The sequence below is a fragment of the Nansenia antarctica genome (assembly GCF_963989245.1).
Source record: "Nansenia antarctica genome assembly, chromosome: 10".
NCBI lineage: Eukaryota > Metazoa > Chordata > Actinopteri > Argentiniformes > Microstomatidae > Nansenia > Nansenia antarctica.
This window is the reverse complement of record NC_137680.1, coordinates 29,359,333-29,431,421: the sequence shown is the minus strand read 5'-3', so window position 1 is coordinate 29,431,421 and position 72,089 is coordinate 29,359,333. Positions and strand designations below refer to the sequence as shown.

At 44.6% G+C, this 72,089-nt stretch overlaps 1 long non-coding RNA gene and 1 pseudogene across 2 annotated transcripts; both read left to right on the top strand.

The window, feature by feature from the left end:
• Positions 1-33,321: 33,321 nt before the first annotated feature.
• On the top strand, positions 33,322-46,466 carry LOC308166839 (G2/M phase-specific E3 ubiquitin-protein ligase-like; annotated as a pseudogene). The gene is made up of 6 exons: positions 33,322-33,677; positions 34,767-34,866; positions 35,174-36,849; positions 44,085-44,326; positions 45,902-45,997; positions 46,254-46,466. The product of its transcript is annotated as a G2/M phase-specific E3 ubiquitin-protein ligase-like (transcript).
• Positions 46,467-69,388: 22,922 nt separating this feature from the next.
• On the top strand, positions 69,389-70,225 carry LOC308165937. Its single transcript, XR_013937685.1, has 3 exons — positions 69,389-69,562; positions 69,791-70,001; positions 70,172-70,225. It is a non-coding gene; the product is annotated as an uncharacterized lncRNA (long non-coding RNA).
• Positions 70,226-72,089: the final 1,864 nt, after the last annotated feature.

Here is a 72,089-nt window from a genome sequence, read left to right as displayed (position 1 = left end):
TCCTGAAAGTTCTCCTGAGTCCTAAGCAAACTCCTGTGGTTCATCCTGAGCACTTGTCCATCTTCACATTTGAATATGAATGTGAATGATCTGGGACTCACTTCCTTCAGGACAGTCGCCTTTCTGTTCCAGGTATCATGATCCTCTCAATTCACTGCATCTTTTTCCAAAAGAGCTTCCACTCTCCTGGCTGGTTTTGTCATAGTTCTCTTTCTGTTCCAGTTTGAGCTGTTGCTGTTTCTTAATCACTCTTTTGTTGTCCTTTCCCGATGGAATGTGTGGCAGTGTGGTACGCAACTTGCGGCCCACGAGGAGCACAGCAGGAGAGGCCCCGCACACCAATTGTGCAGCACGGTAGCTCAGTAGAGCCAGTTCCATTGTCCCTTTAAAGCAGTGGTGTGCCGTCAGGGCCAGCAAGGCCTTCTCTGCTGGCCTAAACATCATCAGAATATACATTTTATTTTAATATATATTTTCCACAAATATGTATTAATGATTCCCCATAGTCTATTCTCTTCATTTCATAGCTTTCCTCTTGGTTGCGCTGCTTCCAGTCTCCGATTGAGATTTGGAGGGCTGGCCTTTATGTTAGAGCTTTTATCCAATCAAAATGTGTTGCTAGGGGGCTCAAAAATCTGCCCGCCTTCACATTAAACGGTGCTGCGGATTCGACCTGTAACTTAACATTGGAACGAGAAAACCTGTGGCGTACCTAGTAAACCTACGTAGATGCGAGCAAAAGCAACAACGGCGCCTGCTGTAAGGCTCAATGATGTCAGCACCCAGCACGTCTTTTGATTGGATACGCACTATTGCTACGCACTATTGATACGCACTATTGATATTCACTATTGAGATGCGGAACTATGCCGGTAGATGTGAAACTTTTGAAAGTGCGCAGGGAAACGGAGCCTTACAACGAAAGCTTTCGTTGACTGATCGATAATACTGATCGATTGTGTCCTGTTTTTGGGTAAACAATAACTTTCATTTAGGGGACACAATGAAAGCGCCAAGTCCACAAACAGAGGAAACTACGTTGAGCTTCTTTCTTTTCTGGCTGAAAACAACCCAGATTTACATTACCACCTGTCCACAAACAAAGTGTTTACTGGGACGTCAGGCAAAATACAAAACGACCTGATTTTTGCTATTGCTGAAGTGATGGAAGAAGAGATCAAAATGGAGATTAAAAAGGCACCCTTTGTCGCTATTATGGTGGACGAGACGACAGACGTGGGTAATGTAGCGATCTTAAAGATGTTAGTTTAACACTCTTCATTGTAAATGCGGATTTATTGATTAAAAATGCTTCGGAAATATTAATATAACTCTGTTGTACTTGTCTGACTATGTTAAGGTGATGCAACGCCCGGTTATACTGTGTTTCTGTCTAGTTTCTAGAGCCATGGCGTCATAACGATGGTATTAAGAGGTAGAATAATTCAGGTAGGAATGTGTCGGACATCACTGAAGGCCTAGGTGTGAAATGCACCGCCCGCCACTGCTTTAAAGATATCTGGAAAACTGTCATCTGTCAGTGGGGTTGTCAGCTAACTCTCAGGAAACAAACTTACAGGGCTGACATGTTTAAATTGCTAAATAATAATAATAATAATAATTCAAGATTTATGATTTGATTTCATTACCATGTGTGCCAAAGGTTTATTACATCCCATTATACAAGTACACGAGAGTGCAATTATTAGGCTTCAGTTTCAGTCGATATTGTAGCTGCAAGAGAAAACAAAATGGTAAAAGGAAACAATAATAATGTGTCTGTGTGTATGCATTTATCATTTAGTCCATAAAGCATCTAGTGGGACGTGTGTAGTTCCTTCCCATCCCATCTGGGCATAAAAGCTGTAATAGAAATAGAAGACAGTATTTAAAATGATTGCCCACTTGCACACCATTTTTACAAAATACTACTATGTTCATAAAATAGAATTACTAATACAATGACTGACAAATACCTGAAGTAGTGGTGACTCACATCAAGGTCTCATCTCTCAGAACCTCTCACCTCGTCATTCTGTAAGACACATTTCAGGTCAGAGGTGTGGACACTTCTATAGTGTAGGGTTGCATGCTTTCCATAGACTCTCATGAACATAGTGTACTGTACTTGTTGAAGTCATCCTAGATACTTTCACTGAAAGAAATAAGATATGATTTGCCTGATCAAAGATTGCGATTACATGTTACAATTTTAAACACAATAATACTTTACATTTAATATATCAGCAATTAGTTATGCTGTTATGTTGAGAATATACTGCTGAATAGATCGAGTTGTGTTACTTACTCACTGAAAATAGTCCGTGCCAGTATAAAGGCTCGTGTCTGCGTCATCTTCGGTCTTTTCATTCCAGCCTCGTGCCTGACGGGCTGATTACGGACAGGTGTCAGTGATCAGACTCGTTATCCTGTGATGCAAACTAGTCACCTTTCGGCGAAATTCGCTGTTTTTAACTCAAAATAGGTCATCCACGTGAATCATGGAGATTTGCAAAAAAAAAAAAAAAGTAGGGGGGGGGGGGGGGGGTCATGAACGTTGTGTCGTGATGTCATGGGCAAAGCAGTTCGTTTCAGTGAACTCATTCATTACAATCAGTTCACTAAAAAGATTTGTCCAAAAGAGTCGTTCATCCAATCATTCAGTGCTTCTCAGAGCTTCGACTGCGGGTAGTCCATTCACTGAACTGAAACACGTCAGTGTCCAGTGAGCTGAGAATGTAGGGGCGGGGCCGCCTTCGTAAATTCACTTTGCGAGTGACGGCCTCTCGTCCAATCAAATTACTTGGTCCATTATAACATTGAACCCAGTGTGGGCTGGGCTCTGGCGAATTTACGAACGCGGATAAAGGTACCGTTTTCAAACAACTGAAAGCTACTATAAATATCGTACCCTATTATGTAAAGACTTAGAATTTCACGACACTTAATTATTAAATAAAATATTTGGTACTACTTCGAGACTTCCAAGACATTCAAGACAAGAGGCTTCCCACCAGTTCAGTCAGTGACACCTGACACCTGCCTGTCAGTTCAGATTTCCTCGCCAGCGAGTTGCATCGTGGAGAACACACTCACGGTAAGTAACCTGTTTGAGTAATTATATTATGGGGGTGGAAAAAAATGAAGTATATATTAATAAAAAAATAAATGCGGGTGGTGAGGTAACTTGACATGTTAAGGTTTCTTCTAGCTTGCTAACGTAACGTAAATTAGCAATGGTTCTTCTCCATAGATTACGTTTACAAGCACACCAAATTCAGATTAAAGTCAATATGCAGGGTATTGTAACCGAATAGGTGTTTATAGGTGTTTATATGCGCTGTAGCAACTGGAATATTCTGTTTACATTTGAAAGGGCAAAATAATCTGGCCGCATGTAACTGCGTATTAAGGTACACTGGGCATGCGCGTACTGGTTGAATACAGGAATATGGTGTGCATGTAACGCAGTCATTGATATCTACTTTAGTATCATCAGTAGCCTAACTACTGGTAGCCTAACTGTACCACCCGCTTCAATTTGTTTTCAGAATGAGAATGAAAGAATTTGGAGAGGAAGATGCCATTATTGTGGCTCAGTGAGGTGCAAGTGGAGCTGGTCCTGGCTGAAGCTAGACTCAAAGAGTGACGTAAAGGTCAAAGAATATGTGTTCCCTATGTCTCAGTTTTTTTTAAAGATTGACAAACCAGGACATGCCCGGTGCAGCCTCTGCTGCAAAGAGATTAATTATTCAACCAAGGGCTGCCATGCCCTTGTGGCACATTGTAAAACTGACAAACATTGCCAAAAAGTGGTGACAATTATGACCACACACAGTGTCATACCACCGTCAGCAAGTCAGGGCCCATCACAGCAGAGCCCATCAACTCAGGGTCCATCACAGCAGATCCCATCTGCTCAGGGCCCATCAGTGCAAGGCCCAGAGAAGATGAGAGAAAGAGTTACGGTGCCAGTACCCCTGTTTGAAAGGGTAGCAAATGCAGAGGTGAGTGTGCATATAGTGCTATATAGATAACAACTAGCACAGATAATATAAAGTCGTAAGCCTAGACTTTGTTAATCAGAATAGGAAATCCCCCATATACAGTGAATCGCAGTATTGAATTATTTTTATAATGATGTCATGTTTACTTATTACAAGCTATGTGCAAGTGGTAACATATAAAATACTAATACTATTTTCGGGGGTTTTCCAGGCAATGGTTCTTGCAGTTCTTGCAGAACATTCCCTTCCCCTCTCTATAGCCCCTGTCATCTGTGAGCTTGCTGAGACACTGGCTCTGGCAGGCATGAAGCTATCCCGGACAGCTGCCACATACAAGATGGTCCAGGGCCTGGGGCACACCTTCTCAGAGAGGACGTTTGAGAACATTCGGTCATGCCCTTTCTCCATCAACCTGGATGAGAGCACATCAAGCTCCAATAAGAAGGTGCTGTCAATCCTTGTCAGCTACTTTAATCAGGAGCTGAAGCATGTGGTCGTCGAGCACCTTGGCTCCATTGAAGTCCTAAAGGGCACTGCTGAACATCTGGAAAAGGCCCTAGTGACCTTTTTCAAGGAACACTCAATTCCATTTACTAACATGGTTAGCATGATGATGGACTCCTGCAACGTCATGCGAGGGAGTAAGTCCGGGCTGGAGACCAGGATAAGGTCGAAGTACTGCCAGAACCTCCTGGATGTTGATGGAGATTCCTGCCACCACATCCACAATGACGCCAAAATGTTTGCTGTGCCCTTTGGCCACTACCTTGAGCAGCTTTTCACGGACCTCCACACAGACCACCAGTGGGCTTCAGACCAGGTAATTGTCATAGATATTGTGAAATATATGCCTGTACCAGAAATACTTGTTGCATAATGGCAAATAGGCTAAGTAAGCCCTTTTTTTGCCTGTTTTCAGTTGAAATACCTGATGGAGGTATGCGAGTTTATGGGCATTCCAGGCACCAATCCACAGCGGTTTGTGGCGCATCGTTGGCTTTCAGCCTATGATGTGGGCCTCAGCACTCGCCGAATGTTCCCTGCATATAAGGTGCTCTACTTCGGGTTCCTCAGTCAGGCAGACCAGACCCTTTACAAAGCAGTCCTAGAGGAGATGTACAAGGACCACAGTGCAGGTGAGCGGGCAAAGGCCAGGATCCAATTTTTCCACCAGGACCTAAAAAAAAAGGTAAAATTCTTTAAATGAATCTAATATTGTAAAGAGGGGGCTCAGCCGCCCACAATCTTATGTGATTAATCCTCTTGTATACTGTATGTATTCCAAAATACATTGTATTTCATCTCTCTCTTCCAGGAATGACGCAAGTTGGGAAGGACAGGAAAGAAAGGGTGTGGAAGAAGCTCATGGTTTGAGAGTCGCAAAACAGACCTCCAGCTGAGCATTTACCTCGGCGTCCTTCCCATCATGAAGGAGTATGTGATGGTGTTCCAGGTGTGTATTTTCACATTAATGAATTAGTGAATTATCAATCTCTGATAGATAAACTAAATAGGCCTATCCTTGTATTCTCTCATTAGTAAGATTGTGATATAAACAGACCCTCAACTGCAAGTCATGTCTATGTATGGTAATAGAATTGTTGTAGCATTTTATAATAATGCCACTATTCACAGGGCAGCCAAACCCTTGTCCACAAGCTGCATGACAAGCAGCTTGAGGTTGTGAAAACCTTCATGGGGTGCTTTATCAAGGCTGAGAATCTCCACACCACCCCAAAGAAGCTCATGGAGTTGGACTTCAAAGACAAAATGCTGCCTCTCTGTGAGCTGTATGTCGGACAGGTGGCGGAGAAACTGAAGGCAGAAAATCCACGCAATCAGGTTAGTAAATGTATTAAAAATGGCAAATCAAACATTTATACATTTCTCCAGGTAAAATGATTTAATTGCAATCGTTTTAATGTTTTCCAGACTGTGCTAGAGTTTCTCGAAACAGCGAAGACTGCATACATGTCGACAGCGGCATATATGCAGAAAAAGCTGCCACTGGACAGCAGGACCCTGCAGTCACTGTCTGCCTTGGACCCATTGGTGAGGGGACACTCAGAGACGGGCATCCTCCTGAAGTGGCTGGCAGGGATGATGAGCCACTTGGTGCCACACCCCAATTTGACGTGCCACTGGAAGTTGTCAAATTCAGCACAAATTCCACCCTTCCCCTGTACACTGATGGGGACAACATGGTTAACTGGTGGGCAAATGTCATTGACACTGGAAGGTACCCAGGCCTCAACCATGTGGTTCGAGCAGCGCTCTCCATTTTCCATGGACCAATGGTGGAGTCATCGTTCAGTGCCATGGGAGATATTATTGACTGCAAAAGCACCAAAATGAGCATGGACACCTTTAGGGACAACCAATCCAGACAACCAAGTATGCCCTCAGGTCCAGGGGTCAGACAGCAATACAGATGTTCAGGAGAGAGGATGTCAAGTTCTCAAAGGTAGACAAGGTCCTATGCAGGAACATCCACACTGCAGGCTCAAAAGACAAGGCTCGCAGACAACAGGCCCTGTTGAAGACAAAAGGGAGGCAGGAAGAGTTTGGTTGCCAGCCAACAACCAGTGCTGCACAAAGCAGGAAGACTGCAGTGGAGGAGGACAGGCAAGCCACAGTGAGGCACATGGCTGCTCAAAAAAGAAAAAAAAAGCACTGGAAGTGCTGGTACAGGCAAAGAAGGCAAAAAAGCACAAGTGATGTGCTTGGTGGGATGGACTTCATCAGAATTGGTTTTATTTGTTCAAAAATAAATGTTCAAAATATATTTACAGAGCATCTTCTCCTCTTTCATTTGGGAGAGTAAGTCACCAAGGATTAGCCAACAAGTTTTACAACTTCCATATAATGATGGTGGCTTAAACCTACCGTAACCTTAACATTTACTTTCTGGCTGCCCAACTTACCCAGATTAGGCAGTGGTTCTCTAGCTCATCTAGCGCATGGTCAAGACTGGAATCTTATGACATTCTTCCATATGAACTGAGATACCTGCCTTATATTGGTTTACAACAGGTAAAAAAAATCACAAATAATCCTATTATTATTAACAGTTTACTAATATGGAAGAACTCCCATAAACGTATGGGTCACAAGGAACACCTTTCGCCCTATACTCCTATCTGGAGAAACCCCAATTTTACATCTTGTTTTAATGATGACACCTTCAAGTCTTGGTACGACAAGGGGATAAGGGAAATAACACATCTTTACGACAGTGGTACATTTGTTTCTTTCCTTCAGTTAAAGTCAAAATATAATTTATCTTCCACACATTTATTTCGATTTTTTCAAATCCGCTATATGATACAGACAACTCAAGGCACTCTTGAAGAACCCAAGCCCTCCAAAATAGAAGGCCTTATCAATAAGGAGGTTCAAAGTTCTAAATGTATTTCTCAAGTTTATTTATCTCTGCTTGAATGCTTGTCTACAAGTACAGATGCTACGAAGGTGTAAATGGGAAAAGGATTTAGACATGGATATAAGTAAAGAGGACTGGTCTTTCTTTTGTCTTAAAGTTCATAAATGTTCTTACAATATGAGGCACAAACTCCTTCTTTTTAAAATGTTGAATAGAACTTATTATACACCTGCAAAACTTTATAAAATGAATAATGAAATGTCCTTTTTGTGCTGGCGCTGCAAAAAACAAAAAGGGGACTTTTACCATATGTTTTGGTCATGTAATTTGTTGTTAACATTTTGGAACTTTGTAATTGACACGATAGCATTATGTTTAAATATTCACATTGCAAAATCATCTCGCTTGTGTCTTTTAGGCACAATCAATATGGATCCTTGGAATGAATTTCAAAAAATATATATTGATCTTGCTTTGATTACAAGGGGGCGGGGAAACAAGAAAAAATGTGTTCAATTATATTGTAAAAATGTTTGAATCTTTGAAAAAGAAAAAAAAAAAAAAAAAAAGAAGAGGCGGCCCCAGGTCATCCAGGAGTTCCTGAGCCCCGCTCCTGGCGGCCCCCACGATCATGCTGCTGTCACTCAAAGCTGGCGGGGTGGGACTCAACCTGACAGCCGCCTCCCGTGTTTTCCTCATGGATCCAGCGTGGAACCCTGCAGCAGAGGACCAGTGTGTGGATCGCTGTCACCGCCTGGGCCAGAAGAGAGACGTCTTCATCACCAAGTTCATCGTGAAGGACTCTGTGGAGGAGAACATGGTGAAGATTCAGAGGCAGAAGCAGGATCTGGTGGACAAGGCTTTCGGCTCCAAGAACCCCACCGACAAGAAGGCGTCACGCATTAATGAAATAAAAGCCCTCATGGAGCTGTAGACGTCCCTACGTATGGGAACCTTGTTAAGAAATTCCCATTTTGAAGTTTAAATTTGATACTGTTTGTTGTGGAATGTTCTCTCAGCACATATGTCCATCGTTACATTCCCACTCACCACACTGCCCTTGGTTAACAAGTCTCATGATACATTTACATTTTTGGGCATTTAACAGATGCCTTTATCCAAAGCGACTTTTCTTTTTTGGGATTGATGTGTGGTTTCATGTATGTGGGAATAAATGTTTTAAGTGACAAAACAAAAAAACAAAAACAAACAAAATATATTTACAAAATAAATACATCTTTCTTCTAATTCTAATAGATGCGTTTTCATTATTGTTACCGCTGCTTCATAGGTCTGAATAACACTGACAGGCTTTATATGTGTCCCTTGAACAGAGCTTGTATAGAAAAATTATAGCATGCATCATAGGAAGGTGCCTGGGCGCCGCGCAATGGTCGTTTTCAGTGAAAATAATTTTGTCACCTTTTTGGGCCAGCACCCCTGCATTCCCAAAAAATGTGATAGAAATGAGCCATTTAATTGTTGCACTCTCTCCAGCAATTCCCAGTTCCCGGTGTACCATTCTGTAAGTATTTTCTTCTTGGGGTAATAAAAAACCTAATAATGTTCTTCCATGAAAATTCTCTCTATTGTCCAGAGCTAGAGGTGGTGGATTGTATTTGACATATGTTCAACCATTCTTCCTCAGTTAGGACTATGTTTGCTTCCTTCTCCCACTTATCCCTAACATATAAGGTGGAGTGATTCTTGGTGGACTGTATACTCTTCTGTATAATTCTTGACACCAGTTTCTTGTGGGTGTTGCCCTTATACGCATCAATAAACATGTTGACGAGACTCATTTCAGAAACCTCATTATTCTTTATATTCTTATAGAAGTAATGCCTCAGTTGTAAATACCTGTAGAAATCTTGTTTCTCTAGGTTGTGATTATCAATAAGATATTGAAAGGCCTGTATTGGATGAAATTAGGTAGGGATGTCCCGATCCCATTTTTTCACTACCGATACCTGGGCTTCAGGTATCTGCGATACCGATATCAATCCGATATTTGTATTTATTGTTTTACTGCTGAATAATAACAAATACTTCCCCAGTATAGTCCACAACATTTGGCTATTAAAGACTGCCAGCCTTTATTCAAGCAACAAAAACAGTTCTCACTGTTACTCACTACTCAGTGACCAACTGGTTTCAAGTTAAAACAATTTAAACAGCAGCATTCAGCATTGTAGAAAAAAAATGAGTTACTGTCTGATTTCTAGTTGTAGTGCATTCAGTTCTCTTTCATAGTATTCGTTTCGTATCTCACCATGGGAACGCCCCCTGCGTGACCTCATCAGAAACTGAATTACACTGCGCCAGCCCATTGGCTGGCCCAGGCGACGCTTGTGTCACGAGGGACGGGACCCTCCGCCTATATAAAACGTACACACGGCATCTGTCGTCATTCAAAATCCCGAGAGGGGAAGCCGGTACTGGAGCTGACAACAACTGTGCGGGTGGCTAAACAGAGAGCTAAACAGTCCACAGATACGAGCGACCACAACACACACACACTCACTGTATGGAAAGTTTGAGCGGCAGTGACGGCCGCGCGTGCACTTAGTATTTATTCTTGATTATTTTGAACGTCTCGCTCAGCCCGTCAGTGACGGTGCAGTGTGTGTGTGTGTTAGCCCGTCAGTGACGGTGCAGTGTGTGTGTGTTAGCCCGTCAGTGACGGTGCAGTGTGTGTGTGTTAGCCCTGCTGAGCCGTGCTGTACGTTAACAAACACGTTTGTACAGCTGTTCCTTTGTGTCGACCTCCCTCTGTGCCTAGAGACTCGTACACTAACGTTACCACCAGGTGCTAGCTAGCTACGGTAGCTAATGTTACCACCAGGTGCTAGCCAGCTACGGTAGCTAATGTTACCACCAGGTGCTAGCCAGCTACGGTAGCTAACGTTACCACCAGGTGCTAGCTAACTAAGGTAGCTAACGTTACCACCAGGTGCTAGCTAACTAAGGTAGCTAACGTTACCACCAGGTGCTAGCTAGCTACGGTAGCTAACGTTACCACCAGGTGCTAGCTAGCTACGGTAGCTAACGTTACCACCAGGTGCTAGCTAGCTAAGGTAGCTAACGTTACCACCACGTGCTAGCTAGCTACGGTAGCTAACGTTACCACCAGGTGCTAGCTAACTAAGGTAGCTAACGTTACCACCAGGTGCTAGCTAACTAAGGTAGCTAACGTTACCACCAGGTGCTAGCTAGCTACGGTAGCTAATGTTACCACCAGGTGCTAGCTAACTAAGGTAGCTAACGTTACCACCAGGTGCTAGCTAGCTAAGGTAGCTAACGTTACCACCAGGTGCTAGCTAGCTAAGGTAGCTAACCTTACCACCAGGTGCTAGCTAAGGTAGCTAACGTTACCACCAGGTGCTAGCTAAGGTAGCTAACGTTACCACCAGGTGCTAGCTAAGGTAGCTAACGTTACCAATGCATCATCAGACAGAAATGAGCAACTGCGACTCCGCTGGCAGAAGGGTGAAAGAGGAGAAACGCTTTGAAATGGATACCATTTCCACCGACATAAGAAATATTGCCTCTCACGTAGGCTATTATGAAGGAGTGCACACAAATACGTGCACACTGCACATATCGTATTCGTCCATGTCCTGTACGCATCACACTATATACATATATATTTACTGTTCATATCATATTGATATTCATGCAAATATATTTACTTTTTACAAGGGTAACATTCCCGATAAGTCCAATGATTGCAATATCCATACAGTGAAGAACATGAACAGGCCCACTGTAGACAATTGACTATCATCCCCAAGTAGGCCTGCATGTTATTTAATTATCTTGTATCCACCTAAGAGTAGCCTGAGAACATTGGAATGCTTAGAAGTTAGTGACATTACATTAAATCCATGATAGGAGCCGATCAAAATCCTAAACTGCTTTCCAAAATGTGCATTTCATGGACAAATTCATGTTTGCAAAAAAACCAAACATGGAAATAACATTTCCACATCATCTTCAGTGCAAAAACAATAATTCCCACATACAATGTCTAGGTGCATTGATAATGTATATTTTAAATCTTAATCTCAAAGACCAACGTTTAAAATATTAACCTTTTTTCCATGATGCATTGCTGTATTTTACCATGACAAGAAACTAATCCTGCTGAGTCTGTTGGGTCAAGCTGCCATAGGAGCTCTCCCCCTCCTACACCCCAGAGCCTCAACCTTGATATGAGCTCATCAAAACAAAAAACGCTGCAATACCTTGCCATCACAAGGACAGAACGTCCCCGCTCTACAGTCATGTGTGAGGAATAGGGTTGGGTATCGTTTGGGTTTTATCCGGTACCGGTACCTAACCGATACTTTAAAAACGGTACCGGTACCGAAACGGTACTTAATTCGTTTTTTTTTTTTTTTTTGAATACCTGTTTTAATGTTGCCAAAATAAAACCTCTTCACTAAACATGTGTATAAAGTGATTTTAAACAGTATACATTAATAAAGAAACATATTCAACAGAGTCCTCAACATATTCAACAGAGTCAATTCAATTCAATTCAACAGGCTTTATTGGCATGACGTTTTACAAGTGTTGCCAAAGCACAATCACAGATATGACGAACAACAACATAACATAATATCAATGACATGAAAAAATAATATAAATAAAATAAAGCAGGTGGTGCAGAGAATAACACATGGCACACTGTATGTATGTCCTACTGGTTGTCCCTTTTCTTGTGACAGGAATTGACATATTTTGCAGCCAAAACTGCACATTATTTCTGTTCCCCCAGAAGGGCTGGTAATCTTTCCCTTTCTATCATACTTCGGAATTCTGGGAAATTTGTTTCAAATTTTGGGAAGAACTCCTCTCTAATATTTGTGTAGTTTTTACATTGTGTTAAGAAGTGTAACTCTGTCTCTATAGCTCCGTCATCACAGTGACAGCACAGCCTCTCCTCTCTGGGCAGCCAGGTTTGTCTGTGTCTGCCCTTCTCTATTGCCAGACTATGATCGCTCAGTCTGTACATTGTCAAAGTCTTTCTCAGGTTTTTATCAGTTACTGTGGTTAGGTAGTCTGCCACAGTATACTGTCTGTTTAGAGCCAAATATGTTTCTAGTTTGTGTTGTGATTGTGTGAGTTCGTTCCAATATGTGATGTATTTATCTATTTCTTTAGTTATAATTTGGTTAGGTCTAATCTTCTGAGTGATAGTGTAGCTGCACTGAGGCTGTCTGGGGTTTGATGTCAGAAGGTGAGAGGTCAGCTAGTTTCAGAACCAGCTGACTGAGGGGGCTCCTTTAGATGTTCAACTCTTGGCAGGCAAGGGCTTTATAATGGTAACAGGCTACTTAGGCCTACCACAGTTAGGTTAACTCTTATACGATCTGTTATATATATTAACTCGATATAATACTTGCTTTAAAAGATAACAGTTGTCTAATTTGAGCAGAAAATGTCGTTGAGCAGATGAAATAAAGGTTATTACCATATTATTATTCTTGTTGTGTAACTCAGCTAGCTGTTGTTAAACAATGAAGTAATTCTCCCGCCTTTGACACTCTTTTTAATATGGCTCCAGAATTTAATAGATCTTTTCTGTATATTTAGCAGTAAAGGATATTGGCCTAATTCAGCCCTGCATGCAGAGTTTGGGCATTTTCTTTGTACCCTGATAATAGTTTTGCAGAACTCTGCATGCAGGATCTCAACTGGGTTTTTGTCCCATTTTGCCCAATCACTTTGTAATAAGGGCAATTTTGTTGACAGAGACATTGTGTTTATACAATGAAGAGACATTGTGTTTATACAATGAAGTAAAATTACCAGATTTCCCAGATGGAGAACAAACAAGATAGCCTGATAAGGCAATATCAGTGTCAGATATACTGATTCTTTTGAGCCATGCCCATGATTCACTCGAAACAAGAATATCTGGGTCGGTTTGTAATACAAATATTTAAACCTGATCTAACTTTTGATATAAATGTCACGAGATGAAACGGGACCTAATAATAGGATGGGAAGTTCGCAGGCATGTTGATTAGACACAGCTGAAGTGGGTTAGCTGATGAGCGAACTAGTCATGGGATTGGCTGTTGTACCCTTTAAAAAAAAACTGGGTTTAGGTGAGAGAGTGAGAGGAGAGGGGGAAAGGATTACGTGTGTTGATGTGAATGGACTGTTGGTGATGTTCTCTTGGCGTGAACTGTGAGTGAGTGAGTGTGAGTGGCTAGTATTAGTGCCACACTATTAACCAGTGTTACGACCCCATGTGTTCTAGGGGATACAGGGTGTAACAATTAAATAAAACCGGGGGGACAAGAATCAGAGGAGAAGGGAAATAAAATAAACAAGATTTATTGTACAAAGGTAACACAAACAGGTTTCCGTGAAACTCTTAACTGAAAACTACTCTATAAAAAAGGAGAGTGAATGAATCTACACTATTATTATAATTGTTTTTTAGTTTTATTTTGGCAACATTAAAACAGGTATTCAAATGCTTGTTTTTTTGTTCATTTGTTTGTTTCAAGAGTATTTTCTTGATCAAATTTTTAAACAATATGTTTATTGTTTTTCAGTTTGCAAAATCACATCAAATTGTACAACAATACAAAACACAGCAAACATTTTTCACCCTGTTCTCACACCCATAACCCCATCCCTAACAATTGAAAAGACACACACAAAAAAGGAAAAAACCTAAACAATAAATAAATGATATAACCTAAAGAATATTAATAATAAGTAGTAATAATAATAAAATAAAATAAATTAATATAAAAGGGTGCATTCCTGGTCAATGTACACGACCATAAAGCTACTCTACTCCCCCAGAGCTTGTTCTTGTTGAAGCAAATTACCAACATTAACGATATTATCGAGAAAAATAGATAGCATAGTAGCTATATAACGTATAGAAACTCTTTGGATTCTTACCGTTGTTGGTTGAATTCGGTGGTTGCCGAGTAAGGCGACGCAGTCTGCCTTGTTTCGTGACCCTGGGCGAAGGCTGATGTGGCTGAATGTAGCTGCTCATTTTCAATAAATATGATCTTTCAGTCCCTGCTCCGGTTTTACGGAGCCGTTTTGGACGGGTGATCCGGGCCCCGCAATGGTGACTGTTCTCAATTATGGTGAATTCTGGGGGGAGGTCTGTAGCGGACAATACTATGATGTATGATGTACATAATTCACCTGTGTGTTTGGTTATGGGGAATTGTGTGCGGGCACTTTAACGCCGGTCACTGGGGTGTGACCTATGGGGTTAGGTAACATATAAGGAAGTGTTGTGTGTTGCTATTGGCGCTATGTCCTGAGTTAAATAAACGCCGACACGGTCGGCTTTATACTTGCAGCAAGTCTCCGTTTCGTTTGTACGCTCCAACTCCTACAATATTATATATATTTGATTAATTTGAGACTTGTTTTGACACGGTCGTTTCAGAGAATGTCTCGCCCCGATCAATCAGATACATTACAATTGTAATATAAATACAATTGCACTGTTCGAAAAATAAAGGAAGTTATGATCAAACAAATAGCTAATTCAGTGACAGATAAGGTGTTTGTTGACATATCCTTAGTTTGTATAGGTATGTAGTGTGTGAGTATATATATATATATATAAAATACCGTATTATTCCAGATTCAGAACACGGAAGAAGTTCGTCCAACGTCTGTTTAACAGGAGCCGCGAGCTGCAAGTTCAATAGTTCTTCTGGGGTTGTTCCCTTTGATGGAAGGAAGTGCCTGGACCTCGTTGGTGATCAGCCAGCCTATCACTAGAACAAAGAGACTGATGCATTGTATTGCCATTATGTTTACATATATATATATTGTGTGTCTTGGCCCTTAACCCAGAGTGTTGTGCATATTATTCTGGCCACTGAGCTGGTGTACATCCTTCAACAGGTCTGCAATCTGTTCCTCCTGAAGGTAGCGCTAGCGAGCTGCTCCTCACGGACCATCAGCATGTTCCTCAGGTCGTTGACCTCGGCCTGCAGCTGTGCACTCTGGTCCTGGCTCTGGACGAAGTCCTCCAGGCGTTTGGCCATCTCCAGCTCCTGCTCCGTCACCTGCTCCACCCCCATACGCAGCTCTGACAACTCCTGGGCATGCTGGGAAAATGTGACCATCCTCCCCAGATCCTCCAGAGGTAATCCCTGTTCAGCATCCACAAGAGGACGGAGCCCTTCCACAGGGGCCTCCAGGTAGGCCTCTGGTAGCGACGGGGACTGCATTTTTTGCAAGAAAAGAAAGAAAGAAAAAAAACAGAGGAGGAAGAGGATGGCCTTCCTCACTCCATTGGTCAACAATGGTGATGGGCCAGGATGTAGGTGTTCCGAGGAGAGGCCTCCTCTTCCTCGCCTTCCTCTGGCTCCTCTTCCTCCACCTCCCCCTGCATTGTCAAGCACGACCCGTCTAGCTCTTGGGCTGCTTCTTTGCATTGCAACGCGAACACTCCTACGCAGGATCGTGCTGATAACGCGAAGGTCGCGGGTTCGATACCCGTACTGGCCACCATCTATAACAACTCCCCCTCCTACTTATGGGAAACTTATTAACTTATCTAACTTGTCTCTAACTTATCGTCGTTTTCTTATCCTCGTAACTCCACTAAATCAATCGTAACTCCACTGAGTCAATCCTTCCGCGTCACATGGGACACGAGAACCAATCACATTCGAGAATTCTCGCATCAACCAATAGGATCGCGTATTTTCAAAAAATGCAACCTATCTATTTTAGTGATTGGTTGCTGATACAAGGGGCGTTGTATATTTTTTAATATCGTGGATATTGGCACAGCTAGCGGGGTCACACTTTTAATTCATGTTTTTAATACATTCTCTACTTTCCTTGCTGTAACTAGCATTATAATAAAGGGCATTGTATAAGCTGTTGGACTTGAGTTTCCTGTGCTCATTCTAAATTTCACAAAATAACCCATCACAATATCTACATAAAAAACATTTAACAGCGTTAACTGCTGCGGTCTGTGCATCTTTATCACTTTGCACTGTAGTTGCCTCCTCACTTGTAGTTGCCTCCTCTGTAGCCGTCTTAAGAGGCAGGGGGGCGGCCGCCTGCGCTGGCGTGTGAGGCTGTTGAGAGGGAGGCTGGAGAAAAAATGATCAGAAGTTATGATCAGTTTGAATAATTCATCCTGCAATGTGTTTTTTTCTTCTTCTTCGTCTCAAAACACATCTGAAGTCGTGGGGGAGAGTTCGGTGGATAGAAAGGTACTCACTGAAGTTGTGAACATAGGCTGGTTGAGACGTGATGGACCGAGGGTGTGCCGCCTGGGACCAGACTCCCGAACCCAAGTCGGACCTGAAAGTCACACACACACCCATGGTTTTACAATGCGAAGCGAGCTCTATACGCTCTTCAATGTATCCTGGACATGAGATACTGACATATACAGTAAACAATGACTCAAGCCTCTCCTCGAGAAAAATAGATAGCATAGTAGCTATATAACGTATAGAAACTCTTTGGATTCTTACCGTTGTTGGTTGAATTCGGTGGTTTTCGAGTAAGGCGACGCAGTCTGCCTTGTTTCGTGACCCTGGGCGAAGGCTGATGTGGCTGAATGTAGCTGCTCATTTTCAATAAATATATATTATATATATTTGATTAATTTGAGACTTGTTTTGACACGGTCGTTTCAGAGAATGTCTCGCCCCGATCAATCAAAACATTCTGAAGAAGTTGCTATGGTGATTCATCAAATGTTGTTTTTTTGGTAATGTACAGTTTTAGAGTCTTCAGCAACCCAACGTTCTCAAGTGTAATGAAGCGTTATGGAACAGCTGGGACACCTTCTGGACCAGGACCCTCTTGGCATCCTCGCTGGTCTTCCACAGGTCCACAGCCTCTAAGAACTTAGTCTTGTACGAGACGTCAGGACTGCCTCCCAGGGACGGGTCCGTGGGGACTTGGGGTCCTCCGGGGGATCCTGCCCCCCCCCCCCACCCAGGGACAGCTGCTCCTTCAGCTTCTTCACCTCCGCCTGCAGCTGCCTCACGTTCCCCTGCATGTCCTCATTCACCATGGCCTTATTTTTGATTAACTTAGCTCTCTGGGCAAAGTGTAAGGTGGACAGAGTTTCCCCAAAACACTTGGAGCCAGGGTGCACGTTGGCTATGATGTATGTCTTGGCATTTCCTCCCAGAGAGTCCTGCAAGAGAACAGTTTTCTGTTACATCACTGAAACATCAACACAAGGCAGTTTCCGCATTTAAGCCCCTCCCACACTGTGGATATCCGGGCTTGGACAGTTTAACCCCTTACCCTAGTTCACCCTAGTGAACACAACAATATGCCTAGTCTAACGGTAGAGGTGTTTGTTCACATCACTAACCTGAAAGAATAATAGAAATGTAAAAGGGAGACTTGGCTGTCCTCAGTTTCGGGTAACTAACTGCCAACTGAAACAACCGCAGCTGAACAAACAGCCTGAGTCCACCACTGCAGAGAAGGGCCTCCATTTGCACCGAAGACATCCTGAAGTATTTTCGGTGCCTTTCCTCGTCCAAAGCTAGCTCTGCCACCAAATGATGGAAGGCTCCCTGTTGTTGCCTCCGTTTGTTTATTGGGTGCACCCACTGCCTCCGATGCTGTCTACGCCGGCGAAAACGAAGAAGTGCGGCAGCCTTCTTCTTACTCAAGTCACTATCTGTAAAGAGAAAAAACAGCAACATTAGTGGTATTTCAGTAAATTTGAACACAAGTTTCGTGTACCATCACAGAAGTTGGTGGATTCTAAAAATGTAATAATAAATAATATAAATAAATAATAATAAATAGGCTGTAGCCTATATATATATATATTTATTAATTTCTTTCTTCTACATAAAATGGGCACAGGGCTAAATTCTAACAGTACTAAATTCTAACAGACAAACAGGGACAATAACCTCCCCCACGGATACTAGTTGTGGTTGTTATGCCCTGTTGTGTAAATGTCTCTGTGAAATTCAATAACAAATAGTAACCACAAAAAAAAAACAATGTACCGGTAACTCTTTTCTCTACTTTGTCACCATTTGCGGTCGGCGAACGCGATTAAATTTAATATTGACGAGAAGTTCAAGACGATCTTGTCTGAAGTTTGGATTCTGGTAGTGACGTAGGATCCCGCCGGTTGGAGACCCCGCCGGTTGGGCGACCACTACCTTCCTGAACCCGTACAGGCTGTGGACGACAACACCACATCACATCTTAATATTATTACTACTACTTAAAAAAAATCTATATCAATTCAACACATTGGGGTTGAGTTCATTCAAAAAACACTTTTATTTATCATTGTTTTAAAATGTATGCATGCTGACAGAAATCTTATCTTAATATTATTACTACTACTTCATAAATCTAGATCAATTCAACACATTGGGGTTGAGTTCATTCAAAGTAGAGGAGGGATCGAGCTGTCAGTCAGAGGTGGAGAGTTACTAGTCTGTGACAGACAGGAAGCCCATATCCGCGATCAGATCCTCCTCCCTCCTCTCCTCGGTACCGAGCCACCGCTGGTCAGTCCAGCTCTCACGTCGTGTCCTCCGTGCTGGCCCCAACTCTTCCTCTACCTTCCTCTTCCTCTCCTGTGACGCCAGGGTCTCTTCTGTTCTCTGGTTCTCAAGGTCTCTCTGTGTGCCCTGCTGTGGACACACTCTGCCCTGCCGATCAGAAGATCCCTGTAGTGGCACGCCCCTTGCCACCCTCGCATCCTCTGATACGGATGTGTGCCGGTGCCTCCAAAAGGTTGATGTAGTTGCCTCCTCTGTAGCCGTCTTAAGAGGCAGGGGGGCGGCCGCCTGCGCTGGCGTGTGAGGCTGTTGAGAGGGAGGCTGGAGAAAAAATGATCAGAAGAAGTTATGATCAGTTTGAATAATTCATGCTGCAATGTGTTTTTTTCTTCTTCTTCGTCTCAAAACACATCTGAAGTCGTGGGGGAGAGTTCGGTGGATAGAAAGGTACTCACTGAAGTTGTGAACATAGGCTGGTTGAGACGTGATGGACCGAGGGTGTGCCGCCTGGGACCAGACTCCCGAACCCAAGTCGGACCTGAAAGTCACACACACACCCATGGTTTTACAATGCGAAGCGAGCTCTATACGCTCTTCAATGTATCCTGGACATGAGATACTGACATATACAGTAAACAATGACTCAAGCCTCTCCTCGAGAAAAATAGATAGCATAGTAGCTATATAACGTATAGAAACTCTTTGGATTCTTACCGTTGTTGGTTGAATTCGGTGGTTTATTCTCCTCTGCCAGAATGGTCTCATGACTACTACATCTTGTCTGATAATATATATCGGGCAGATGCGGAGGTTGCAGCGGCTCTTCCTGAGGGAGGCCTGAGGCTGGCAGCGAGCCAGACGGTCGGGGTTTCATCAGACCAGATCTTAACAACATGAAGTCTACAAGATAATTAATAATTACGGTTAGGGTTAGGTCCCTAACCGAGGTGTTGACGGACAACCTCTGATATGATGTGTTTTCAGAAACTGTGGACTGACCAGAACTACGGTCATTTGAGATGTGGCGCCAAGCCAGAAAAAATCATCAAAAAGTGAAAAAAAATGAAAAAATGAACGTCTGGTGGGGTGGGTACCTGAGGCGGTTCTTGAGGGTGTTGACCTCGCGGTTCAGCCTCTCTCTGGCCTCCGTGGCGTCGTCCAGCTCCCGCTGTTGCTTCCTGCGGGAGGCGTTGGCCCGGGTGGACTCCTCCTCCGCCTCCTCCAGCTCCCTCTTGAACTTCTTCATATTCTTCAACTGCTGCACTGTGCTTCGGACGATCTTATTGGCTGCCGCTTTGTCCCTGTGAAGTAGAGGACGAGGGGGGGGGGGGGGGGAATTAGAGCACTGGCTAGAGAGGCCAGGGGCTGTCCACCGCAGTAAATTAAGAGACTTGAAGTTTCTTGAGTTCTCTATATTAAGGAGCAAGTCAACATGTTTGGCAGGAGAATAATGATTTTGCAATGTACAGCTGATACCTGTGTCAGCAGGAAGCCACAATATAAGAAGCTGTGTACTGGAGTGGAACACTCACAATTGTCGCATGAGTAACTGTGAGTCGCTGATCAGCTGGAAATATACCGTCTCTTCAACTCTGTCTCTGAGCAGACCTTGGTGATTTCTATTGATTAATTCTGGGGTATTCAGTTTTTTGATAAAACAAAAGGGGAGAAAGCTTAGTCTCCAATAACTCCTTAAATAAGTAACAGTCAATAAACAACAAAACACAAGAGAAGGCTTAAATCTCCCCAAACTTCCATGCAGGCGAAGAACGATAAGGCCATGAAAGACGCACACAACCCACATAACATGCAGCAAACACCTGAAACAGAGGGAAGACACAGGAACATAAATAGACAAAAGACTAAGTATTCACACCTGTGAACAATCACAGTAATTAGGACAGACAAAAATACATACATCCACCAAAGGGGGCACCAAAGGGTCGCGCAACCAATAGAGCGAACCCCCAATACAACACCTACCCTTGAATTTGGATAAATGTGACTTTCAATAGCACACTGAGGTAATTACAACTGTATCAGCTTTCCACACTCACCCTCGAAGGTGGTGAGGAACTTCCCGAGTCGTCCTGGCCCGTCGTTATCTTCTTCTTCTTCCACGCGCAGCGAGGAGCTCCGTCCTCTGCTTTCACCCTACATCCAGCAGGGCCTCGTTCTGCACACGCTGCAGGCCGCCGCCCTGCTGCTTCTGGAGCCGTGCCAAGTGGGCCAGGATGTGGCCGAGCGGGGACGTCTCCGTGCCCGCGCCCCTCTACGCTCTCGCCGGGTCCTTGCCCCCCGTCAACCCACCGACTCTGTGCCCCTCGATTTGGCGCCACCGAACTGAAAGGTCTTGCACAGAGGGAGTCGTCGGCACAACGCGGAACGAGGGTTCGGGACACAGCCCTGTTTATTTCAAACACCTCTAACTTCTAAGCAAAACCTCAGTCGCACCACTTGGGTTGCGCTGGCGTTATCGTCCGAACAAATAATAATAATAATAATGGTCGTCGCTCGGCAGTGTCTCTGGCTTCCACAGCTGGTCACTAGGGATGTGTCGACGCTTCGTAGCGTGTGTCGCACATTTATTCTACTGGTCACCGTTCTCCTACTACCTGGCTTCTCCAGACATCGCCCCCGGCTCACTGCTCTCCAGAGGGAAACAAACACACCAGTGTCCATGTTGAACAACGTTGATGTGATATTGCTAAGTAAAATACATAAATAATGTATGTGTGTTACTACGGTACAAAAACCAAAGTCCCTCAGAAGTTTTCCTTGGCAACCCTCATCGTGGGCACGATGGTGTTCTGAGCCCACTCTGCCCCAAACTTCTCCACCAGCTTCATCAGGTTACAGTTTTAGAGTTAGAGTTTACACCAGGGCCAGAACTGTAGAGAAGGAAACACAGAAGGTTCACAATGACTCACATCAGCCCAGCATGTGTATTGTATTATATATATCGACTTGATGTTTACATTTAAGTTAATAATTGTATATCAGATCGATAGCCATTGTGTCTCTCTTCACAGCGACATCACCTATCTCATATTATGCGTTTGTGATCGATCCCAACTCGTTCTCGCGGACAGTGGAGAACATTTTCCATACGTCTTTTCTGATCAGGGTGAGTGGCTTATGTTTGATAGGTATAGTTATCAATCGATGGGGGGGGGGGGGGCAACCACCACTGCAGCACTGCTACTCATTTTATGAGATGCAGATAGTACTGTATATACATAGGGAGATACAACTTTAAGATTCCTACATTTACTATTACATAGCCAATGGAAGAATTATTGTATTCCTATATTTTCACGTTCACCCAAACTTCTCATGACCCAGTTAGTTACTGCTTAGACCCCTGCTGCCCCTACTACAGTAGGTTGTGTAGAAACCTCCTCAGATGACCCCTGTTGACCCCTCGTTGACCCCGTCTGTCTCAGTAACGATTCTCCTCGGGGAGGCTGTGATGTCACATGGTCAGCACCATCTTCCCAGAAGCCCCGGGGCTGTTGATGATGTCATGGTGGGCCTGGGCCGCCTGGTCCAATGGGTACTGCCGACCCACGACCGGCTTCAGCCAATCAGCTTCCATCCCTGCAGACAACGCTGCCACACACTCCGCCTGATGACAGAGAGGGGGGGGGGGGGGGGGGGGGAGATGACAGAGTTAGCTTGTGAACCCAGTTACGGGGACTGTTGTAGCTCCATTCAGTAACTCTTACTTACTCCAAGATTCCTCATGAACATTTCATGTGAGGTGTCTTATAAATTATGAGGGCTTTTCCAGCTGACATTATGAGGATAACATGGCAAAGCCCTCCATGTTCCTTCCTCTTTCTCTCTCGTACATGTACAACACCCATCCTACACATCAGTTTCTGAGCTGGGCTTGTATCTAGCCCTTGAGATGGAGTGTTGCGGTGATCCAACATTGCCAGGTATGGGTCCTCCCCTGCCACCTTGGCTTTCATCATGAGTCTCTTTGCCGTTTTGACCGCCGACTCGGCTTTCCCGTTGCTTTGAGGGTAGCCAGGGGATGACATCCGGTGTTGAAATCCCCACAGCTGACTGAACCTATCGAACTCATGGGAAGAGTACTGTGGCCCATTATCTGAAACCACGACATCCGGGATCCCTTGACGAGCAAAGTGAGCCTTCAGCTTTCTTATCACTGTACTCGATTTTGTGTCTTTGCTGCCATGTAGTTGTGTGGTCACTGGTCTTGTTCTTGGTCTTGAGGTCGTCGTACTCAAACAGCTCCAGAACAGCGCCCTCTGCTGCCGACTGGGCGTCACCACAGCCGTCCACTTCCACATGGCTCACCTCATGGGCCTGTTGCAGCCTGCAGCCCGCTGCTACGCCAAACACAGAAGCATACCGCTGCCGACACAGTTCAGTGAAACGCTGCAACACGGCTTCAACCAAGCACAAACATTTCCGACACGAGCCTGTGAACAGGTGTGCACCTGCCTATTCCTCTCGGTCGAAACTGCTTTCGGAATGTCTCATCTACTTCTTCTTATTATTTTCAATTTGATTGGCGGTTGGTGTCACACCTTTGGCTCTAAAGGTGGAGCACAATGAGGGAGACCGAGACCGGAGTGGGAAAAAAGATTTTACAAAAATATGTATTACTTAACTCAAGATTCAAAGTAACTTCTTAACATATATTAAATGGAGTGTGTCAATCAGTACATCAGTGGTGTATGTATGGATAAGTGGAATATGTAGTGAAAGCCGTGTTGTCAGTGTAAACCTAAAATGCCACATAAAGCCACAACAAAACAGAATAGCGAGCGTGGAGAGCAAGAAGGGACATCTTCAGTAATGTGCCTGGAATCATCATCACCTATCTCAGTTAAAGTTACATTTCTTTTATTAGGATCAAACCCCTTGAGATGTGCCATCTCGTTTTCGAGGGGGTCCTAACAACACTACATAATACATAATAATGTATATGAACAAGACATATGACATAATAACAGGAGAAACAATAAAGGACACAACCATGACAGAACACAGACAAACAGGAGACAAACAACAATACACATTGAGAACATCACAACCATAACAAGGCCAAAATGGATAACAGAACAAAGGAAGGCGGATCTACATACCACAATATACATTTTACAATAAACTTAATACAGCTGAAAATAATGTTAGGTGTAAATGTAAGTGGTGACCACTTCGAAGGAAACACGAACAATCAGTCAAAGGTAAGAAGACAGTGCATGCCAGCGCCCTCTATCGGCCAGCCGCCACTGGTGCATGCTTAAAACTAACAAGAGAAGGGATGCAGTATCAGCATGTATTAGTTGTGGGAGAAACGGCTGGTCCATCCTCTGGTAATGGCATCATTCATATAGTTGATGGTATCATTTGAGTCTTTCATGTTGGTTCAGACCACCATAACCCATTTCTCCTCTCCTCGGGCCCATGTGTTGCTCCATGCCACAGGCCAGGTGAATCCCTGCCAGGTCTGCTGTCACCACCAACACCAGATGGCTCTTCCATCTCTGCTTTATGGTCCATTCTAGGATGTCTTACTGGCCAATGTTGCTCACATGTTAGTTGACTACTCAAAAACCTATTGACAACTTCTGTGTTGCTGTATTTAACCCTCCCTATAATCAAGCCATGGCTACTACTACTACTCATGTTTAGATCGTAAAACTAGTTCAGTAGGGACAGAGTACAACACCGATGAAAAGTGCATTTGGAAAAGTGGATTCTTCAAACGAACAGTTGAGTTTATTCAATAAACATACAACAACAACTTTGTAAACAACTAAATGTGGAAAAGGTCCAGAGGTGGGAATACTTGCCAAAGGCACTGTATATTTATTTAGAGATGTAGATTGACAGTAAAAAACTGAGGAAAGTGGAGAACGTGTTCTGGTCTACCAAGGTTAATGACGCAGAAGTTCTTATAATGCTTTTCAGCGACATGCTCATTCTTCTATTTGTTTCTTTAAAAAAAAGAGCAGAAAATCACCTTAAGGTTCAGGTAATGTTCCTCACTGCTACAGTGGATGTTGCACGGGTGGTCCTGTATCAGGGATAAACTAAACAACATTCAACACAATGAAACGGCTGGTCCTGTATCAGGGATAAACTAAACAACATTCAACACAATGAAACGGGTGGTCCTGTATCAGGGATAAACTAAACAACATTCAACACAATGAAACGGGTGGTCCTGTATCAGGGATAAACTAAACAACATTCAACACAATGTATATTCCAATGAATTAATCAATGAACTTGGCCTACATAACGTAAAGAAAATTAACAGTTATTTTACTCTTTAAATTCTAATAATAAAATAAAAGAGGGTATTATGTTAATATTGTACGCTTGAATAGACTAGACTACTGATGTGTATTTTGGTAGACTGAAAAACTCCAGCCAGCACATAGTAGTTTCATGTGCACGCACAACACTCCACTTGCTCTCTGAGAGTTAGCTACACAATATGTACATTGTACAGTATTAAGACACATTAATAGGTGATACATGCAGTAGTAGAATGTGTCCTCTCGCTATATGAATTTGCCTCTACAGGGAGAGAGCCTTTGTACCGAAAGCTCGGTGCATTTCTCTCCCTGGTCCTCCTCAGAGCGAATCCAAGACGCCCCGTCTGTCCTAGTGGTCCTTCACCTGTTGTCAACGTGAGGTCTCGGCGGTATTAGCCCTCACGGGTATGACCTGAAAATGTCCAGAACCATAACACACGTTGGCACCAGAAACACCACTGGTGCATGCTTAAAACTAACAAGAGAAGTGATGCAGTATCAGCGCGCATGTCACGACCAGAGGGCGGAACATCTATAATATATTAGTATCTGGCCCAGATCGCTTAAGATCCCATCCAGAAAAGCGTATCCACAGGAGTGTTGTATAATGTATTCTACTGTACTCTATGTATTCACCAATCACCGCCGTGACAGGGTTAAAGAACAGCTTGTGTTAGTTGTGGGCTAAACCGCCTAAACTGGGGTAATGTGTTCAACTTAAATCATTTGGCTTTTATTCAAAACATTCCACTCAACGCAGAGCAGACACTTATCACACACCCCGATGACCACTCAAACCCTACAGAGGCCTCACACACAGAGAGATGAAACACACACACACACGCACACACACACACACACACACACACACATACATACACATTAAGTGGGAACAATTCTTCAACCAATGAGCAATCCATAATGAACGTTAACAAACTACAAACATACATACACATGTGATTGTTAATAATTAAATATCTTGAAATTGTACAGAAAGATGAATAGGCTACTGTTTGTTGCACTTTGTAAGAAAGGCGCTATACAAATTAAGGTATTATTATTTTTAATTAATTGTTTTAGCATTAATGTCTAAATCAGCGTCTGTTTACTGACAAGAAGGTGAAAGGTGACAGTAGAATGTCACAACTCTTTAACTCGGGGATCTTCATACTGGTCCGAGTTTCCCAGTTGGAACTCTGACTTGGAGGGTCGTTCTAGTGGTTATTTCCCACTAGGGAGCTATAATACATTTATAGCTATGAGACCTACCTCATATAACAACTATATATGATATAGCAACTGTAACTGCTGTTCACTGCTCGACAAGGCGGCTAGCTCGCCTGGCTAACTTCTTCTGGAGCAACCTAAGCTAGACTGGTTTCCATTACCAACATTAGCTATCTAGCATGTCCGCTAGTCTCATAGTAAGTAGCCCATCTGTCAGAAGCCCTTTTCTCACAGACATGACGGTAAAGTGCCTGAAAACAGTTCCCGGTATAATTTTGTTATTGTTTGCCTGACCCCCGGTATACGCAGGCCTTGATTTAACGTGGTTTACACGCTACACTCAGGGTACACAGCAGTGTCTCCCAGTACACATAAACATAGCCAGATTATTATATGTAGGTGGTCACACACACACACACACACACTCAGTACTCAGAGGGTCAGGATCAGGCCTAAGTGGAGTAACAACTCCCCCCTCTCCTTCACAACAACAGCTGATACACAGATTCATCAGCAGGGAGTTTTTCAGCTGGCAGGGAGTCAGGAATAGGGACTTTTTGTTTTGTTTTTATCTTCGTAGCGTCTCTGGATTGTTTGTGTCGGACAGGACACGAGGTCGAACAAGGTGTGAGGTTTTATCTGTAGGCTGACATGTACCAATAGTTGAATGGTTTCATAATCTGCACCTTTTTTAGTGGCCTTTTATTGTGACCATCTTAAGGCCTTTTATTGTGACCATCTTAAGGCACACAGTGCAATAACCACGCTGTCTAATCAGCATCTGGATACGCCACACCTGTCAGGTGGATGGATTATATAGATAAAGGAGAAGTGCTCACTAACACAGATTTAAACAAATTTGTGAACTAATTTTGAGAGAAATAGGCCTTTTGTCTTAGATCTTTGATTTCAACTCAAAAGAGACGTTCTGATTGTTTCGTATGAAGTGTCCTAAATGGGCTGTGCTAATACTTCCTTTGTTAAACCAATGACCTATCTGATCAATGCATTTCACACAAAGACTCAGTAAAAACAATCACATTATAAAGAATTTATTGCAGGCAAAAAATACTGGAAATAATATTTACAAACTATAAAACAGACATTCCTTTTGTGGGATCCATACATGACTGAGGGTAAAAACAAACGTTGAATTTATAGTTGAATTCTTCCATTGTGACATTCCTGGAGCAGTGGTGTGTTTCTCATTGACTGCCAGACTGCAAGAGATTTAAAGCTATGTTCAACAGACAAACTGCATTCAAAACTATACCGTTGCCTGAAACAGTATTGTACTCCTCAACAATTATGTAAAATAACTTAAATATCTCTAAAATGGTCTATTAGAACCTGTAAAGGAAGAACAAAAATACCCTTACATTTAAACAACTTAAAATGTTTGTTGCCATTTTCCAGATTCAGTAGTATTTCAAGCTTTTTTTGTTAGTTCGCAAACCCATCCAACCATTTAACTTCTTAATCATTTAATCATTTAATTAATTAATAATAATAATTTATTTAATTTTTAATGTTCTTAAATGTATAGCCTTTAACAGGTTACTTGACCAAAATTAACTAAAAATGGCCAAGCACAGACAGATGGCTCTGGGGCTGAACCCTGGGGACGTATTCAGTAGGACATGCAGAATAGAAAGCATTTCTATCTGCAACATTGTTTATCTTGTGTCCATTGAATGAGCACTTGATGTACAGGAACCCCCTCCTATGTTGTCTTTGATAATTCAGTTAGTACGCAATCAAACTATGCACACATTGAATAATATGCTGATCTATTTCTTGTGCCAATAGCCTGTAACCATATAGCTATAACAAATATGGTTGTTTTATTTTTAAGATAATAGATCAACACAGTCTTGTCCCCCTTTTTTGTTAGGGTTAGGGTTAAGTACTTTGAGTCATCGTATTTGCTCCAGAAATCAATACCCCTAAGCCAATTTCACTAGCCACGTCAGATTCAATCAGGGCTTTATTCCTGCGGAGCTTGTAGATGGTATTTCAGTATGTTGTTGTGTGTCACAGTAGTTTCTCTTAGCAGTTACTGCCCGATACCTCTCCGGTTTGTCCTTGGAGTAGTTATCCCTCCTCCCTCCCATCCCTTTGCAGTCCCCTGCATCCTCCACTTGAGTCTCTATGTCCCACATTCTCTTCATCCTCATCTCACTAAGAGCCGCACGCTCCACATCCTTTACCGCTGGCACAGTAGTCAGCAGAATTTTAAAAGTTAATAGCTCTCTCTATGATTGAGGGTAATTTTATCTGGATGATCTGGTTAAAGGATGATTTGCTTTTATCTCAACCACAGTGGCTGTCCCCTGGCTGGTGTTTTGGTTGGTTTTGTTGTTGCGCAAAAAAAGACCCGGAAGAATCTGGGCTGGCCCCAACGTGTTGTCCCTGGGTTCTGAGACGGTTCGGCTGCCGAACGGGAAATTGGGAATTGGACACTTTGGAGAAGAAGAGTGATTTGGCCAAGGGAAACGGGGGGGAGGGAATGCTGCGGTTTCACCTTGAAGCTCTAAACTCTCTAGTGTTAAACCAGGGTTGAGCTCTAATCAGACGATCTTCATGGACGTTAGCTGTCTCTCTCTTATAGCACAGTGTGAAGAATGATTAACTCATAACACCCTGCATTTCCTGTCTAGCTTTCTATTATATAGAAAGATGAGCTTATCTATAGAGAGATGAGCTTATGTGCATTATGTGGAAGCTATGGGTCTCATGAAAGGTACCGTCTAATCAGATGCAATGCTAATGCTATCTACCTCTAATCAGATGCAATGCTAATGCTATCTACCTCTAATCAGATGCTAATGCTATCTACCTCCACAACTGCTGGTCCCTTAAATGAATGATGTGTGTCCTGGTGTTGTCATTGGATATTGATGAGTGCCTGTCTTCTGTTCTAGGAGCAGGTAGTACAACAATAATAATGATTTATTGTAGGGTTGGGGTGTCAGGAGGAGCAGGCTGGAGGTAGATAGGTAGTCAGACAGGCAGGGGATCAGGCAGGTAGGCAGACAGGCAGGGGATCAGGCAGGTAGGCAGACAGGCAGGCGGAGTGGTCGGTAGACAGGCAAATTAAGATAAAACAAAAAGGCCTATCATGTCCCTGAGGACATCGTTGACTAAGGCCTGAAACACAGCAGGGGCATTAGTGAGGCCAAAAGGCATGACCAGGTATTCAAAATGGCCTAAAGGGGTGTTGAACCCTGTCTTCCACTCATCCCCCTCTCGTATACGAACCAGGTGGTAGGCGTTGCGGAGGTCGAGCTTCGTGAACACTGTGGCTCCCTGGAGAGAATCGAGGGGTAAAGGGTAAGAATTTTTGATGGTGATGTTATTAAGCCCCCTGTAATCTATGCAGGGCCGCAGAGTCTGGTCCTTTTTAACCACAAAAAAGAAACCAGCGGAGGAGGGGCGGATGAGGCCAGCAGCCAGGGAGTCATTGATGTAACACTCCATGGCCTCCCGTTCGGGTTTAGAGATGCTGTACAGGCGGCTGCTAGGAAGGGGTGCTCCGGGCAGCAAGTCAATGGCGCAATCATAGGGCATTAATTATCAGTCAACGGCTATAGGCTTTCATTTAAAAGTAAACAAAAATGGATGTACTAATCCCAATTGGTCCTTTAAATAAGATCTGACCAAGCCAGTGTGTGTGAACTGTCACTATCGATGGACCAGGGTCTGAGCCAGGGGTCAGATGAGGTCGGGGGTCGTGTGAGGTCACTTGTAGGCTCTTGTTGTTAAAACCTCTGGCCACTCGGAGGTCCACTAAGAACCTGCAAAACCAAGTTTTTAGGTAGTAGGAATTATTAATTATTAATTAGCATGTATTGTTTACTGACCAAATTGAGTTACAGCTATTGTTTATGTGTGTGTGTGTGTGTGTGTGTGTGTGTGTCTGTGCGTGCGTGCAGGTGTGTGTGTGTACCTGAGGATGTTGGGGGCGGGGTCCAGACGCCACACTCTGTGCTGTCTGCAGATGTCCTGAAAGAAGCTGGTCAGGCTGAACAGACACTGCAGGGTGGCGTTCATGTAGCAAGTTTGCGACAGGTTTGGTAACCTAGGAAACAATGTGTGAGGAGGGAGACAAAGCTCATGAGTTGAGAAAACACATATACTTTGGCTGACCACAGACTTTCACTCTGGTGTGTAATATTTAGTTATTATTTTGTATTACATAGTTGATTATAGTAATAATAATACATTAGACTTATATAGCGCTTTTCTAGACACTCAAAGACGCTTTACAAACTGAAAAGATCGAGTGGTAATAATAAAAGAAACCAAAAAGAAATAAAAGAAAGTATAGGGGCCTAATTAAGGTAGTGCTGGGGACACATGGGGAGGGGAGGGGAGGGGGAGAGGGTTAACTGGTGATGGCGAGCTTGAAGAGGTGGGTTTTGATGGCCTGTTTAAATGTTGGGAGGGTGTTGGCCTGTCTGATGTGGTTGGGGAGGGCGTTCCAGAGGGACGGGGCTGCGGCTGAAAAGGCCCTATCACCCCAGGTCCAGAGCTTGGCCCTCGTGGTCTTGAGGGTGATTTGGTCGTCAGACCTGAGGCAACAGGAGGGGGTGTGGAGGGGGACGAGGTCGGCAAGGTAAGAGGGGGCCAGATTGTTGATGGCTTTGTAAGGGGTGAGTAGGATTTTGAATTGGATCCTGTATTTGACCGGGAGCCAGTGTAGGTTTTGGAGGACAGGGGTGATGTGGTCATGACGGCGAGTGGAGGTGAGCAGGCGGGCAGCAGAGTTCTGGACGTATTGGAATTTGTTTAGGATGTTATTAGGCAAACCGTAGAGGATGCTGTGTCCTCCACAGTGTCCGACACACTACTTACCCTAAGCCGACGAGCTGATGGTAGGTGAGACTCCGGGAAGGGACAAGGGGTCTGTGTCCCTCCACTGTCTTGCCTCCTGGCACCTTGATGCTGGCCCAGTCCAGCTGAGGCACACTGGTCACCAGCTGGTGCCCAGGGCCCATTGTGGTCCTAAGTTAGGATGGGAGTTTAAAAAAGGATTCACTTAGTGGTGAATTAGGGGAAGAGGAGGACGTGTACTGACAGTTTAAGCATTGTACCTTTTAATCACTCCTGGCACCTTGACGCTGGCCCAGTCCAGCTGAGGCACACTGGTCACCAGCTGGTGCCCAGGGCCCATTGTGGTCCTAAGTTAGGATGGGAGTTTAAAAAAGGATTCACTTAGTGGTGAATTAGGGGAAGAGGAGGACGTGTACTGACAGTTTTAAGCATTGTACCTTTTAATCATCATGGTATGTTATATGTTTAAATAATAGTTCAAGTTAAAAATTAAGTTAAAAGATAACCCTAAGTCCTCAGAAGATGGGGCGTGAAAAAAATCAACAGAAACAAATAACAGTGAAACAAAACAGCTCCACACTCACGTGTCCAGGGAACAGAAGGCCCGGACGTCCCTGGAGAGAGAAGAACCTGGAGGGGAACCAAGAGGAGAGAGACTGGACCACAGATACACCCCATGTATACAACACATGATGACATTGCCTCGTTGTATAGAGAATGCTACGCAGCCTGGCTGGCATTTAAGCAGTATGCAACAACACTAATAGTCTATATATACAAGGAGTGTGAGGGAATGCCAAAACAAAAGACAGGAAGAGAGAAAAGGAAGGGAGATGTGCATACCTCTCATGTGGTGGACCTTGGTGAGGGCCACAGCCTCAACCATCGGGGCAGGGGTGGCCTCTCCTACCAGAGCAACGGTAAGCACTTCCTGCTGCTCAGGGGTCCCCTCTTCCACCACAGCAGTGGTGAGCTTCTCAGGGGTGACCGCTTCCACCACAGCAGTGGTGAGGTTCTCAGGTGGCCGGAGGCAAGGCAGGGGGGCGCGCCCTTCACCCCATAGGAGCTGTAAGACATAACTGTCAGTTAGCCGTTGTCAGATGTTGTTGATGTTATTATATTTTATTATATAATTGTTATTTCATTTTTATGAATCTGTTTAATTTATATAATAATAATTTAATAATTGTTTTAATTATGAGACAACGACGGGTTTTGCAAGGTAAGATCGGGCTAAGTAGCCTGTCCACATTCTCATTACTGTTTTGGTTGGGTTTCAAATGGAAAGTTAGATACGAGCTAGCCCTATATATCCTAACATTTCCCATAAACGGCCCTCCACCCTCTCTGTAATAGACTGTTTACAGTAGTGTTGTTCCGATACCGATACTAGTATCGGCATGGCCACCGATACGCACAAAAATGCTGGTATCGGTATCGGCGAGTACTAACAAATAATAACACCCGATACCAAACTCTTGTTCAAACGCAGCACGTTGCGTTTTTCTCAGCTTGTCTGCTATTGTAGCCTGACACAGCCTTCCTAACACAGACATGCCCAGACATGCCAGGCATGCTCCTCTGCTGGAACGCTATTGGCCCAGAGCAGCTGCTCTCAACCAATGGCGTGGCAGCTTTTCACTATCGCGGAAAACCATCCACCGCTTAGAGAGCCCATTTGAGTACTGGGGAAAGAATAAGGAACGGTTCCCCACCTTGGCTGCTACTGCTGCAGTCAAGTCAAGAGTCAAGAGTCACTTTATTGTCCCATCACTGGGAAATTTGTATTGGGCTTACACCCCACAGCAGCCAACAAAGAGCAACAGACAATACAGGATATTAGCACACAAACAGAAGGCGGACCTGATTAAAACAAGAGTGGGAATAAAATGATAAGTGACAGAACAGAAAACTGTTCTCTTGCAGGACTCTCTGGGAGGAAATGCCAAGACGTGCACCCTGGCTCCAAGTGTTTTGGGGAAACTCTGTCCACCTTACACTTTGCCCAGAGAGCTAAGTTAATCAAAAATAAGGCCATGGTGAACGAGGACATGCAGGGGAACGTGAGGCAGCTGCAGGCGGAGGTGAAGAAGCTGAAGAAGCAGCTGTCCCAGGCCCTCTCCTCCCAGCCCCCCATGGAGGGGGCCCCCGGGGGCCCCCAGCTGTCCCTGGGTGGGGGGGGGGCAGGATCCCCCGGAGGACCCCAAGTCCCCACAGACCCGTCCCTGGGAGGCGGTCCTGACGTCTCGTACAAGACTAAGTTCTTAGAGGCCGTGGACCTGTGGAAGACCAGCGAGGATGACAAGAGGGTCCTGGTCCAGAAGGTGTCCCAGCTGGAGGAGGCCTGGGCCCAGAAGGAGAAGTTCATCCACTCCAACCGCATAATCCTCAAGTACTGCCTCTTAAGACGGCTACAGAGGAGGCAACTACAAGTGAGGAGGCAACTACAGTGCAAAGTGATAAAGATGCACAGACCGCAGCAGTTAACGCTGTTAAACGTTTCTTATGTAGATATTGTGATGGGTTATTTTGTGAAATTTAGAATGAGCACAGGAAACTCAAGTCCAACAGCTTATACAATGCCCTTTATTATAATGCTAGTTACAGCAAGGAAAGTAGAGAATGTATTAAAAACATGAATTAAAAGTGTGACCCCGCTAGCTGTGCCAATATCCACGATATACCACGGGCTTCTCGTTCCATAACGCTTCATTACACTTGAGAACGTTGGGTTGCTGAAGACTCTAAAACTGTACATTACCAAAAAAAAACACATTTGATGAATCACCATAGCAACTTCTTCAGAATGTTTTGATTGATCGGGGCGAGACATTCTCTGAAACGACCGTGTCAAAACAAGTCTCAAATTAATCAAATATATATATAATATATATTTATTGAAAATGAGCAGCTACATTCAGCCACATCAGCCTTCGCCCAGGGTCACGAAACAAGGCAGACTGCGTCGCCTTACTCGGCAACCACCGAATGATTGATTGGCAGGATAAATATTCTAAAAATGAACATACTCCCTAAATTTCTTTATTTGTTCCAGAATATCCCCCTGCCCCCTCCCTCATCTTTGTTTACTAGAATCAAGAAATTGTTTACCAACTTTATTTGGCAAAATAAACAGTCCAGATTGCGTCTAACTTTACTTTATCTACCATTTCAGGTCCTCCTAACCCCGCTCCTATTCCAACGAGCCCTTTGCCTCCAAGCCCCACTCCCCTGCTACACTCACCCTCCAGTCCTGTTTGCCCTCCTAGCCCCTTCCCCCCCGCTCACAGTTTTTCCCTCAGGCCTGTCTCAGTAGGTGAGGTAACCTGTGGTAACCTGTAGACAGGTGAGGTAACCTGTCAGGATGTTCATTTCCCAGTGTACAGGCACAGTGGGTAAAATATAAATAATAAAAGGCATAGAATGTTTTTTAATTTTTTTTCGACCTATCTGTTCCTAAACTCCTTCCCATTCTGTGCAGTCTTGAGGAGATGGAGGACATATCTGACTCTGGCAGTGACTTTGAGGTCGAGCTGAAAGCCATGAAGCGGAAAAAACAGACCACTGCACTTGGACCTCAGGTCTGCAGTGTTCTTACTCACAAACAATGAAGTAGCCAGGCCAGCACTGTCCCTGGTAAATAAATAAATCAAATTTAAAAAATCTTCTCACTTGTGCTTTCTATATAATATAATATATAGGAATACACTGTATATTTACTGTATATTCTGTTCAGCAACAATATGTTAGCATTTTAAATGCATCTTCTCTATCTGCAGTAGAAGCATCTCTGATAGATTTCCTGCTCTGAAATATGGCCTTAATGGCCTTTCATTATAAAGCATTCAATATTATAAAACCGTGTCTCTTCACACACACACACATTAGTCAAGTCAACTAATCTGCCTCCCCCAGTCCTGCTCCGTGTGTCTGGACCTCCTACTCCGTCCTGCGCTGTCCGGCCTGCCACGCCAGCTGGTTCCACAGAGACTGTGTCCAGCACCAAGCCCACAGCGCTGGGAAGCACTTCTTCAGGTGTACGCTCTGCAGCAACAAGGACCAGTTCCAGGAGGAGATGCTGCGCATGGGCATCTACGTACCTGATAGAGATGCATCCTGGGAGATGGAGGAGAACGCCTTCGGAGAACTGCTGCAGGTGTACCAGCACTGTGACGCTCTGAAATGTGTGTCCCGCAGAGGACGGGCGGACTCCTCACACACCGGTTGGTTTGAAATACTGCGTTGCAAGCTCTGTGGGTCCAGCGGCACCCATCGGAAGTGTTCGTCCCTAAAGCTGTCAGAGACCAACTGGGAGTGTGTGGACTGTGCTACCGCCGTGGCCGGGAGAGTGTCCAGACACGGCTCTCCTCAGGCAGCAGAGCAGGGCAGGACGAGGACAGCCAAACGCCGCCTGTCCTCCGCCCAGTCCAACGTCATCCTCAAAAGGCCATCTCTATCAGGGAGCTCTCCCATGTGCCTCCTACAGGCCCTGGCCAGCCGGATATCGTCCGTCCAGAAGCAGGCGCCCCTAGTGGCGGTGAGCGGCAGCGCAGCCCTGGAGGCTGGCCTGGAGTTGGTGAACAGGAGTGAGTTCGACCCGTCCCAGGCCCTGTCTGTCAGGTTCAGCAGCGCCAGGCAGCAGAGCCCGGGGTGCGACTCTCCTGGAGGAGACACCCGCCACTTCCTCAGGCTCCTGACGCAGCAGCTGCAGAACTGTGTGCTCTTCCAGGGCCCCGACGGGGCCAAGAACCTGACCCTCAACTCACAAGCCCAGTGTGAGGACCTGTACTACGACGTGGGCTGTCTGCTGTCTCTCAGCCTGGTGCACGGAGGCCCCCCCCCAGCCTTCTTCTCCAGGGCTCTCTACAGGTGTCTCTTCAACTACCCTAGGGACACCCCCCTCACCCTGGACGAAATAGGAGACACGCACTTCACACACAAAATCAAGACGATCCAGCAGAGCCAGTCCGTGGAGGCGTTGAGAGAGGCCATGCAGTCAGCCTCAGAGTACCTGGAGGTGGCTGGCTGCATGAGACACGTCCACAGCCTCTCAGACCGAGACCCGCTGCTAGAGGACCTGGTCAACTTCCATCTGATTACCAGAATGCCCTTACCATACAGAAGGTTCTGTGAGGGTCTGAAGACACTGGGGGTGTTTGACCAGGTCCAGATGTTCCCTGAGGTTTTCCTCAGCCTGTTCTGCGGTCCTGTTGCCAAGCTGACCGCCGAGGCCGTAGCTGACCTGTTCACCGTCCAGTTCTCCGACAGTCAGGAGCCTTCGGCCAAAGAGAGCTGCGTCGTGACCTTCTGGAGGCACTACCTACTGGAGTGTGAAGTGGGCAGATGTGCAACGTCGCTAGAGGACGTGCTGGTGTTCGCCACCGCGGCTGACGTGGTGCCAGCTGTAGGGTTCCACCCCCGCCCCAGCCTGTCCTTCTTCCACCCCCAGGACCCAGCGGGGGCCTTGCCCGAGAGACAGCCCAGCAACAACCACCTGGTCCTGCCTGTGGTGTCCACCTACGACTCCTTCAAGAAGCACATGGATTACGCAGTGTCTGATTGCGGTCTTGAACTTCAGCCATGGTCTTATATATAGAAGTCTTATGTTTATATATAATCTTACGTTTTTACTTTTTGCTGTTTGCAGTGTTTTTGCACGTTTGAAGTGTTTTTGCACGTTTGCAGTGTTTAAAAAAAAAATAAAATAAATACCAATGGCAGAGGACGACCCCCTGCTGGCGGGAAAGCTGAACACCTTCTACGCCCGGTTCGACGAGGGGCGAACGGAGGTAACCGCAACACAAACACCACTCTCTCCAGCTCTCAGCAGCCTCACCCTCACAGAGCATGAGGTGAGACGCGTACTGAAGGCGGTGGACCCCAGGAAAGCCTCGGGGCCGGATGGCGTCCTGGGACAGGTGCTGAGAGACTGCGCCGACCAGCTGGCCGGGGTTTTCACCAACATCTTTAACCAGTCCCTGTCCCAGGCCACCGTCCCACCCTGCCTGAAAACCTCAACTATCATCCCAGTCCCGAAGAAAAGCACGGTGAGCTGCCTAAACGACTACCGCCCGGTGGCACTCACACCAATCATCATGAAGTGCTTCGAGAAACTAGTCCGGGCCCACATACTCACACGCCTCCCGCCCAACCTGGATCCATACCAGTTCGCCTACAGAGCCCACAGGTCCACAGAGGACGCCATAGCGACGACTCTCCACGCCACTCTATCCCACCTGGAGAGGGGAAACAGCTACGCGAGACTGCTCTTCGTGGACTTCAGCTCCGCCTTCAACACCATCCTTCCAGACAGGCTAGTGACCAAACTACTAGACCTGGGTCTATCACACTCTATATGTGCGTGGATCAAGGACTTCCTGACCGACCGCCCCCAGAGGGTGCGGGTGGGCCCCCACACCTCCACAGCCCTCAGCCTCAGCACTGGGTCCCCCCAGGGCTGCGTGCTAAGCCCCATCCTCTACAACCTCTACACCCACGACTTCACCCCCGTCCACCCCAGCAACTACATCGTAAAGTTTGCAGACGACACCACCGTGGTGGGATGTATCTCGGGGGGGGACGAGGCGGCGTACAGGGATGAGGTAGAGCAACTGAGCAAGCTGTGCAAGGTTAACAACCTGCTGCTAAACAAGTCAAAGACCCAGGAATTCATCGTAGACTTCAGGAGGAAAAAGTCTGAGATCCAGCCCCTGCTCATCGACGGAGAGAGCGTGGAGAGTCTCAACCCTCCGATTCCTGGGACATCACATGCGGGATGACCTGGCCTGGAAGGACAACACAAAAGGCACCATCAAGAGGGCACAACAGCGGCTATACACCCTGAGATGCCTCAGGAAAGAACACAACAAGCAGGAGATACTGGTGGCCTTCTACCACGGCGCAGTGGAGAGCATCCTCACCTACGGCATCTGCAACTGGTTCCACAGCTGCACAACAGCGGAGAGAAACGCGCTACAGAGAGTCGTGAGAACAGCACAGAAGATCACCGGCGCCCCCCTCCCCTCTCTGGAAGAGCTGTACAACACACGCTGTCTCAGGAAGGCCTCCAAGATCTCCAGGGACCCGACCCACCCTGGGCACGAACACTTTATCAGGCTGCCCTCGAATAGGAGGTACAGGACCCCGGCCGCTAAGACAAACAGACTGAAGAACTGCTTCTACCACAGGGCCGTCAAGGCCCTGAACACAGCAAAGGCCTAAGTTCTGGGCCCAGGACAGTCCGGACGGATTGTATGGCAGCTAGTGCTGAGGCACAAACATGTACATTTCAAGCCTGCAAACTGTGACACTTTAAAATAACGTGAAAAAATACTTTTGTGCAATATGACAACCCTAGTTGACTATCTGTGCAGTATAGTACAGTGGATTGTGTACATAGCCTTTATTTATGTAAACCAGCTCCTTACCTTGTGATTTTATGCTTTTTCTAAAATGTGTTTTTTTTCCCCTTTCCTAACACCAGGGGAGCCACCCCTCCTAAATTTCGTTGTTTGGTACCTGTACTGTAGCAATGACAAATAGTCCATCCATCCATCCATCCATCTTCAGAGCACAAGACAAGACAGGTAACTGGGGGACGTTAGACGGCAGGGAGAAAGGTTTAGAAGGCGATGTGGTGGTAGTCGGCGCTGTCGTCGTCGTCGTTGTTGAGGAGAGGTTTTTGGACGGCGAGCCCCCCTGTGAGATGATGATGAACAGATTAAACTAGTCTCTCTGAGACCTTTTTCACCTGAAGTCACCTTAAGCACTACTACTGTTTGCACACACCCCTGGTCACTGTGAACATTCAATTACACTTTCCACAACTGCTGTTTGCACTTACTACCTTCGCACATACCATATCTTTGCAGATTTGTACATACCTCTTTTTTTGATATAGCCTCTAATTTATATCTGTGGACAATTAAGTTGAATCTAATCGAAGTTGTTGTTATTATCCGGGCCTTTCTTTTGTCAATGTCGTTGATATTCTCTGTATAGTTATTCTCTGTCAGAATAGTAGTGTGATGATGGATCAATGAATGCGGGGGAAGGGGAGAGAGAACTTAGATACTGTGTGTGTGCGCATGTGCGTGTGTGTCTGTGTGCAGTAGAAAACAAACAGAATATGATGTTTATATCTCCTTGTTTCAGACGATGAGACAACTGAGAACTCCTGGCCAGCCTTGTGGACTGAAAGTCAGGCTAAGGAATTTAAAACAAGGCATCCTTGGTTACAGTGGAGGGACAGAAAATTAGGTAATATCAGCACACATGAAAAGGCAAAGCTGATATAAACAATTGAAATTCATAAAGTCAATGACTATGCAAATGAGAGTTAATTCAGGGTCATCTTTAATGTGCATTAATTTAAGACATTTACCATTCAATTACTATATTGTAATGTTAGTTATCAATAGTTGTCAGATAATTAGCTATTGAAAGAGTAATGTTTTCCTCCTTTCATCTGCTTTTCAAGCATTTGCTAGCCATGGTGTGAAGATTGTAAACAGTTTATTAAATACTTTAGATTTAATTTAATTAAAATGTTGGCCCTGTTCAGCAGATGTTATTGCTAATATAGATACAAAACGTGTATGATGATGCTAATTAGTCATGGTTTTGTTTACTTCCAGGTTGTGCTATTTGCAGGTCCATAAAATCAACTGCCATCCTCACAGAAAAAAGAGTGCCCATATCTGAGGAGTGGGTGTCCTTTAAGATCCAGTCTTTAAACACAGACAGATCAACGGCTCTGACCTCTTTGAGGAACAAGATTCGACGACATGAGACGTCCAGGGCACACGCAATAGCCCAGGAGCTCACTGAAAAGGGTGGACAGGATTTGCTTGGAAATTTGGTGAGAGCTGTGTCAGAGACTGTGTTGGTGAGACAGATGCTGTATTCAGAACAGCATACTATCTTGCAAAGATGAACCGACCTTTCACTGACCATGATGATCTCATTGAGCTTCAAGAAAAACATGGTGTCAACATGGGTACTAGTCTGCACTCAAGGTACAGTTCCACAAAAATTGTGGAACATTATAGCAAAAGAGATGCAGAAAAAATGTGTTCACAGTCTTGTCATCTTCAAGCAAGTTGTCTGTTCTCATTGACGAGGCTACATCTCTCAGCCACAAATCTGCCATGATTGTCAGCCTGAAAGCCTCAGTAGATGGAGCTACTCCTGAATTGTTGTTCCTGGAGCTGGTTGAGCTGGAGAGCCAAAGAGCAGAGGGCATAGAAGAAGCTCTACTGAGCTGTTTGGACATTGCAGGCTTCAGTGAAGAGTGGCTTCAAAAGAACTGGGTCTCATTTATTTCTGATGGAGCAAGTGTCATGTTAGGCAAGAAGTCTGGTGTGGCAACCAGGCTGACTGCAAGGTACCCGAACCTCTTCACATGGCACTGCATGAACCACCGTTTGGAACTGGCTGTATCTGATGCTGTGGATGAGGTTCAGGCAATCAACCACTTCAAAGCGTTCATGGAGAAGATCCACAATCTCTACAGTCAGTCTAATAAAAATTCACGGGAGCTTCTGGAAGCAGCACAAGAAGTGGGCTCACAAGTCGTGAAAATTGGCAGAGTTTTAAGTACACGATGGGTGGCCAGCAGCTTCCGTTCTGTACAGGCTGTGTGGAGGTCGTATGAAGCACTCAACAGGCACTTTGAAAATGCTGCAGAAGACCAAACAAGAAACAGCAAAGAGAGACAAACGTACAGAGGCCTGGCACGTCGTATGCAAAGCAAGTTTATGGGCGACGGTAAATACTATTGAGGATGTAATAGGTGCTATGGTGTCTCCACCTCTACTAAGTCGCACCGTTCCACGGACACTCACCTGTTTTAAGCTATTGGTTCTTGTTCAGGCTGCTCGACGGGTGACCCCAAGGTCCCTCTCGTATGGAGCAGAGTGCACTCCGTACAATGTCTCAGTTGTAAACTAACGGGTCTAAAGGCAAACTGGTTAGGTGAACAAACAACGGATAACAACTTCTAGTTTTTATATTTTATTTTAAAAGTTTATAAAAGGTTAGTGCACGTTAGAAGAACGAACAAAACTGTCTGTGTGTGCTCAGTATTTATCCTGTTAGTCCTGTGTGACTTTGGACTCATGTATGATGCACTGTCTGAACTTGCAACTTGCAAACAGGTAAAGCGACTGTGCAGGCGGTTCAATCTTTGTGAAGCGCAAGCAGTTAATGGTATGAGAGATTTCCTTGAGCACCCAGACAGTGAGCCTGAAAGCCTAAAGCCACTCATACGATGCATGCAGACCATCCCTTGCAGCACTGCCGAATGTGAAAGGGGCTTCAGTCTCATGAACAATATATGCACAGACAAGAGATCTACACTGTTGTTGTCCAATGTCAGTCATTTGATGATGATCAGCATCAATGGGCCCCCTGTAAGTCTTTTTGAGCCAAGGAAGTACATCACAACATGGTTGAGAAGCCATCGTTCTGCCACACAAGCAAGGAGGCAATGCAAACCTCAGATGGCCGAGTACAAGCATATTTGGAAAGCTTTGTAGACTACCAGGCTGTTTGTTTTTTTCTTATTTGAAGCGTTTGACTTGTAGCAGTTCTTGTGGCAGTTCTTGTAGCAGTTCTTGTGGCAGTTCTTGTAACAGTTCTTTCTTTCTTGCATTTAAGCTGAGAGTACATAGTGATGGTGATTAACACTAAAGAGTAGAAAATCAGTCCACCCCCCTGCTGTAAATGCCATTGGTTGTTAAAGTCTTGTTTTGTTTATAATACATTGAAATGTTTGTAAACACATAACCAGTCGTTCAGAATGCTCTAATATATGTGTAGATGCATACTGTATGCATAAGTGAGTATGGTGGTGCTTATGGGGTGTCGCTCCAGGACACGTCGCTCTGGGACGGGTGAGCATGAAGCTGGGAGGGGAAAATCACAGTATACCCACTAGAAAAAACTAGACTACACCACTGCCTGGATCCACCAAACAAAAAACAACAAGTTTAGAACACCACAGCAGAAATCGTCCAGCTCCGACTGACAAATCAGTTAGGATTTCAGAACACTAGAAAGAACCTAGAACACTCTCCACTAGACTCATGATGACAATGAGGATACTCTGTACAAGTACAAGAGTGATTGGAATAAACATGGGGCAACCGCCTTACTGTAGAACTACAAATATAGGACAGTGACCTCACCGTGGGAATGAATTAACTGGATGAGGTTAGGCAAAATACAACTGGACTTGAAAAGCCAGCTAAATGACAGCACCACACCTATTGATTTGAAAGCTGCTTATAGAGGCCAAAGAGTGGATCATGTCCTAATAAATGGATAGTACAGTATAGTGGAAGTGGAGACATTGTACATGCAGTAAATGGCATTGATTCCACAACATGTTGGAACCATTCCTATGAGATTCTGGTCCATGATGACATGATTGCATCACACAATTCAGATTTTTCAGGTGCACTTTCAAGCTGTGAATCTCCTGCTCTACCACATCCCAAAGGTGTTCTATTGGATTCAGATCCTTTTACTGGAGAGACCACTGAAGAACACTTCAGTTTATTGTCCATGAAACCAGTTTGAGATGGCTTTTGCTGACATGACATGGTGCACTATCATACTGGAAGTAGCCATTAAAAGATGAGTAAATCATGGCCATGAAGGGATGCACATAGTTAGCAACACTACTCAAATAGGCGGTGGCATTCAAGTGTGCCAAGAAAACATTCCCCACACCATTACACCACCTGAATGAATGAGAAGGTGTACTTTTTTTCCTAATAAAGAGTATGTATATATATATATATATATATATACACACACACACCTATTTATTTATTATGTTTTCTTTTTTCGAGTTCCTCCACCTCGTCTTCATCATGCCGAACCCCCCCCCCCCCCCACGCTGTACTCCACCGGCTCGCTAAACGGCATGAGGGCATGAGGATACACACCAGCTTCTCCATACACCAGCTTCTCCATACAGAGGTATGCAGTATCTTCTACCATGAAGTACCCATCAGGAGAGTACTTTGCGTAAATTGAGGACTGTTTCAGGATGAAACTCTTGTGTACGGATCCATGGTCGCCAACAAAGGTGTGTATGAACTTGCCATCGCTTTCAAAGATGGCCTGCAGCTGGACAGAGGTGAACCCAGCAGTGGTGCTTTTGCATGGCCAGAAGCACACTCAGGGCCTCTCTGGAAATCCAAAAGTCTTTCATCAGGTCTTGACTTAAGGAAGAGCAATCGAGCGCTGATTGACCTAACTCCTTTTCGGCCAATCAGCACCTTTCATTAACGTACCCAAGGAAGTTTAAACAACGCACCCACTCCCGCCAGTAATGCTGAGCTCAGTTCGTCATCATGGAGGGAAGGACACCAAACACGGTAAATATCAACTGGTTACCATGTATTTTACCGGCCTTTTGACTGTTAACGTTACACAAGTGGTAGTACTACCGTAGCTGTTGGCTAGATCTGATTAACATGTTAACTGTAGCTGTTAACATGGAGCAGTTGAGCTTGTTACTGCTGCAGCTATTTGGCTAGCTTAGTAGAGCTAGCTGGCTAGCGCATTAACTGGAATGATAGCTAGCTACCTACATTAGCCTACTACAAGCCGTTTTCGCCATGGCTCGTCGGAGCTCTGGTAACAAGTAGCCTACTGAACAATTCGGTGAACGAATCTTTTCAATGAACTGATTCTAATGATTCAGTATGTTAGTGTAATACTTGGGATAAATGATTCCAAGGAAAGCTCTCAATCGAATCCCATGTGTTCTGTGTCTTGGACTCAGCTACTCTTCAACTCCTGCTGGAGATAGAACAGGAACACGAGCAGAGAGGTTCTGTTACCAGCCTGGTCCACCCTGGTGAGGACCTCAAGCCTTCTGCAGTGGTTGACGCCAGCCTGCTTCTGTCTGGTGAGGAGGCCATGCCTTCTGTAGCCAGCCTGCTTCAGCCTAGCCAGGACCTGAAACCAGCAGTGACTGACACCAGCCTGGTCAACTCAAACCAGGACCTCAAGCCTGACAAACCTGTAAGCAGTGCTCCTACTGTCCCTCTCTGGTACACTGTTGTACTGTTATTCTCATTTTTGATCTTTATTATCTTTATTAATACTTTATTCATTTATTTTACAACCAGTCACTGGAATGTCCAGTTCATACCAGCCTGGTCCACCCTGGTGAGGACCTCAAGCCTTCTGCAGTGGTTGACGCCAGCCTGCTTCTGTAGCCAGCCTGCTTCTGTCTAGTGAGGAGGTCATGTCTTCTGTAGCCAGTCTGCTTCTGTCTGGTGAGGAGATCATGCCTTCTGTAGTCAGCCTGCTTCTGTCTGGTGAGGAGATCATGTCTTCTGTAGCCAGCCTGCTTCTGACTGGTGAGGAGGTCATGTCTTCTGTAGCCAGCCTGCTTCTGTCTGGTGAGGAGGTCATGTCTTCTGTAGCCAGCCTGCTTCTGTCTGGTGAGGAGGTCATGTCTTCTGTAGCCAGCCTGCTTCTGTCTGGTGAGGAGGTCATGTCTCCTGTAGCCAGCCTGCTTCAGCCTATTCCAGACCTGAAGCCAGCAGTGACTGAAACCAGCCTGGTCAACTCAAACCAGGACCTCAAGCCTGACAAACCTGTAAGCAGTGCTCCTACTGTCCCTCTCTGTTGTACTGTTATTCTCATTTTAGATCTTTATTATCTTTATTAATACTTTATTCATGTATTTTACAACCAGTCACTGGAATGTCCAGTTCATAGCTGTTCTATAAAGGTTTTTTTCTGCATTGTCTTTCTTAGGTCATGGCCACCCTAAAGCCTACAATGATAGACACTAGCCTTCTCCAGGCAAGTGAGGATATCAAGTCCAATGCATTCCTCAGCCTGCTTCAGCCTAACCAGGACATCAAGCCTGCTGTAGTGATTGACACCAGCCTGGTAAAGTCTCCTATGGTGAAAGGGAAGAAGAAAGGATGTGGATGGTTCTGTGGTCTTTGGAGAGCCATTAGAAGGGGTCGAGGAAAAGACAAACCTGTAAGCAGTTTTTTGTTTTGTTCAGGTTGTTTGTTATTGTCTTGTAACACTGTTATACAGACTGTTATTGTCTGTTACACTGTTGTACTGTTTAATCTCATCATCTTGTTTTGTCATGTAGTGATGACAGAACGTTTTGTAAACAATGTCATTTGTCAAATTAAAAGACAGCAAAGACAGCTTCTCCTCAGACGAGAGTATTAGAAAGACAGATGGCGAGCACAACATAGTTAGTGCCTAAAGAAATTGCAACTGCTGCAATTTGGCAGCATTTTGGGTTCCGACTGAATGAAAAGCGAGAGCCAACAAATCTTGACACGGCTGTGTGCAGGTTTTGTGATTTGATCACAAATCAATCCATGTGATTTTTAATCCCGTGGTAATACTGTATACCGCAGTTAAACTTGGGGAAGGTTTAACGGTGTCAAATGTGAACCACTTGACCCTAGTCAAGGCATCAATTACTTAAACTGATCAGAGCTCCATATTTCCCTCACCTTCAGCCTTTGTTTTTACCTGGGTATAGTTGTATGTCTTGCTCTATTACTGTTGTGTCCAAGATCTTAGACAAACTATGTATGTTTCTCCCATGTGTAGGCCACCCTGGCAGACTACGCTCCAACCGTCTCTCCCATGATCCCGGCATTAGTGGTGGACTGTGTCAAGGAGATTGAACACAGGGGGATGCACGAGGTCAGTCGTCATTTTAACCAGTCATCAAATGGTTAATAGGAACATAGATGGGCTTTACAAATGTCAGCACAATTGACATATCTGACTAACATTGTCAATGCATCGTTGTTGCATAGATATTATAGCTCTTTCCCCCTTACTCTTTGGCATTCCCTTTCATACAGAATCAACTTTATTTCAATGTGTATCAGTGTATTCAGTGTATTCACTAAATCACACTCTTCTTTTTGTTTCTCTTTCATCCCCTCGTCCCCAGACGGGTCTGTACGGTGTTTCGGGCGCCGAGCGTACGGTGAAGCTGAAGGAGAAGTTCCTGAGGACAAAGACGGCGCCGCCCCTCTGCAAGGTGGAGGACATCAACTCCATCACAGGTCTCCTCAAACACTTCCTGAGGAAACTGCCAGAGCCACTGCTCACCTTCCGCCTCAACCGCACCTTCATGGAGGCAGCAGGTTGGTCCATACCATAGTAGTTACCGCCTAAGCACATGTGCATGCATGTTCCATTGCAAACATAGTGGTTTTTCCTTTCATTTTTGTAACCCTTTGGTAGAGCTTCGTGGAAACGTGCAGAACTTATCATGGCCTTGTACTATCGTTATTGCATGCAAGTTAAATTAATTCCACTCCTTGCCCACAGAAATCAAAGATGATGACAATAGCCTTGCAATGATATACCAGACCATCAGTGAGCTGCCTCAACCCAACAGAGACACTCTGGCCTTTTTGATGATCCATCCACCGTTCCTCTGTGTCGACCTCAATCTCTGGTGATTTTCATTGAAAATAACTTATTTCAGCAGACCGCGGCCCAAAACATTTTATATCGGCCATGGCCATCCACGCAGTTCTGCGCGGATGCCCAGGGCCTAACGTTACCCGCATTTTCCCATGATCAACTCGTTGCTACGCAACGCTAGATAACTCGACGTAGAAGAAGAATAAAAATAGAATAGAGCTTGCGTCTCTGACGTAAGCAGCAAGCACGATGCAATGCATTGTGGGAAGATTAGGCAGGAAGCGATTGTTTTTAAATAGATAGAATGACTATCTAATGGTACAACACAGCTACACGTGCAAGGTCTATAGAAGAAGAACGATAAACTGACAGGAAAATTGCATCTAGCTAAAATAAAATGAATCTGGGCACTAAACGATCAAAGGGTGGGACAGAGAAAAAGAGGGACAAATCGAAGAAAGCTCTATTGGCAGAGGGGGGGAAATTAACAAAAATAACCGATCTGTTCGCGAAGCAAGCAGCAGGTACTAGCGTGATTCCTTCAACTAGCACTAGCGTTGAACTTGTGGAGGGAGACGACGAGGGAGAGAAACATGGAGACAAGCAAGAGGAAGTGGCAGAGGAATCAGACATGGACACGGGACTTGTGGCAGAAACAGTTAATCATGACAAGCAAAAGGCGTTGGAAATTACCGGTACATTGTCAGAGGGAACGGCGGCCGCGGGAGCAATGAGCGGAGCTGGTAGGATGGCTACAGAGGAGCAGTATGATTTTTTGGTGAGAGAGCTGTGGACCAAAGAACAGGGCTGGGACGACCCCATCCCGGAGCATCTCGCTGACCAATGGAGAGAGTGGGAAGAAGAACTCCCCCTGCTCTGCGAGATCGCCATCCCCCGGAGTTACTTCACTTCGATGGTCGACCTGGAGACCAGTGAGATTGACCTGCACGTCTTCAGTAACGCTTCGGAGACCGCTTACGGGTCAGTGGCTTATCTTCGGGCTAAGGACAAGGGAGGAGAGGTCCACGTCGCCTTCGTCCTAGCCCGATCCAGGGTAGCCCCACGAAAGCAGCAGTCGATCCCGCGCCTGGAGCTCTGCACAGCTCTGGTTGGCGCACAGTTAGCTAAGTTGGTGAAGGAAGAACTCACCTTACCTGTGCGTGATACCGTCTTGTGGTAGGACTCTACGACCGTTATCACCTGGCTCCAGTCCCAATCCTGCCGGTACAAGGTGTTTGTAGGAGTCCGAGTATCGGAGATCCAGGAACTGGTAGGAGCGGAGTGCTGGAGGTACATAGACACCGGACAAAACCCTGCAGATGTTATCACTAGAGGGACGTCCCTTGCCAGTCTTGTCCTCCCTAACTCTTACAACAACGGACCAGAGTTCCTCCGGCTACCAGAAGAGGAGTGGCCCACCCAACCATCCCTGATGAAGAGTCAGGATGAGTCGGAGATCAAGAAGTCCCTCTTCTGCGGGCTGAGTCAAGATCAGGCCCCGGAGGGCCTCAACATGGATGACTGCCTGACATTGGTGAGCCTCCAGAAGAAAACGTTCCTCTGGCACCACCCAGAGTTTCCCACTACTACCGACCTCAGTGCAGCTGACTACGAGGAAGCGGAGCTCCTGGTGTGGCAGAGAGCGCAGAGGGACTCCTTCCCAGAAGAAAGGGAGTGCCTGACACAAGGAAAGCCAGTCGCATCAGACAGTCGACTCCTGACCCTAGCCCCGGAACTTGACGCCCAGGGGCTCATCAGAGTGGGTGGCAGGTTGAGAAGGGCCCCGAATCTATCAGAGGACACAAAACACCCTATCGTCCTGGGTACCCGTCACAGGGTGACCGAGTTAGTCCAGAAGTATGACCAGGCGGTGTGCCACGCTGGGGCCAAGCGAGTATTCACGGAGATCCGGCGACGCTTTTAGACTTTTGAAGCTCTGGTTTTGAATGTAATTCAGTTTTGTTTTCACAGAATGGAAGACGGAGGAGAATATTGAGAGAGCAGCACTCTTATTCAGGCAGCATCTTCTGCAAAATGCTGAGCACAACCCTGTCCTCCGTGTCAGACTTGACATGGAGGACAGTTCAGAAGATAAGGAGGAGTATTTTGGCTTTCTATAAGCAGCAGAACGTGAATTGGGCCAGTCCCCTGTTTGTTCACTTGATCTGTAATTTAATCTCTAGTTTCTAAATCTCTAATTTACTAGTCTACAATACATATCTCTTGTTTCAGTTACAATAAGTGTTTCGTAATGTTTAGGTGATGAAGCTGTCGGGCCGGGAGTTTCTCGGTTCTTTTTCTCAATGACAATCTCCAAACTCCAATTTGGATTTGATATCAGTCTAGGTACCTCTTTCACTTCCATATTAAATGTGCTGTTCCATTAACACAACTGATAAACTGTTGATACATTTATTTATTTAACCATGAGTATTCACACAAGGCAGTGTCATTTGCATCAGCAACTTGTTTTTTTCCCTAATTATTAACTAAATAGGCAATGACTACTGACTACATGAATTAACACAGGCCGTTTAGAATCCATTATAAGCAACCAAACAGATAAAATAATGTATTGTGCAACGTACTATGCACAGTTTTTTGTATAAGCCAAACTCGTTTTATGTATAAGCCAAACTCGTAAGCCCCTCAAGCCCCCTTCTATTAATCAGCTTCTATTTATTATTGTAGTTGTTATAGTAATATTCTTGCAGTTCTATTTCAAATGGAGTGTGATATTGTTACAAATGGCAAATAGGTGTCAGATATGACAAAAAGCACGTTTTGTGCTTATTCATAAAAAACTATTGTGGATGATAAATGAAACTTGTTCTCATCTCACTCCATTTTCCAGGTGGACCAGGGAAGACCCTTTTATTTGAAGGGGAGGAAAATCATTTTGTGCCATCCACTTCCAAAGTCCTGCTTGACAGTGGGCTTTTTGTGGTTGTGGGCAGAATGATTGGCCATTATATTATCCACGGGGGTCCCAGGTTGACTGGACTGAGCCAGGCACTGTTTGACAACACTCAGCTGTCCTGTCTGGACTGCCCAGACATGGACATACGGGAAATGGTTGAGATTGTGAGTTCCATGTTTATTAAAAGATTTTCCCTCCATATCCTTGCTTATCATTTGCATTTGACGACAATGCTGTAATGGTGAACAACATTAATGTAGTTCGGGATAAGTGCCTGCTAGTAATTGAAATCAAGGGTCAACTGATTGTGTAACAACATGATAATATTTACATGTAACCTTTTAACAGGATTCGTCCTGCTTTGTTTGTTTTGTAATTCACAGCTTGATGGCCAGAGAAATCTCAGGGAGGACGAACAGCAAACCCTGCATGACCTGTGCCTGAACTGGGACCTGCCCCAACTCACTTCTGACAATAGGAAATGGCTGGCTGAGAAGATTCTCATCCATGCAGTAGGTTTCAGTATTTGCTGTTGAATCAATTGCCCTTTGGAGATTGCTGTTGTAATCAGGTTAGGCTCATGCCTTAACCAAGGCATTGGCCATAGAAGTGGATTCTTCTTCTAATGACTATTATACATCTTTTTCTTCTAATAACTATTATTGTAGGTCCTTGGCCGGAGAAGGAAGCAGGTGAAACAGCTGAGGAAGGGGCTGAAGGAGTGTCAGGTCCTTCACCTTTTAAAGGAAAGACCGGAGGCAGTGGAGGTTCTTCTTCCAAGATCGTCAAGCGTAAATGTGGTCCCAGAGGTATTACAATTCATTCAAGGCATCAAATGGATCAGTGTGTACGTTTTAGTGACCATCTAGTGGTAATGTTGTGGTTGCAACCAACTGATTATTTGGCAAACATTGAATATAATATTCATAAGTATGTTTTAATTAAATTAAATCATAATTACACACTGATCAAATATGAATGGTCAATTATTTATCCAAACAAAATTAGTACTACACAATACAGTGCATACTGGCAACTCACTTACAAATACAGTGAGCACTCGATGCCTCACACCAGTCAATACCTGGCCTTGTCACTCCTTGCATGTCCAAGAGTACAGTATACTCACTATGTCCCATGTTATGGAAGTGTACATGTATGACAGTTTTAACTGGTCCTATAATCCAAATATTTTGAGTAAAATCGTCTTATTTTCATAGATGATTCTAGGGCGAATTGTGTGGCCAACAGCAGAGAGCGAAGACTCGGACGACGACTACTCCACCAATATCTCGCTACTTGAATGCCGGTGTCGTGTGACTGGGTTCTTGAGGGAATATATTGAGAAAGATAAGTAATCGATTTGTATTGCTATTTATTCTAGACCGTTGTGTACGTGAATGTTCTGTTGTCTGACTTGCAGGTAAATTGAAATGTCCAATTGTATTCGACAGAACGTTTCAGGGAATGTAGTTACATTTTACAGCACTGTGGATGTCCAGTTGTCAAATAGTCATTTTGTTAAACGCGTGTCTTTTTTTCTGCAGCCACATCAGAAGAACTAAACCAGCTTTTGAAGTTCTGGGTAGGGTGGAGTGTTCTGCCAGAAGTACTTCATGTTGAAGTTTGCTCGGTCCAGATGCCCACTTCAGCCACATGCTCAGAACTGTTAAAGCTACCTGGTCGCTACACATCCTTCCAGGATTTTTCAAATGATCTTGTGGCTTCTGTGTCCACAACTGACACTGGATTTGGACTTCTCTAGTCACTCCGCCTGCCCCCTGCCTGTCTGCCGACCACTCCGCCTGCCTGACCCCCAGCCTGTCTGCCGACCACTCCGCCTGCCTGACCCCCTGCCTGTCTGCCGACCACTCCGCCTGCCTGACCCCCAGCCTGTCTGCCGACCACTCCGCCTGCCTGACCCCCAGCCTGTCTGCCTACCACTCCGCCTGCCTGACCCCCTGCCTGTCTGCCGACCACTCCGCCTGCCTGACCCCCAGCCTGTCTGCCAACCACTCCGCCTGCCTGATCACCTGCCTGCCTGACCCCCTGCCTGTTTTACCTACCTCCAGCCTGCTTCCCCGGACACCCCAACCCTTACAATAAATCACTATTATTGTTGTACTACCTGTTCTCCGTTGTCTGCTTCTGGGTTCCGCCCTCTGGTCCTGACAGGTCTGAATACACTTACAAATGTACTGTATATATATGAATCTGTATGTAATATTAACTGTTTATTAGTGTATACTACTTTCATTTAGATGTGGCATTAGTGATTACTGTTTAGTTTCACATTGCCACTGTGTAGATATTAATAGAACTGTCTGTAACATTGCCACTGTTTAGATTCAAATGGCAGCTTGCCCTGATGTACCCTCATGTATGCTGTCCAAATGCGCTCACATGCACAACGATGTTTACTGCTTGAAGGATTAACGAGGGGGCACAGAAAACACAGTACTTTTCTGACCAAGTAGTGTGTATAAAATAACTATCTGACCAGACAGGCCATTTCAGGACATCTCTTACCTCCTAGACCTAGGACAAATCTACTGTAATTCACAGAGCCATAACAGGATGGAACTCTTAACCCAAGCATGTTAGTAAAACTAATTCTAGATGCACTTTCAAGAAAACAATAAAAGAGCACTTGATACAATTAACTCTGAATGAACAGTGGATTATTTATCTCGTTTGCTGATCTGTTGTATTTCATTATTTTATTTTTATTAAAATGTATAAATGTATTTTCTTATTCATTTATTGTTATTATGATGTATGTTTACAATTGTTTACAAAAAATGAAATAAAATTCTCTGTTGCAGTCCTTTGTCTTCAAGTGCTCCTTTTGTTTATTTGTTTCTACTACAATCATTTCAACAACGGTGCTTTCTCAACCCTCACCATGGCTTGTCTCCGACACTGACGTAGACGACACTTCTGTCTCTTCTTATTGCTGCCCCCACACTTGGGCTTGTCTATGCAGAAATCACAAGTGCCACAGTCCTTCCTACAGAGACAAGCATCACACTTCCCACAGGAACGCCGTTTACGTTTTTTAGCCCAGACCTGAAAGACACAATGAACAATGAGGAAGGAGGAAAATAATACAATCTTTATCAGAAAACGATGTATCCACTCACTGCAAAGTAAGTGGCTTTGGATAAAAGTGTGAACTAAATGGCATATACAGTCATGCGGAAAAAAAATAGGACATCCCATGAAATAAGGACATATCAATATTTGGTGTTCTTTCAAGCAATGTCTAGAGATAAAGGTGATGTATACTGTTATCATTTATTTAACAACATATGAACAAAGCTGCCAATTCCTACTGAGGAAAAAGTCACGGCCCCAATAGCCTTTGGCTGAAGTAACATTAAAAAAATCCACATCTTTTGGCCAACCAGTGCAGCGGCAATGCGCTCAAATGCACCGACGGCCTGGACTACACCTATATGGATATTTTTTTAAGCTGATATTTTCGTCCTCATTCATCTCTTGTGTGATATTGCTTAAATTAACTAACTGTTGGACTTGGAGGCTAGCATTATCTCTCCTTGACTCCGTATGTCAAGGCAAGTCAAGCTGAAGTTGGAGTGGAGGCTAGAGGCAGAGCAGTGGAGGATAGAAACAACGAGGAGGAACAGGGTGTAGATTACTTTGCCCGTCCTGACCCTTCATTGATGCAGGCTTTTTTAAACTACCATCCCAAACAAGAGGCTAAAAACCCTGTGGTGAGGAAGGTGTTCACCAGAGATGGAAGATGCAGGAAGTGGCTGACGTACAGTGAGGGAGGTCACAGTTTGTTTTGTTTTGTATGCCTGGCCTTCAGCAAGCCAACTGACCATGGCATTTTTACAAGTGGAATGTCCGACTGGCGCCATGTCCACCAGAGAATTGAAGAGCACGAAAAAAGCTCTGCACACAGAAATTGTGCAGAAGCTTATTTTTTTTAATTGCTCAAAAGCTGACATTGAGCGACTTCCGGTTTAGCATGTGAGGAGAAAGCAAGCTCGAGACAGTGGCTCCGTACTTTTTTTATCTTTAACTCGATATCCTTCTAAAGACACTTTTTACATACTTCTCAGTATTGTTTAACATCTCGGGACAGTTTATCCTTGTTTTTTGTTGTTTTGTTTTTAGTCAAATGCCGGGATACGAGCTACGAAGCAACAAAACAACTATTGCCAAATCTGACCACGCTACCAAACAGGGCGCCGCCATGACCGACAATTCCGACCCCAACCTGCCCGCGGACTTGGAGAAACTTCGCTCCGTGCTTGTCACGGATTTGGGCGCAACCATTTCCAATCTAATCAAAGAAGCTCTGACCACAGCCCTTGTCCCAATCATGTCCTCCCTTTATGTGCATAAAAAAGACTATAGATTCTCATGGAACGGGAGGGGGGAGGGAAAGGGTATCATTTGTTTAAAAAAAGAAAAAAAAACTGAAGGGAAGAATTGTTGATGATTACTCATGTCTGTCTTGTCTACCCTTCAATAAAAATCATTTAAAAAATGTTTTTAAAAGTCTGAAGATTTAGTTTGAAGTATTGCATTAGAAGGGAAAACAAACAAGTATATCTTGCCCAAGCTTAGGACCTAAATCCCCAAAGGTAATCAATGTCATTTATTTACATGTACCACACCATCTCCGAAATCTCCTTACATTAGTACACCGGGACAGTTAATACAAGAGTTAACTTAAAATGTATTTTTGAATAAAAAACTCAGAAACAGGTTTATCATATTTTCACATGATACAACAAGCCACTTAAAAGAACAAAACGTTTTTGATACTGTACTATTCACTCTGTGTTTTATGTTTGGTAGATGTGTTGAATAAATGTTGGAAGTATTAAACAAAACAAAACAAAAAAGCTGACATTGAGCAACTCAGCAAAAAAAAAACATCCGGGCAACTGGGGCCAACAGATGACAGCACACAGGGATCAAGTCAAGAAAAGGCGTCAGGTTTTGGAACGGGTAGTTGAAGTTCTCAAAGTTATAGGAAAGAGAGGCCTAAGCTACAGGCAGGTGGATAATGAGGCTGCATATACCCTGTGTGATGAGAGCATTGATCATGGCATTTATTTTTTGAAATGATCATTTTACTGGGGAAATATGATGTGTGCTTGAAAGAGCAGCTCAACAATGTGGTAGAGAAGAGCAAAAAATTGCACACATCAACAGGAGGATCAAGAGGCAGAGGTTCCCTCATCACTCTGCTATCTAAAACTACCATCAACTCAGCGATTGATGCGATTCATCAAATTAGATATGTTCCCTGCTTTACACGCGAATGATAATCCTGCGTTTATTAAGTAGGCTATTTGCCCTCTATTAAATTATTTCTTGTTTTGTTTTATTTAACCAGGAAAGGGGGGGGGGGAGGGATTGAGAGATTAAACACATCTTATTCAAGAGGGTCCTATCCAAGACAGGCAGCAGCAAATATTTAGCTACAGTGACATTATTTAACCTATGTTTATATTGTTGTAGCTCTCCAGCTACAGCATCAGAGACCCCATTCACCTTGGCAAAGAAGGCAACTTTGACCAAAGACAAGGTGGAGGAAATTCACAGGGCTGTGACCAGGTTTGTGGTCAAGGGACTGCATTCCTTTTCCACTGTGGAATCTCCCTGTTTCAGGTAAAGTGACGTGAAAACAATATTTGTTTACTTTATGTTTATAAATCTGTGCCATTAGACAATTATGTCACAAAAAAAAAGTTAAAATGACTAATAATAAATATCCTCAAATATGTTTACAGAGAGATGACCACTGTCCTCAATCCTCGCTACAAACCGCCATCCAGGGATGCTCTGTCCAATACCCTTCTTCCTGCATGGTACTCAGTTGAAAAAGAAAACCTTACTGCAAAATAGTAACGTTGACTGCCAAAGACGCCATTTGGCGTTTATTTATTTTTTTCGGGGATGGCTTTATTGACGTCTTATACACCTGGTGTGTGAATTTCAGACTTGGGTGTAATGTATTTCTGCCCCAGATGGGGGCAGCAGTTCGATTTAGCTCAGATATAAAAAGCTGGAGACGGAAGTGGCGTGTTGTGGGTTGTAGAAAATGGCGAAACGAATAGCGAAGACGAGAGGAGACAAGCATTATAAGCAGTTGACACTGGCACAGAGCTTGTCTGGCAGTGGATCTGCAAGGAGTGTGGTGCCGATCAGGTCAACTGCAAGCAGATCTGCAAGCAGATCTGGTGCAGGAGATGCGCCAAATGTTGCAGATGGTGAGAACCGGAGCAACGCGCAATGCTACACTCGTGGTAGCATTGCTGGACCATCGGAGCCACATCGCCGCGACTCTTCAAACGAGTGGTTGCCATCCGGATCAGCTAGCAGCAGGGAATCCTCTCCAGATCAGCGCGGATCCACGATCCAAGACAAAAATGCGAGTGTGAAAAGCAAAGGTAAACATATAGAAATATCATTACACTACACTACACTATTATACTACACTATTACACTATTACTATTACACTACATCATTACAAAGCAATAAAACATGCCTTTTGTATATATTTTGTATAAAATGGTATATATTTCAATATTTTACAGTCCCTGAATCGAGCAGAGGACGTGCCTCAACCAGAGGGTGTGCTGCAAGGAGACGGCTGTCTTCAGAGAAAGATGCTGGTTGGGGTCAGGGTGAGTGGCAACCCACAAAGGTTCCATTCACGGCAACCCCTGGACCCCAGAATGCTGCTGCAGAGCTGGAATCTGACCTGCCGGTTGATTTCCTGGAGCTGCTTATTACTGATGAGCTGCTGCAGCACATTGCAGATCAAACCAACCTGTATGCCCAGCAGTTTTTACAGGCACATCCCGACACTCTGCCACACTCCAGAGGGAGGTTATGGAAACCGGTGACAGTCCCAGAACTGAAACAATTCTTTGGACTCACTTTCATCACCGGTTACATAAAAAAGCCAAATCTAGAAATGTATTGGAGTGTGGATCAACAGGACGCCACTCCATACTTCAATAAAACCATGCCCAGGAACAGGTTCCAGCTCATCTGGAAGTTCCTCCACTACAACAATAATGCATCACAGGACGCCACAGATAAAATTTATAAAGTGCGTCCTGTTTTAGATCATGTTGTAGCCAAATTCAAAGAGCTGTATCAGCCCTTTGAAAGTATCTGCATTGATGAAGGAATGATGCAGTGGCGTGGCCGCCTATCATTCAAAGTGTATAACCCTCAGAAGCCGGTGAAGTATGGAATTAAATCCTACATACTGTGTGACTCTTATACTGGGTATTGTTTTAACATGAAGCCTTATGTTGGCCAGCATAACACACTCCCAGACACAGTGTTCTCCCTCCTTGACCGTCTCACAGGACACGGATACACACTGTACATGGACAACTTCTACAACTCTGTTCAACTGTGTGAGCAGTTGATCAAAGCCAACACCAACGTCTGCGGAACACTGCGAAAAAACAGGGGGGAACCGCAGATCATAAGGGAGCCGACAAAGGCCGACTTGGGTGTGGAGGGGAGGCTGGTGCGGCACAATGGCAGGGTGCTGGTTATGGCATGGCAGGACAAGCGTCTGGTGAGGATGGTGACAACCTGCCACCATGACAGCATGCAGAGGGTGGAGGTGTGGCAGAAGGGGAAGAAGGAGAAGGTGGGTCAGCTCAAACCGGAGTGTGTTGTGGCATACAATGCCTGCATGAATGGGGTGGACAAACTTGACCAGAACATTGCATACTACCCATTCATTAGGAAAACACTCAACTGGTCAAAAAAGTTTGTGGCGTACTTGTTTCAGCTTTGTGTGTTCAATGCCTATGTGCTGTACAAGGCCAGGAACCCGGGGAAGTGCAAAACACACTTGGAGTTCATGAGGAGGGTGGCGAGGTCGTGGACTGAAAAAACCTATGTGGAGGAGGAGGAGGAGGAGAGAGAGGAGGAGGGGGAGAGAGGAGGAAAAGGAGGTCCGACAAACCAGTCCGCAGACAAAGAACCCAGTCCTGCGTTACACTTCGCAGAAGAGAGCGGGTTCAGGCTGAGCACACGTGACGGACGTGACGGAGTCTGGAGACGCAGTGGCGAATGTTATGCTGCCTGCAACATCATCCAGCATGACCGGTTTGGTTATATGGCGCGATTCCGAGTTGTTGTAATGTTGTTGAAAAATGTATGTAATTGTATGTTTTTGATATCTGCCTAATAAAGTTGCCTCCTAAAATCCAACCCCTCGTCCACGTCGTAGGAGGCGGAAACGGATACGTTACAGGTGACGTTTAGCTCACTAGTAGCAGCACCTGTGATTTACCTGGCAAACGGGGCACTGGTGTTGTATGTTTACATTTTTAAGAAATAAACGGATAAATGTTATATTTTCTCACCAACCTGTGAGGTTTAATATCAAGTCTTAAATATGTTAATAAAGCCAAGTCTTAAATATTTTAAAGCCAAGTGAAGTCTTAAATATTGTCAAGGCAAGGGACTCAGTGGTACAAAGTCCTTCAGCATTTTATTAAGGCAGTGGAACCTTCATTTCGTTTTAGGGGATAGAACCTCACTTTTGTGACTGTTATTAAATGTTTTATCTATTTATTTCTTACATTTGTTTCTCTTCTTTTATTCCATTTTATCTTTACTTCTTTTTACTGTTTTATCTAGTTCCCCTGCTGTTATATAAATGTTATGCTTGTATATGTTTTTATATTCACTTTATGTTTTTATCTCTGTTGTAAAGCACTGAGCTGCATTTCTTGTGTGAAAGGTACTTTTTTTTGTCTGTTGTCTATTGGGCACTTCCTTGTTTTTGCAGTGATTAATATGCTGTACCGAGAACAAATTCCACAGGCTCTGGTCGTGTGGCTAATAAGTTATCTAGTTCAAGTTTATTGTGATATGTATTAATACAATGCCATTCTTCAGCCTCGTCTCTCTCTAGTATCACACACAACAACATAGTCCACAAAACAACAATACAGTACAAGGTCTTAGTGCAGGGTGTAAAGTGCCAAGTGCAGTGCGCATGGTTCAGCTGTTCAGCAACCTGACTGCCTGTGGGAAGAAACTATTTCTGAGGCGGGTGGTGGTGTGTGAGTTGATACAGATAGCGTTTTTGGGATGGGAGGAGTGTGAATAGTGCATAGGCAGGGTGGCTGGTGTCTTTAATAATGAGCTTTCTTTATATGAAGCGGGGTGGAATGACTGGTATGAATGAGTGGGCGTGTCAGAACGTAGTGGTGCGAATGAGTGGTTGTGTGTACGTCCATCTGCTTCTCCACAGGTGTTCCCAATCACAATCACTCCCATGATTGTGAGTATAAATGCCGGTGCTTCCGTTCCACGAGAGACCCGACGTTCCTTCCACGCAACGGCGACATCGGAGGGCTCGAACGACGCGCGCACCGGACCAGCCGACCATGCAGTGTGGAGATCGGCAAGAGACCTAATATACAACGCCCTCAAATCACCACAACAAAGGAAAGTCTTACTACCATTTGCTTGTGTGTGATTTGAGCAACACCAGGGTTTGCCGCTTATTGTATGTGTCTGGCGGCTGATTCTGCCTCCCCCTCTCCCCTACCCGCAGCACACCGGACCAGCCAATCGATCGACCGACGCCTACCACGAACGCCCCGCCTCCTGGATTTCCCCCGAGATTGAGCCACTAACACTGACGGGCTGGGATTCCCTCTCACTCCCCCGATTGGACGAGACTGTGGGTTGGGCCCTTTAAACTTTCCTCACCACCAGGTTCAGTCGTTTTTAGCGGTGATAGTAGTTGTGACAGAGTTCCGGTTGGAAGCATAGTCTCGGCTGCCCGCTTAGAGATAAGTGTAGTTTCAGGACCAGTAGCCAGCTGCAGTGTGTAGTTCTTTCGCATGCCTTATTGGGTATAGCTTACCCCATACTTGATTTTGCAGTGTTATGGTTGCCGTGTAGTTGCAGTGGTACTTGATTTTGCAGTGTGTTTATAGTGGTACAGTGTGGGTTTATTACATGCCGTGTACATTTTAGAGCAGCACTATTCGGACTCTCCACCAGGGGGAGCCCAACTGGGCCTAGCTTATTAAGTATGGTAGCTGTGACTAGTGCCGCCCGACCACTCCGCCTTAGGGACTAATTTTATACTTTTTATATTACTGATCCTGGTGCATGTGTTTTTAAATAAATTGTTAATAAACTTATTGTTGAAGTATATATCGCCTCCTCTTGCTGTGTACTCAAGGATCCTAGCATAACCTGTACGGCTACAATTTTGGCGTTGTCGGCAGTTCCGTGCAATTTAACAATCGCTGTAGTTTTGGACTGTTCTGCGGATTCGCAACACTTTATTTGCCATTAGTAACCCGTAAGAGAGCACAGCTGGAAAATGCGCCCCGAACGACAGGTGGAAACAGCGCCATGCGTACTATGTCCGATGTCTGTGGAGAACGTTATAACTGGACCACTATCGACGAAAGGTTCTGTAAAAGCCCATCACAACTGTCTGCTGTTTTCATCTGGACTTTATTGCGAGAACTCACCAGAGTGTGATGACTTATTTGGTTTCTCTGTGGAAGATGTCAAGAAGGAGATGAAGAGAGGAGCTAAACTGAAGTGCTACAGGTGTAGGAGATCTGGTGCCACTGTGGGGTGTGAGCTGAAAATCTGTAAGAGGTCCTACCACTACCCCTGTGCAGTAGAAGACGGGGCCATCAACAGAGTGGACACTGAAAAGGGGACCTTTATGTTGTACTGTAAGAAGCATGATCCTCAGTTAAAAGCTGGAGGCGGGCCTGGCCCAGGCCAAGCAGCAGCTGGGGGAGGAGACGCTGCAGCGCGTCGACCTGGAGAACCGCAGCCAGAGCCTAGAGGAGGAGCTGGCCTTCCGCAAGAACATGTTCCAGGAGAAGCCATCGTTGCAGTGGGTAGACTGTCACCATAATTTCATAATTTCAGTAGGCCTACCAGCAGGTCCAGCAGTCGGCGCTCTCCACTCCTCCGTGGGATCGTGGAGGAGTGCTGCTTCCGCAGCTGCGACCTGAACCGGTTGGAGCAGTACTGCAAGCCGGCAAAGTCGGAGCGGGACGTGTCGGCCACCTCAAACAGCAAACGCGGGTGGTTTGGGGCGAGACGCCCTCCAGTCCGGTCGCCAGCCCGAGGAGTCGGCCACGCCGGGCAAGGCGTTCAGTTCAAACAGAGGACGCCCATGTACAACGCCAGCACAGCCAGCCCCACGGCGCCCACCTCCCCCAGCACCCCCGCCAGCACGCCGGCCAGCAACGGCCCCCCAGCAGCAGCCCCCGCCACACTGGCAGAAATTAATAATTATACAATTATATACAATTATAATTGTCACTGACCCCCAAATTGCTCCCAATGAGCGGGCCGGCGCCTTGCATGGTAGCTTGCCGCCATTGGTGTGTGTGAATGGGTGAATGAGAGGCTATTGTAAAGCTCTTTGGAATAAGGCGCTATATAAATGTAATCCATTTACCGTTTCACTGTTATGTGACCCAGGTAATGTAATAACAGAGCAACCTATGAAGTAAACCATGTCTCTTTATTTTGTCTCCCTTCACTTTCTTGTACAAATTTGGAATGGCAGTTTTGGAGATGAAAGTCTTACTAGGCAACTTGTATGGGCCATCAAAAGAGTACCGCATGTCTTTAAATGCTGGCTTCTCCACTATATTGAAAAATAATTCAATAATAATGTAAAGCACTTTGAGCTGCAACGTTTGCAGGAAAAGTGCTATACAAATACAAGTTATTATTATTATTATTACCATACCAAGGGGATTCAGACACATCAGAACACCACAACAGAGAAACGCCTTCTAAGAGACCATTGAGTCGTCCAAGCAAGTACCGGCAGGATGAGAGCTTATCCAAACCAAAGTTCAGAAGGATATTGAATGCCTCAGATTTAGAGGGAGGTGAAAATGTCATTGACATGGAGTTGGCTCCTCTAGACACAGATCTAGACAGCAGTGGAAACTCAGAACAAAGGGTGTCTGGATATAAACCTGACAGAACCGATGCTGAGACCCCTGGAGCCTCCAGGAAAGAGTTCAGTTCTACACTGGATTCTGCTACTAGTCCTGGTTCCTCTCAGGGCTGTGATCCAGAGCAACATGATTCACCTTTGGCCTCTAGTCAACATGCTGGCTCTCACTCACCAGGACCCACTGATGACCCTGTCTCTCCTGTCCCCACTGATGACCCTGCCGGTCCAGTCCTTTCACCTGTTTCACCTGCCCTCCCCACAGAGCTCTGCAAAACACCTGTCCCCCCACCCCCCCTTTCCATCACCCCCCCTCCCTCCCATGTGGCCCATCCCTCCTCTTCCAAGGGGACACCTGGGGAGCCCAGCTCTGACTCCGCCATCTTCTGGAAGAGGTGTAACGAGGCTGGATGTACACAGTCCATCTTCTCTGCCTTCATCAACGACATGATGAGCATCTCCGAAAGGATCCAGGGTGGCCAGGCGAGCCAGGAGGATTACGACCACTCCCTAAGGGTGATGGAAGCTTCTGGAAAGCTAGCACAGCAACTGAGCTTTCTTTATACAGTGGGTGCTGTAAATGTTATTGAGTTGTGGCAGTTCTGTCTTTCATTATTTTGACTGCAGTCTTCACTGTCCTCTGTAAGCGTCTTCAGTCCTGGGCAGTCAGGTTGCCGAACCACACGGTGATGCATCCTGTCAGAACAGATTATGGTGCTGCGATAGAAGTTCACGAGAGATTTGGTTCTCTCTCTCTATTCTCTCTCTCTCTGTATTCTCTCTCTCTCTGTATTATGTTCTTGTCACTATTTACACTTTTTTGAGTTGTATACAGAACACGCTAATACAGATGGAAAGTGCTTGAATTGAAGTTTTATCCTAATAAAGACATTTAAATAAAAATAACAAACTGTGTGGAGGTGTGTTTTTGCTGCTCTGTGACTGCTGTCGATAAGAGGGAGAGGGAGGGGGGATGGGGAGGGAGGGAGGGGGGATGGGGAGGGAGGGAGGGGGAAGGGAGGGAGAGAGGGAGGGAGGGAGGGAGGAAGCTCCCAGTGCTGCTGATGCCCCCTGCTGAACTTCAGTCACTGTTGTGCGCAAAATACTAACGCATACTCATTGAAATCAACGTGGCACTCAGAATATGCATGGGATGGGGCTGAGTCAGGGTATCCCCGGTGTCTTGAAAAGTATTAAAAGTTGATATATACATTTTGGGAAAATCAAGACCCTTAAGTATTAAAACGTCTTATCAAGATTTTATGAGGTCTTGCATTTTGTAGGTATTTTTCTGAATTAGACTGTCCAAAGAGTTTGAGTCCTAAAAACTTTTAGTAAAAGTTCGTGAATTTATTAGTTTTATTAAAAAACAAAGATGAACCGGAAATTCTGTTGTATGATCGTGGTCTAGTCTATTGCAAACTAAGACTGTTAAGTTAAAGGTGTCACTGATGTAAACGGTTACAGCTCGAAGTGGCGGTGAGGTCTGGAAAAATATTGTCAAGGTCTTTAAAAAGTATTTGAAAGGTATTGAAATGAACCTCAAGATTCCTGTATATACCCTGTGAGTGCGCCAAAGGAGAAGAAATGCATAAAATGAACATTTGCTTGACCAAGTTTGTTGAACATGGAGTTTTATGAACGCATCGTTGGTGTGACATTAGAGGCACAGTTCTGATGCAGCATGAAAACCTGTATTACAAAAGGCATCTTAGGCTGGACACGCTTGTACCTGTACTGATGCATCACTGCTCTAATAGAGATACAGGGAGACCCATCAGCTACACTCACTAATAGGGAGACAGGGAAATGGTGAAGGAAATGGTAACCCCCCAAACTCCAGCCCGCTCACTCCGCTCCTCCACCTCGGCTGGCCGACTGGCCTCACCACCTCTGCACAGCAGTCGTGCTGCCCGATCACTTCTCTTCAAAACACTGGCTCCCCGCTGGTGGAATGAGCTCCCCACGGCTGTCAGAACGGCAGAGTCACTACCCATCTTCCGTCGTAGACTGAAGACCTCCATCTCTTCAGGTTACACCTTAACTGCTCCTCCTGAGACATCTTCTGCCCCTCAGCACTACGTCTCCTAAAGACACCCGCTTTCCCCTCTACTGTGTCCCTAAGAACTTCTATTGCCCCCCTTGTACTGTTTCTCTGTTCCTCCAGTATAAAATAAAAAAAGTTTTAGAAGAAGGTGATTGAAGAAGGTTTTTCCTTCTATCAATGGCCCCGGGCCTGAGCTAGATTACTCTTCCTGCCACGAATGGTGGACTGACGATTCACATGCTTAGTATTCAAATGTATTGACTGTAAGTCGCTTTGGAATAAGGCGTCTGCTAAATGCCAAAAATGTAAATGTAAATCTCAAGTGGTCCGAGCACACGCGGAGGCCCACGTACAGCACAAGGAGACCGTCGCGCACACTACCAACAACTCTACAGCAATATTCTGGACATCATTATTTGCCAGATACGGAATAGGTTTCAAGACCACGAAAAATGCATGTTTCTTTCCCTCCTCGAGACCCCAGCACTTTCAGACCTACCGGAAGAAATTCCCTCAAACAGCCTTCTCCAGCTTAACACAGAGTCACAGAACACTGTTCGATCTGTCCCGGCTAAAAACAGAACTAACTGTAATGAATGCCATGACTGATTTTGAAGGGAAAGTCCCACTGATCTCCTCCCTGAAGTCCCACTGAAGCAGAAACATCTGAGTGAGAGCATGGGGCAGCTTAAAACATTGGCATGTGTGGCAGTGACCATCAGGCGGTCATTCTCGGCCTTAAAGCAAATTAAAATGTATGCCAGAAATGCTACTGGACAGACTTGGCTTTCAGCATTAGCCTCCATGTCTATTGAAAAGGACATATTGGTGGAACTGAAATGCACAGATTAACTGTACAACAGAGTAATTGAAGTCTCGAGGAAAGAAAGGAGGATGGATTTTGTGTTCAAATATTCAGTTGTTTTGGTGAGTACAAAGCATTTTATCTTTTATTTGTATATATTTTTGTCATTTTATTTCTGCTAATATATATGTAATTAAAATGACAAATATATTAAAAATACATGTTTTATGCTTCTGTTGCAGGTTGCAAGAGATGTAGAGATGACGTGTGTGGCGCACTGGCTCAGCTGTGCAGTAAAAGTACTCTATTGTTGAATTGTTTGGTTTAACCTTTATCAAAGTGGACATTCAAGGCTAGGAATACACTTTCACCACTGTCGCAAATATATCCTCAAATGATTTGTTCGTTTTCTTTTATTTTCAGTGAATAGTTTGTGTCTTTATCGTCACGTTTCTTAAATGTAACTGCTTTGGGTGAGACAATGCCCTGTTTAGTGAACAAACTTGTTAAAGCTCGCATATTTGGTGGAAAACTTTGTAGAGCGCCTTTTATTTTAACGTTTTGACAGTATCCAAACGATTCTAAAGCTGATAGTTTAACACTCTAAATTGTAAATGCAAAACTAAGTGTTAGGTAAACTGGGTAACCAAGCACAAAATATGACCGCAACAAGATGAATGAAAATCAGTAACTTTACAAAGTTATGTATTTTCAAAGGGTATAGCTATATAGAGAGAAATGTGTCATTTGCCGTAACGCAAGTAAGCCTACGTGTTAGCTAGCAAGCTGGGCTAGCTAGCTACAGTGTGGTGTTAGCTAGCTACGGCGTGGGTTAGCTAGCAAGCAGAGGACTAGCTAGCTACAGTGTGGTCCTATGTTAGCTAGCAAGCAAATGTTTGCAATGTAGCAGATGAGTTTTATGAGGACACTGCCGTCTAGAAAATGCAGCCACATTATTAACTAGCTACCAATTGATAGCAAGCTTCACAGTAGCTAGATTGATTTGTGCAGTAGAGTGATATAATTAAACAGAACTAGCTGTGTTGTATAACACCATGTAACCCAGTACAGTGCAAGTCATATTTTAGAGTCAGGCCAAATTATAATATTCTGCCTGATCACTTAGTCAAAACTAGATTGAAAGGTGCCTTGCAGACAGCTCCATGTGGGAAAGAAAAACTTGCAGGGGTACGTTTATTGTGGGCGAGTGGTCAGCTAGGAAGGTAGGAGGTAGACAGCCGAGGGGCTTTGAACATTGATCATTATTTTTGTCCTTTTCGAGTCTTGCAGCTGCAGTAATGAAATGGAGCACAGACGCAACTGAGGAGAAAGGCACAGAGGAACGGTGTACTCAATGAGTTTGTATTGTCCTGACAGATTCAGCCCCGCCACTGACGGGCTGAAGAGGTTCCTAAATAATGAGTTTGTATTGTCCTGACAGATTCAGCCCCGCCACTGACGGGCTGAAGAGGTTCCTAAATAATAACAGTTATTCTATCTCTCTCTCTTCCTCTCTCAGTGGCCGCGTGTCTCTGTCTCTGCCTCTGCCTCGTGTCTCTGCCTCCTCCTACTACCGGGGGAAGTGGAGAAGCGAGAAGAGGTTTTTGAATGACGACAGACGCCGTGTGTAAGCCTTATATAGGCGGACAATTTAGGAGAAAGGCAGTGTAAAGGTCTCTAGGCACAGAGGAACGGTGTACTCAATGAGTTTGTATTGTCCTGACAGATTCAGCCCCGCCACTGACGGGCTGAAGAGGTTCCTAAATAATAACAGTTATTCTATCTCTCTCTTCCTCTCTCAGTGTCCGCGTGTCTCTGCCTCCTCCTACTACCGGACGCTTTATATAGGCGGAGGGTCCCGTCCCTCGTGACACAAGCGTCGCCTGGTCCAGCCAATGGGCTGGCGCAGTGTAATTCAGCTTCTGATGAGGTCACGCAGGGGGCGTTCCCATATGAAAGAGAACGAGTCTGATCACTGACACCTGTCCGTAATCAGACCGTCAACCCTCTCCACCAAAAGTCTGGCTCCCTCTACAGGCCAGAACGCGCCATGCTCCCCACAGTCAGACGACGCTTCAGAGCACCAAGCATGCACCAGAGAGGAAGGGAGGTGGAGACACACGAGAGTAGGAAACTTGACCTCAGCTTTGTTAATTGGTGTTATGGTTGTTAGTTGGTATGTTATGGTTGTTAATTGGTAGGTTATGGTTAGTTGGTTTGTTATGCAGAGTGTGCGAGAGATATACACACACAAACCAACACAGTCTCACACTAAAACAAACACACTCTTCCTCATACTGTCATTCTCTCCCTCACATGAGGCTCACCACAGACCAACAAAGTATCACACGCACAAAAACACACAGTTATCCCACACTGTCGTTCTCTCTCTCACACTCTCACACTCTCTCTCACACACACACACACACACACACACACAAAACGCACACACTCCCCTACACACTCAGTCATAGACACACAAATGCACACGGGTAGGTTAGTGGATTGTGTGTGGGGGGCAGTTAAATAATGGCTACACATTCTCTCTCTCTCTCCCCTCCGTCCCTCTCTCTCTCCCCTCCGTCCCTCTCTCTCTCTCTCTCTCTCTCTCTCTCTCTCTCTCTCTCTCTCTCTCTCTCTCTCTCTCTCTCTCTCTCTCTCTCTCTCTCTCTCTCTCTCTCTCTCTCTCTCTCTCTCTCTCTCCTGCGTCCCTCTCCCCTCCGGATCTGCAAAGAGGAGTGGACCAACATCTCTCCTGAGATGTGCACAAACCTGGTGACCAACTACAAGAAACGACTTTTATATAAAAATAAAAAATAAAAAATAAAAATCGGGATTTGTTGGTATTCAGACTTTCACTGTTAAAGTAAACCTACCATTAAAATGATAGATTGTTCAAGTTTTTAAGTTTTTTTTTCTTTCCTAGCACCAGGGGAGCCCCCCCTCCCAAATGTCGTTGTTTGGTACCTGTACTATATCAATGACAATAAAGACCATTCATTCATTCATTCATTCATTCATTCATTCATTCGTTCAGATTGTTCATTTCTTTGTAAGTGTGCAAACGTACAAAATCAGCAGGGGATCAAATACTTATTTCCCCCACTGTATAATATACTCACACACATACTAATATACATATTATGTGTGTGTGTGTGTGTGTAAGGTTCATGCAAGTCTTGCTCTTTATTATTGCATTATTAGCTATCGGTCAGGGGGGTATTCCACGAACGTTGATTAGTATATCGGCGATAAAAATAAATGCCGCGATCAGGCAACTCGAGATTGGAATTCAAGCCTCAGGTGATTCCTCGAACGAGGATCAGGCTTGTGTCATGAGTGTTCATAGAACACCGGCTTAGAAATCCTCGATATGGGCGCGTGCACGCAGGCATAAAGAGCCCCGAAGAGTCGAACTGTCGAAATGAAGATTGATCTTTATGAAGACGAAAAATAAGATGTAAAATAGTGTAATACTGCCGCAATTAACAAGGCGAGGGAAATGGTTTGGCAAGAAATTGCTCACCGATTAAATGCGTAGGTCATACTAGCCCCAGTTATTGTTATATGTTCATATTTTAATAAAATAATATTTACTAATGTGGTGATATCAGCAGCAGGCTACAAACCGTCATATCGTCACGATGGCCTAGTGGTATTGACCGCTGCCATGGTATTTATTCGTCATTTTAAGACGGTGGTTCAAATCTACGGTGGCCGACAAGGGCAAACGCGCTGCATATAGAGAAACGGGCTGCATATAGCTCACAACACAACGGAAGTGTAGAAAAACGCTGGAAATAGAGAAACGCGCTGCATATAGCTCACAACACAACGGAAGTGTAGAAAAACGCTGCAATTCAGTTCACAACACAACGGAACTGTTCTCACAACGGAAGTGTTCTGGGGGGGAACGATAAGTGGAACGGACCGGAGACGTGTTTTTGAAGTTCCGAAAAGCAGTTCTGAAGAGGTTGTGGAGTGAAGAGGCGACATAAAAGGTACATATTATATTTCTTATTTATGTCTGCAGATAACATGTGCTGTATTTCAAACCGAAGGGTTCATTCTATGCCCTACACCCTATGAAGGGTTCGTAGAAGCTTGTGCAGTGGAGGGATTCTTCAGCCTGGCTGGGGTTCCATACTATAATTGTGTGTGTGTTTGTGTGTGTGTGTGTGTTCTGGTACTGTATTTTCCCCATCTCTACCGTAATAGGAATATGGATGAGGGAACACACACACACACCCTATGATGTTTTATTGATGAGTTTTAAAGGAAGGGATATGGGGATGAAGAAGGAATAGGTTTATTTTCCTCAAAACCTAGAATCTCATCTCTAGATTTATATTCTGGAGCAGCAGGAGTTTTTCTGCCGTCTATGATGTTTACACCACGACTTACACAAATTGCACAAAATGGAAACAGCTTAAGATCTTCACACACCGATGACTTTGCTGGGGCTGCCAGTCATATGTATGGCTCCTCAACAGCAAACCAACGAATCGAAAGCTGGTGGTCATACTTCCGCAAACAGAGGTGTCCTCAACTTTTAAAATATTTCTTACACCCCTAGTAGGGAACACAGTATATCTTAAAATACCCATGGAATTTCATTCGTTCTGATTACTTGGTGGTACATCTAGTTGTTGGAGCATTGATTTCCATTCCACTGAACTGATCAGAAACACCTTAAAACACAGAGGGACCCCTTCTATTTAGTAAATACCTTTTGTGGCACTGCAGGTTTTCTGTTGTTTGATGATCATTATGCTAATTCTAAATCCATTACATGGAAATGCATCACCTACAACAAACTACATCTCTAATTTGAGTGTTTTTCCAGATCTCAATTCTGGATGGACTTCATGAATGACCTGAGGGAGAGAGATTTGTTCAGTGGCAGTCATGAGCACACATGCCTAGTGCGGTTTGTGTTCATGGGTGTGCTACAGCGGGACCTTGATGAATGCAGGGAAAAGTGGAACACACACACCATCAGACCTGTTCACCAGTCTCGTTGTCCATCTGGGAAACCAGATGTCATGTACAACCTGCCTCACAGGTTTGGTTCTATCAATTACAATTATTTTTTCATTCTTGTACTTCTACATTCACAATTCACATGTACTTCTAATTGTCTAAAATGCAATCAACTGTAGTTGCCTGTTGAGTAGCTTTCAATTGAAATACTTTTCTCTAAAAAATGATTATTTGATACAATGATACATTTATAACAAAATGTTTTAATGAAAACAGTACAGTTAGTGTGCCAGTTAACTGTTACCCACAGGTTTGGCAGAACTGACTGTGGGTTCAAAGTCCCACCACACGAACTAGGCCAGTTTGTTTCGGAGTCTACCTACAGTCCATGTGGAGATCAGCATCTCCAGGGACACTTTGAGAACCTGCAGAGAAGGCTTGGTCTGATGCAGGCCTTGACCTGGCAGTCTGGTGTACAGAACTATATCAGACTGAAGAACATGGCTGATATGTCATGATATGTGAGTACACATTTCAAAGAACAAAGTTAACCCTTTAACTACTGAAATCTAGTTAAGCCAGTTTAGTTTACTGTAGTCCAAACCCTGGGGAATTTTGTATCCCAAAGTCCATGTTGTTCTGAAACTCATTGTAATTCATGGCCATCGGTATCTCTATTGTGTTGGCGCAGGTTCTGCTCATTGGGAAGCGTGATGTCCGCAGAAAAAGCAGTTTTGGGTGGTGGCTGGATCCCAGAGGGAGGCAGTGCGTCGAGTCCTGTGGCGAAAATGAGGATGTCCTGGAGGAAGATTCCTGTTTGTTTCTCTGAAAAAAGTAGATTTAGTTTAGTTGTAAAATATAATATTTCAATGGAACTGCCAGCAATAGAAGATGATATCAAGATGACATAATTAAAAGATCTGGGGACTGTTCAGGTCTTCTGCAGGGTAGGGAGTGTGTTTATGATGAGATAATTAAAATAAACCTTCTGTGTCAAGAAGATAGTCTCTCCAGAATCCGAGTACACAGGTTTCTTCCTGTCGCCTTGTGCACCCTGCTTCACTGAGCTGAAAAATAAAAATACCTACGGCTTAAATTCAGATGTCAATCCTCGTCTGGTTTCTTTGAAAAACATTAGGTTTAAAACATACATTTGAAAAACATTTGACAAAGATGCAAGAAATACATTGAAAATCCACACAATTCTGAGTAAACTAGCAAATGTGTAAAGGTTGCATCTGTCAACACAGCTTACCTGTAGAAGTTATTCTGACCCCGGGCACATTTGTCTTGTTCCTGGACTGCGGTTTGTCCTCCATCCTAGTTTTACCCCAAAAAATAGCAGTTAATTTAATGACAGTGTTATTGGCTTAGTAACTAAAACAGCACACATTACATTTGGCTTGGTGAATTAATGAAATTATTTACAGGCATTTCATAATTTCAGGTTCACACATTCAACACTAGAGGATATGGATTTTCTTACTTGATGAGATGCAGTCTGTAAGCGTCTGGCAGGTCTGGAAAAAAACAACAATTTAAACTGCTGTACTGTATTGTGCTGCTTGTGCAAGAAAAGTTCATGTTGACTGTGCTGTGTTTTACCCTTGCAAAATGTTCTCCATTCTTGGAGTGCTCACTTCATTTGGAGTGCTCACTTCATTTGGACCGTCCCACACCTGCATACAACACACAAATGACAGATTAGATCAAATGAAAATATTATCAAAATATTGTCAATTCACTTCATTTAAGGAGAAATGCCATGATGCAAACTAACCACGGTGTCTGAAAGTGGACTGTCTCCAGATGCCAAATTAACCATTTGAACCACACCGTCATCATCTTCACTTGAAGACTGTCCACTGTAACCTTTGAAAAAGAATAATTGGCATAATTGATGTGGGTATAAAGATGAATTTCACTCATTGCCTCAGTTTTACAGAGTGGAGCTTAAAACAAGGTGGAAACTTGCACTTACAACTGTTTGTGAATTGTTTAACAGGGCAAATGTACAGTGTTATTCTTTGGTAGGCCTTTCCAATGGCCTCCTTGTATTTCTCCACTGTGAAAGCGGTGTCTGTTCCTGGAATGTTTCGAACTTCCTGACCATCGGGGTACAGCAAGACATAGGAAACATCTTTCATGTCCTGGTTAAAATCTTTCAGCTTCTTTAAAGCAGCATCCAACAGTTGGTCAGATGACCATTGTGGTTGAACATCAAGGGGAAGTGACTTCCCTCTCACAGGTTTAAGGAAGTCACCTGTCCTCCTCATAATGCCAACAAATATCTTGACAGAACCAGCCTACGTTATGTCTGAATACGATCCAACGGCTAATTCCCAATAAAGAATCCCTCCACTGCACAAGCTTCTACGAACCCTTCATAGGGTGTAGGGCATAGAATGAGCCCTTCGGTTTGAAATACAGCACATGTTATCTGCAGACATATCTGCAGACATAAATAAGAAATATAATATGTACCTTTTATGTCGCCTCTTCACTCCACAACCTCTTCAGAACTGCTTTTCGGAACTTCAAAAACACGTCTCTGGTCCGTTCCACTTATCGTTCCCCCCCAGAACACTTCCGTTGTGAGAACAGTTCCG